Raw genomic sequence first — 60,948 nt, 5'->3', positions numbered from 1 at the left:
TTATCCAAACCCCTCTTAAAGCCATCCAGGTTGTTGCCTGTCACCACATCTCATGGCAGAGAATCCCACAAGTTGATTATGTGTTGTATGAAAAAGTACTTCCGTTTGTTGGTCCTAAATTTCCTGGCAATCAATTTCTAGTGTTATGTGAGAGGGAGAAGAATTTATTGTAGCCTTGCCTCCTAAGAAAGGTGCTCTAAGCCCCTGATCATCTTCTTGGTTGCCCTCTTCTGCACAGGAAAGGGATAAGTAGCTTCCTGCTTGAAGCAAGCTTTGCTTCAGTTTCAAAGTCATGCTACGCTGAGTCTGTTCAATCTGGCTTGACTAAATTTTATGCTTCTATGACCTTTGGCTCCATTCCTGACCTCTGGTTTACACTTTGACCTTTGGCTTTCTTTAACCTGGCTTGACCCTGAACTCTGTTCTTGACCTCCAGCTTACCACTTGACTCCTGGCATATGATTTGTCTATCCAACGACTCTTCCTTTCCTTCCAACTACAGTACACTGCAAGACCTGATCACTGGCTTTGTCTCTGACTCTCACCATCTCTTGATTCTTGATTGCCCATTGGACTCTCCAAGGATGAAGGGTCCCCGTGCCACTTTGAGCAAGCTGCCTCCAGCTCAGTGCTGACACATTGATTCATGCTTGCATGTGCATTGCTTGACAACACACCATGCCCTCTTGTCAGATTGCAACTCACAGTTATAACTTGTGAAATTGCTTCAGCTGAAAAGCATTGGCTGATATCCCGCTCAACTTAGTTGTGATTAATTCCTACTGAAACCGACTAATTTTGAATAATGTAACTCCCATAGCTTTCAGGAGGACTGAGTCACAATTGTTTTTAATTGGCTCAGGGCTATTATGTTTGTAATGCAAAAAGATATGAACATTATGCCTAGGACAAGCGTCCTTAACCTAGGGTCCATGGACCCCTTGGGGGTCTATGGGATTGGTCCAGGTGACCCTTGGAAAATCATGGCTGCACTGAATTGAATTTTCTGCCTGGTGAATCAGAATAAAGTTACTGGATGACATGATCCACAGCTATTATGAAGATGGTGGTTGGTTTGGGGATACTGCTGTGAACTCCTATACAGCAAGAAGGTATGAAAGCTGTTTCACCACAGTTTCTCCCATTGTGCTGAATGGGGAAAACTGCAGGGATGCTGCTTTCCTGTACAGACATTGGCAGAAGCATCTTTGCTCTTTAGGAGTTCACATTCTCATTCCTGCACCTCCCTCTGTTTCTGTAAAGGCTGAGGATCGTTACAGCCCTTGCAGATAACAATCGTGAGCATTTATTATTTCAATAATGTTTACTGGAGCCTGGTGCAGTGGGGAAATAACTTGCCTAGCGAGCAAGAGGTTGCTGATTAAAATCCCCACTGGTAGGTTTCCCAGAATATGGGAACCATCTATATCGGGTACCAGCAATACAGGAAGGTGCTTAAAGGTATCATCTCACACTGTGTGGAAGGAGGCAATGGTAAACCCCTCCTGTATTCTATCTAAGGAAACCACATGGCTCTTCGGTGGTCCACAGGAGTCAACACCGATTTGAGGACACAACTTTACCTTTACTATTATGAAAATATATAAATGGGGTGGGGGGACATGGGTAATAGCTCAGGATCTGGGGGATCCATAGGTACAAAAAAGGACAAGAACCTCTGGTCTAGGATGTCTGATCACGCTGGTTCCAGGTATTTGTGGAGCTTTGGACAACAGGGTATCATTGGGCTTCCTCTTGTCCCTCCCCTGTGGCACTCACCCTTTCTTCTCTTTCCTCTTTAGCTCCCCCTCCCTCGACACTTTAAACTGAAACAAATCTTGGTCAACAAGACCCTTGTAATATCTAATAATGGATTATTGTAATAATAATAATGCACACTCTTTGGACTACCATAACTCTCGTGTAAAATCCAGTGGCAAATAAATGGCATATACTCCAATAGCCTTGTGGAGAAAAAAGAAAAATGCCAACATTTGAACTTCATTGGTTTCCCACTAGATTTGTTTATAAAAATGTGTGTTAGATATACAATGATGCAAAGAGAAACAAACCAAACTAATTTTTTTCTCAGGCAAGCAGGCAAGTAATTTGTTCAGTGTGCAGCTTAACAGATCTTCAATTAAGGACAAATGCACACATTAATCAGGAGTAGATCCATGGCCAAAGACACTGAGGGAGAACTTAATTTCTCCTAGGCTCAAAAGGGCCTCCCTTCATACCAGCTACCCCCTCAACAGCATCAACATGCTGCTCTCTGCTAGGGATCATAGCTCACTCCTGAGCTAAGTTCAGGTTAAGTCAGAGATCTGACACTTCTATGGGACTCTTCCAACCCTCCCTCACTGTTGCCCCCTCCTTCTCTTTCCCTGTTACTGGATGGGGGCAAGAGACAAGCTACATTGCTCCCTCAAGAGTGAAAATGAAGCACACACACGTATGCACACGCACATGGAGCTGGCTTCCACAGTTTGGGATTTAAAAGAGATTTTTAATCCACCCCCCCGAACATCCCTTCCAGTTCCTGTGAGTGGTACAGGGGCTTCTGGGACTGGTAGTTTATTTATTTTTTCCTGAGGCTGCAGTCATAGCTGCAACCTCAGAAAAATACTCCATTTCTAACTTCTACTCCCACACTTGCTAAACAGAAGAAACCTCTCCCCATATCTTTCTCTGCCCACCCACTCAAGCGATCTCTGATCACCAGCATCACTAGTATCCAGGAGAAAGTTTTGTAGTTGGCGCTAATGCATGAAGGGTCACCAGAAGAAAAAGACAATATATAAAACAGACTAGAGTTGGAGGGGGAAATCACCACTCTCCAAACAGCCTCTGCTTCTCACAATCAATTAACGTTACTTGGGTGCTAGCTCTACATCATTAAATTTCATCTTCCCCTTCCCCCTTTAACAGGGGAAGGAAAAATATTTCCACCTTCGAAGGGGAAAAGCTGCCAGCCCAAAAATTAGCATATATCTTTCAAAGGGGTAGAGTGCTCTCTCTCTCTCTCTCTCTCTCTCTCTCTCTCTCTCTCTCTCTCTCTCTCTCTCTCTCACACACACACACACACACAGAACACATAAGCCAGCCAAACTGTCCATGGAATAAACATCCCAGAACCATAAGGAGAGAGAAGGGGGGGGGAACCCCATTACTCTCAATCAACCTCATTTGCCTGCTGCAATAACACTTTGACTGTAACCTGCCTGCTTCCCCCAGGATTATGAAATCCATGGGTACTTCCAGACATGTTCTTTACAGCACCACAAATTCCTATACTAGTGTGCTTTTCTGCGCTAATTGTAGCGCTATCCAAAAAGCCAATAACCTTATGTACAAAAACAGAACAATCACAGTAAAAACTGTCGACACAATCACTGTGCAGCTGCACTGCTGTTTTCAACAAAGCCAGAAAAGATTTTGTTAATCTGTGTGATGACATAAACATGACAAAAGTACAGGCCGACAATGAATGAACGCTATGTGAACACCACCACCCCCCCAAAGGGCGAATGAACAAAGTGTGACATTCCTGGACTAAACACCCCATCTGGAAGTATTCCATGCCTCCTGATTGTGAAGAGTCCTTTAAATAAGGCATGCAGAGGTGGGGTCCTCTGATATACACAGGACATAAATCAGAAATTAAGTCTGAGGAGAAGCACCGAATGGATTTGGCTGCAGTGTGCAATGGTAGACCCCTTACTGTGTTACTTGCTTGATGAATCAAAGGAGAAAGAGGGAAATGTTCTCCAGATAGGCAGCAGGGGAGGCTAGAGAGAGGAAGACATCAGGCAGGCAGATAAGGAAGTTAGCAAACACACAGTGGCAGGCAGTGATGGCCTGCAAGCACACAGCATAATCAGCCACAAAGCTCTTCCTGCTGAGATGGGTCAAGGCTATCAATACACTGGGGTGGGCAGGCTAGCATTCATTAATGAAGGTTACAATCATGCTGGATGGTTCAGCTGCAGGGAACTTCTCAAGCACTGGACAACCAGCCAGCCAGTTCACCCCATTACAACAGCAGCCAGGGAGTGAGCATGTCCTTATCCGAGCTGATGGTGGCAGCAGCATCTTCCATCTAATTTAGCAGAGTCTCTCTCTCTCTCTCTCTCTCTCTCTCTCTCTCTCTCTCTCTCTCTCTCTCTCTCTCTCACACACACACACATACACAACAAACACAGCTACTAAGTTTCAATGGGGCCAGAATGTGCCAGCTTCTTGTGGAGGCAGGGCAAGCCATTGCCTGAAGGAGTTGTTGGCCCTGCTGTGGTGAATGGGTGAGTGAGTCTCTCAGCTGGAGAGCCACTTTGCTACTGCCACCACTGCCAAGATGTGAACACTAGGCAGGCAGACTTGAAATTTGGGCTATGGGCTCTCAGATGATTCTGGGCCCCTTGTCAGTGTATGAAGTGGTTGACCCCTGACATCAGGTCTGGTGTTTGATCTATGATTGGTTATTTCAAACGTTGCTGTGTTCATACAATCACAAGGATCCTAATTAAAAAATTAATCAGGATTCGTGAACCCGAAATGCCATGTTGAGGCCCATTTCCCCAGCGAAATGGGCCTCAAAATGGTGCCCAAATCGCCTGAATCAATTCGAGTTGAATAAATTCAAGTCAAATCAATTCAAGTTTGGGTGATCCTATTCTACCCTGAATCTAGCTTTTTGTTTTCAAGGTTAATTGATTTGGGGTAGAATAATCAAATCACTGCCGATTCAATCCGAAATGATTCATTGTCAAATCAAATTGCACATCCCTACTATCCCAATCAAACCACATCAGTTAACTTGTATTTAAGCAGGATAGGTAACCAGGATTGTGTCCTAGTTATCTATCCTGGTTAAATGCTGTTTAACTGGAGCAGTTTCACCAGGATAGCCGTAAGATTCTGTGTTCACACAAACAATTATGTGGGCTCACTAATCCTCATTAAATGTTTAACCAGGAAGCTTGTGACTGCATGAACACAACCTTTACCTGAAAGTCACGGTACAGTCATCAAGTGATGAGCATGTGTGAACTCATCCTAGAATGGCCAGAAATCAAGAATGGCTCATAGAAGTGTAGAAACATCTCCTGGAGTGAACCACAACACAGTTCTCATCTGTCATGCATTGCCTTTTCTCTAGTCCCATATTGAGCTTTGATGCTGATCCCTTCATGTTTATCTGAATGCCTTGGCCTCTGGTTCTTGACAGGCCTCTTCTTGACCCAGCCCCACACCCCATTGGACTGTACACCTGCCAGTCAGTCACAGCTCCAAGAATAAATAAGAGACATCTTCTGATGCTAATATACAGAAGTGCATCCTAACTGAGCTTCTGAAAACATTGATCCTTTTTTCCTCTGAAACTCTAACCTTCTCCTTATCATGCCAGTTTATTTGCAGACCACATCTACAATCATTAGCAAACTTAACAAAGGGGCCCAGTGATTTTGCAACTACAAGTATACTTAACGTTTTATCCTAGCTCTTTTTCATCCTGTCCCTTCTAACAAGTCATTAAATTTATTAAGTGGCACCTTCAGCAGACTTTTTTCACTTCTAAAAACGACCAGATCATCAGGATAGAACATATATCTAGGTTTCGTCCCTCTTTCCTTATCTCTCCTGACAAACCATTCTCCTTCACAGTTTTATCTCTATAATTGATGAACTGCATATGACATAATTTACAATCCTGTCAAGCAACCTACAAAACTGCACACCAGTCCATTCAGCACTGTACGCTAAGCTTAGCTTGCTCCAACTCCCATTCCATTCCTATCAGCAATATTCTTCTCCTATGCAAGCCAAACAAAATCATTTTGAGGCATACATTTCAAAAGAGAAAAATAAAATTAAGTTTCTGTGCCATTCCTCCATTCCTCCATTAATAATCCAAGTCTAGTATGACAAATACATGAGCTGGTTTCTCCCCCCACATAACACATCAATTCATATGGTTTTATGTAAATGTCTAGACTAGAGATGGGGCAGCTGGTTAAAGACTAGAAGATGCAGACTAGGAAGAACTGTACATCTAGAAGAAATCTTTTTCCAGCCTCTTAGCATAAAAACAACTATGATTCCAAAAACTAATGTAGTAAAAAAAAAAAAAAAATCACAACTGCACAATCACAGGATAGAAGCAGATGGACATAGTTATTCTCTGTGGTACCTCATAAAGTTAGAAAATAAGTAAATACATTGTGCACATCCCAGACTTCAGGGCAGAGTGAAAATGTTAAAGTGATCATGAGCTCTTCTAGATGGCCATTTATCTCACTTCCCCCCGCCCCCAGCTCTCACAATGCCTGGCTCTCGCACAGGATCCAGATGCTGTGTGTGGCTTTCTGAAGAATCCCGGCCTCCCTCCTTGTGACTTTTGGCTCTATAGTCAGACACTGAGCACCTCCTTAGCATTATTTTTACAGTGTTGCGAGCCAGTCAGCACTCTGCCTCTTTTCATGACTGCTTTAAAGATGGGAACTTAAGCGCTGGCAGGCAGGTGGGGCTGTAAAAACAGCATTACAGCAGTGCTCAGCATCTGACCACAGAGCCAGAAGGGGGAGAACAGGATTCTTCAGAAGGCCACAAACAGCATCTAGAACCTGTATGAGAGCCAGGCAGGAAGTATTGTGGTTGCTGATAAAAGAGGAGATTTTAAAAGCCACCAAGAAAAGCCCAGTACTTCTTGCTAAAGCAGAACTGAATGGAGAAGCAGGCCATTTTTTTCAGGGTAGAGGGAGCAATGGGGGCAATTATTATACCAGACCTCACACATGGAAGAGATTCCATCAATCCCATCAAAACAAAATATGTTTCAATGTTTGAAATGATCAGGACCTTTTCCTTCAAGACAGTGACACTGGTGACTGGTCAGTCAAAATGTAACCCCAGAATTACAAGAAATTGCAAGACTTTTATTTGCCTCCATGTTCCATTTACTGAGCCAATTGAGAGATTTTCATCCTCCTATTTGACCAGCACATGTAGTGTCCACAAAGTCCTTTCCTTTTCTCTGCCACACCACCAGGCAGACCAACAGCCTGGCTGAGACCTGGAGGGTGTATTAATGGAACCATCACTCTAGCAAATAACAGTAAAGAATACTTGGCTCAGCTCAAGTTCTTCATAAGTGGTGTAGCCCATTTTTTTCACCTTCAAAATCCCACTAACTTGATGTTCAATGGGATAATGGGACATATATCACCAAACTCCACAATGGAGTGATATTGTCCTTATGCCTGACATGTTAGAAACACAAATTGTGGTTGGTGGCTAATGCATCACCGTTTAGATGTCAGATTTTGGAAGCAGAATCAGCTATCCCAATTCTTTCACATTGGAAAGTAATTGGTGACCTCTTCTTCCCCTGCCACCTTTGTTGTGAAGAGTAAAGTGGCCAGGCAGAACAGTCAAAGAGATAACAATATTATAAGAATTATTTGTCAGCAGAATGCTGATGTGAGGGAGCTGTTGGGGCTGCTGTGCAATGTGAAAGGCAGCCCCAATGGTGGTAGCACAAGAATTTGTTCATGCAGTTGTGCAGTGCTACCTCCACTGGTCCTGCCTCCCTTGCCAGTGCTGCCCTTCCCCATCTCCCAGCTGCCTTACCTTCTGGACACACCAGAATTTTAAATTACGAGTCAGTGGCAGAGGCTAGGGGTGTGCACAAAACCAGCTGGCCCTTTTCGGTTCACGTCCGAACAGGATTGGGCCAGTTCGGTTTTGCCCCTCATCAGCCCCCCCCCCAGTTCGGTTTGAGTCAGAGGGGGTTCGCGAGTCAAATTTTTTAAAAATTAGTACCTACTCCCTCTGGGGAGCTTCTCTGAGGCCACCATTTGTGTGGCAATGCAGAATGGGGAGCAGGGAGGAATGCTGCAGACCCACACACTCACTTTTGGAGAGAGTGCCAACTGAGGAAGAGCAGCAGGTCGGGGCTAGCAGGTAAGCAGCACCTTCCTTGCCTCTTAAAGTTACCCCCCACCCTACCGAGAGTGCACAGAACCAGTTCTGTGCACATCCCTAGTTGGCAGGGGACATATAGCTCTGAAGGTTGGGCGGCACTCATGGACATATTTTTGGATGGCACAGAGGGCTTCTTAGGAAAGGGGAGGTTGTCAAAAATTGCATCTTCCCTAGTGCACCAGTGCAGTTAGTCTAGAAGAGCTCTTCTTCTGCTCTTCTGGCTGAACTAGTGGTCACAGCCCACATGTTGACAATGTGTAACCCCTTCTGTATTGCTTTGCATGTCAACCACTTTGTGGAAAGAGGACTTCCATTGTATGGTCACAACCACAGTCTGGAGTCATGCTATGATGTAAATTATTTTGATTGCTGGAACTTCTTGTGCAGTTGGATCCTTTTCTTGAGAAGCACCTGAGAGATCAGGGAACTAAAAGGGAAGAGACAAATTTCATACATTTCCTCAAAGATCTGTGATGAACTGATTGAGCAAATGTGAAAGGAAGTTTATATGAAATAAATCAAGAGATATGAAGCAAAATATTTTTCTCTTATTGACTCTGCATCAGATATCTCTCATGCAGGTCAGCTTTATGCACTATTTTCAGTATGGCCTGAATGGAGAAGTGAAGGACCAATATTTGTGGTTCATAGCAAATTAATTGATAGCCAAACAATGGAGGAAAATTATGTGAAACTGCAAACAACATTAAAGCATGACATTGATATAATGAGTTGCAGACATACCATAATGCAAAGAATATGATTGATCAATAACAGGTCCTGCAAGCATGTATAAAAAGCATTTACAACAAGCTTGTGTTTCTGCTTTGTGCTCTGCATTCCCTGAACAAGAAATCAGCCAGAACAACTTCAGTTTATGAAATGAAGTTGTTGCAGTTGCTTGAAGCTTTTTATTTACTATACTTCCTATTCAACACCCACTCACAAATGGAAAATACTTTAAATAAACATTGGTCACTGGTAAAATAATGCACATTACAGATTATCTTCAAAAACCTGTCACAAACAAGATGGTCCTGCAGAGAAGATGTCACATAAACTCTTGCCCTCTAATATGACTGTATTTTAGAAACCTTGATAAACGTTTTGAATGACTGCAAAGAGAAGGTAGTGGTTAAATTAGAAGCAAGCTCTTTAGTTAAAAATAATGCAGAAGACATGACAGTACTCTGGCATAAAGTCCTTCATAAATTTGATTGTGTCAAAATTCTTCAAAAACTAGGCCTTGATGTTGTTTCCAGGTGGGGGAGATTTCTTCTCTAATCACCTTTGTTCATGACAACTCTGATAAAAGTGAAGAAGAGGCAAAGAATATGAATCCTCATGTGGAAATCACATATTTTGATGAAATATCAGCAGCACAGAGACACAAATCAATTTTTCTAGATGGAAAAAGTGACTGCAACCTAAGTGGAAGAGATAAGTTCAAGGTGGAAATGCACAAAATCCTTTTGGAACTGAAGAAGCACTCCTGAATCCACAGAAATTGTGGATTTATTTGGTTTCCTGGCAAGTAAATACTGGGCTTTGAAAAAGGATGCAGAAGCTTTAGTAAATCTTGGGTAAAGAGCATTTGGTTATAAGATCTTTAGCTTTTTATGTCCTCTGTCATTCACTTTTAAAATAAAACAGATGGATGTGATGGATCTAAGACAGCACATCATATTTTGAAGACAATTTACCATAAGAAATTGGTTAAAGCTTTTCCAAATGTTACTGAAGTTTCTTGCTTGTTTCTAACTGTGCATTTCAAATTGAAGAAGGAGCTTTCTGCAAGCTATCTGTGATCTGGTTCAGATGTCCTCCAGCCCCCAGCAAATGCATTAAGGATGGATGTGCTTGCTTTTTACCCTTTCCTAAAGGAGTATGTTTCTGTAATTGTGTGAGGAGCAGTTCATTTCATCCCCCGCTCTACTTGCAGTAGAAATACTAGTTTAAACTAGTATTTGGAGCATGTGTAGTGTGGCCATTTGGACAAACAGAACCCCAACATACATGATAAAGGAGGCTATGAGGGTGGCAGAATGTCTACAGATGAAACTGTAGTTGCTACAGAATGTAGCAGCCAGGTGGGTCTCTGGAGTATCTCGAAAAGAACATATTACTCCTGGATTAAAAAAACTACACTGGCTACCAATAGGTTTCCAGGCAAAATACAAGACATTGGTCATAACCTATAAAGCCCTAAACAGCTTAGGCCCAGCATATTTAAGAAAATGTCTTCTTCACTATGAGCCCCATCGCCCAATAAGATCATCTGGAGAGGTTCATCTGCAATTGCCACCGGTTCGTCTGGTGGCTACACAGGGACAGGCCTTTTCTGTTGCTGCCCTGAGACTCTGGAATATGCTCCCTGCTGAAATAAGAACCTCCCTATTTCTGGTCTTGTGGTTGCAAGCATGACTTGTCCCCTTAGCTAAGCAGGGTCCACTCTGGTTGCATATGAATGGGACACTTGATGTCCGACTGTAAGATATTCCCCTTAGGGGATGGGGCCTCTCTGGGAAGAGCATCAGAAGGCTTCAAGTTCCCTCCCTGGCTTCTCCAAGATAGGGCTGAAAGAGATTCCTGCCTGCAACCTTGGAGAAGTCGCTGCCAGTCTGGGTAGACAATACTGAGCTAGATGGACCATCTGACTCAGTATATGGCAGCTTCCTATGTTCCTAAAAGTCTCTAAAGAAGGGGAAGGTAACAGGGGGAGCAGGGCCATTCCATCTGCCTTGCTGGGACTCACCATCTAGCCCCTCTGCCTCCTGTGGACATTCCAGCACAGACGGAGTGCAGCCTGCTTGTCGGCTGCCAAGTTCCTGCTGGCTGGTTGCCAGCCTCCCAGACTGCTGAGTCATTCCACCTGCTGCCTGTCCTGGGAGCTGCTTGTGAGAGGTGTGGCCTTGGAGGCTTGCAAGCTTAAAAGCAAGGAGGCTCACCAAAGGCGTAGCCATTGGCATGGCCGTTGGGCTGCCAAAGGGGGCCAGCCTTTGGGGCTGGGCCTTCGGGGGTGGGACTGAGGGCTGGGGGGTTGAGTTGGGCCAGGCCTTTTGCAGACATGTGTTTGGGCTCTCTTGAGTGGGATGGTGCTGGCAGTGTGCCTGGTAGTTTGGGGGCAGCTATTACTGTAGTGGTGGGGAATAGAAGAATTGGCGCTGGCAGAGCAACTGGCCGTTGCAGGGGAAAGGAAATCAGTAACTTAGTAACTGTTTCCACTTCCAACTGCTCTGTCAACTCTTCGGCCATGGGGAGCAGCTCCAACGACCCACAGAATCTGGCCTTGCTCCTCTGCAATGCCAGGTCAGTTCAGAATAAGACCAAAATTGTCCACGATTTGATCGTGGATGAGGGAGCTGACCTGGCATGTATAACTGAGACCTGGTTGGGGGAGGCGAGTGGTCCAGTGTGGGCTCAGCTTCTCCCACCAGGTTACTCTGTCATGGAGCACGCTAGGAGAAGTGGGCAGGGGTGGTGGTGGAGTGGCTGTGGTCCATAAGAATACCATTTCTCTTATCAGGGCCCCTGTGAGACAGCTGACTTATATTGAGTGCATATTTTTGAGGCTGGGAACTAGGGATTCTAGGAACTAGGGAACTAGGCTAGGAACTAGGGATTGGGGATTCTGTTGGTGTACCGTCCACCCCGCTGCCCAACTGACTCCCTAACTGAGCTGACGGAGCTGGTCGCGGAGCTGGTGTTGGAGTCTCCTAGACTTTTGGTGCTGGAGGACTTCAATATCCACTTTGGGGCTGGCTTGTCTGGTGCGGCTCATGAGTTCATAGAGGCCATGACAACTATGGGCCTATCCCAATTAGTTTCTGAACCAACTCATGTTGCCGGCCATGCACTCGATATGGTCTTTTGTTCGGATCAGGGGGGTGTTCTGTGGGTGGGGGATCCAGTGGTTTCCCCATTGTCATGGACAGACCACTACCTGGTTAAGGTTGGTCTCACAGCTGCAATCCACCCCTGCAGCAGTGGTGGACCTATTAGGATGGTCCGTCCAAAAAGGCTGCTGGACCCAGTGGGATTTCAAAAGGCCTTGGAGGATTTTGACGTTGGTGTGGCCGGTGATTCTGTCGATGCCCTGGTGGGAACCTGGAACAGGGAACTCAACAGGGCAGTAGACATGATTGCTCCTAAGCGTCCCTTCCGACCTGCTACAAAAATGGCCCCTTGGTATACTGAGGAGCTGAAGTGACTAGAGGCAACTAGAGCGCATGTGGAGGAGAACTTGGTTCGAATCTGACAGGATTCAGCATGTGACCCATTTGAAGGCTTATGTGGTGGCAGTGTGCGCAGCGAAAAAGAGATTCTGGTCTGCACACATTGCGGCTGCAGGTTCACGACTGGCAGAGCTCTCCCGGGTTGTGAGGAGTTTGGTTTCTGCTCCTTCTATTTTCAATCAGTCCCCGGAGTTGCTCTGCTGTGATGCCTTTAATGGGTTCTTTGCAAATAAGATCTCCTGTATTTGGGCCGACTTGGACTCCACTATTTCTGCAAGGTCTATGGAGGAGGTGTCCAGCGATCCCTCTTGCAGTATTAGATTGGATCAATTTCAATCTGTGACTCCTGAGGATGTGGACAAGCTGCTTGGGGCGGTGCAGCCTACCACCTGCTCTCTGGATCCTTGCCCAACTTGGCTGCTTCTATCTAGCAGGGAGATTGTTGGAGGTGGCCTAGTTAACATCATAAATGCATCACTGAGGGAGGGTAGGGTGCCCCCCATCTGAAGGAGGCAATGGTTAGACCGCTTTTAAAGAAGCCTTGCCTGGACCCCTTAGCAATGGATAATTATAGGCCAATCTCCAATCTCCCATGGTTGGGCAAGGTAACTGAGAGGGTGGTGGCCTTTCAGCTCCAGGCGGTCTTGGAGGAACGGATTATCTAGACCCATTTCAAACTGATTTTCAGGTGGGCTATGGGGTGGAGACTGCCTTGGTCATCCTGATGGATGATCTCCAATTGGGAACTGACAGAGGAAGTGTCACTCTGTTGGTCCTTTTGGATCTCTCGGCGGCTTTCGATACTATCGACCATAGTATCCTTCTGGAACGTCTGAGGGGTTTGGGGGTGGGAGGCACTGTTTTACAGTGGTTCCGCTCCTACCTCTCAGATAGATTCCAGATGGTGTCGATTGGAGACTGTTGCTCTTCAGAATCTGAGCTTAGGTATAGTGTCCCTCAAGGCTCCATACTTCCTCCAGTGCTTTTTAACATCTACATGAAACCGCTGGGAGAGATCATCAGGGGATTTGGAGCTGGATGTTACTAGTATGCTGATGACACCCAGATCTACTTCTCATGTCAACTTCTTCAGGAGCTGGCATATCCTCCCTAAATGCCTGCCTGGAAGCAGTAATGGGCTGGATGAGGGAGAATAAACTGAAGCTGAATCCAGAAAAGACAGAGATACTTATTGTGCGGGGTCAGAACTCTAGAGACGATTTTGATCTGGCTGTTCTAGATGGGGTCACACTTCCCCAAAAGGAACAGGTTCGCAGTCTGGGAGTACTTCTGGATTCACACCTCTCCCTGGTTTCTCAGGTTGAGGCAGTGGCCAGGGGTGCTTTCTATCAGCTCCGGCTGATAACGCCAGCTACACCCGTTTCTTGAGATCAACGACCTCAAAACAGTGGTACATCTGTTGGTAACCTCCAGACTTGACTTCTGTAATGCACTCTACGTGGGGCTGCCTTTGTATGTAGTCCGGAAACTTCAGTTGGTTCAGAACGCGGCAGCCAGGTTGGTCTCTGGGTCATCTCAGAGAGACCATGTTACTCCTTTACTGATGGAGTTACACTGGCTGCCAATCGGTTTCCGGACAAAATACAAAGTGCTAGTTATAACTTACAAAGCCCTAAACGGCTTAGGCCTTGGGTATTTAAGAGAGCATCTTCTTCATTACAAGCCGCACCGCCCATTGAGATCATCTGAGGAGGTCCGTCTCCAGTTACTGCCAACTCATTTGGTGGCTACACAGAGACGGGCCTTCTCAGTCGCTGCCTTGAGATTGTGGAATGCGCTCCCTGCTGAGATATGATCCTCCCCATCTCTGGCAATTTTCAAAGAACACCTGAAAACCCATCTTTTCGCCCAAGCTTTCTCAGCTTCCTAATATTTTTGGGTTTTAATCTCTGATTTATTTTAATTGTTAAATTGTTTTAAAGTTTTTGTATATGTTTTTAACTGGTTTTATGTTATTGTAAACCAGAGATAAAAGTTTGGGGTGTTCTACAAACTTGATGATGATGATGATGATGATGATGATGATGATGATGATGAATGAACAACCAGGCCTTTGCACATGAGCAGTGGCCATTTGCATAGTCAGCATAGTGTGTTGCTGACCATGCAAATTACTGCCATGCATGCGCAGAGGCCTGATGGATACAGTAGAAGGGGCAGCCACTGTGTGGGATGCTGGGTGAGGCACTGCTGCTACCAGCAACTTTCAGGTGCCCGCAGCATTGATGGTAATGTCTTTTAATTGTAACGTTCGCTGCCACCCCCAGTGCTGCCCTCACACACCACCTCTGCTGGCAAGGTGTCATTCGAAGTATCCCCTGGTTGTATTAATTGAAATGTCAATATAGATGGTTACAAAAAGTGTTCATGCATACCTATGTTAGTTTTCCAAGTGAGAAAAAATGGCATTGCCATAGGATACAATGAGAAGAAAGGGGAGCCTCTAATGAACATTCTGTTCTCATATCTCTCAGAATCTTAAAAAGGGTTTGGGGGGAACTATGAAACAGCAGCAGCCCTGCTATTAGGTATGACTGGGAGCAGTTCTCTAGCTATTCACATATGTTTGGGAGGATTCTGCCCCCCCGGCCCCGCCCCCTGGCATTCCAGTGGTATATGGTAGGATTTGCCTTCCTCTGCAAAATTCAAAAAGAATCTAAGTAAATCTCTCCACAATGCCAACATGGTTTCTTTCCCTTAGGTCCTAATTTGGCTTTTGGCATGTATTTCAGAATGCTGTGAACATTCACCTTGAGTTTCAGATTATGATCTCAAGATACTTCATTTTTGCCCACCTAAGGCATAAGGAGCAACCCTTGACCTGATTTATAATGAGCACTTGAAGGTTTCATACACTTTCAATCTCATTCATATCATTTATATTAAGATTATTTTTCTGCCATGGTGGGCATTATCTTAGGATGCAGAGACCAATATTCTTTTAATTATTGCATATATTGTAGCTTGGCATAGATTTTCAGTGGGACACTGCCATGACCAGCAGGCATGAAGTGCAATTGCTTCATCTGTAAATGCATTGAAAATCTACCCTGCCACTTCTGTAAGCTTTAAAAGACAAAGGCATGTTAGTTTGTGCTAAAAGGGCTCTTGTTTCATAGGGGATGCTGTGGCTGAATTGGAACTAAAGTCAGAGGGAAGGCCACGTCCTATATGTATTTTTTCAAATTGCATCAAGATTTTTTTAAAAAAAACTGTATTTTGAGGTACTTTACATGTTTATCTTCCCCCTACCTTTTCCCTAATATCCAGTGCTACAATTCATAGGAAGGAAGGAAGGAAGGAAGGAAGGAGATGTAATGGATTTTTATATTTGTACTTCCTGTGCCTATTGCTTTGAAGTCAGCAGATATATGGAAACTGCTAAAAAGGCAAAAAATAATTACATTGGGATTATATATTGAAAATGTACTCCTCATGAATAAAGCCATGTGAAAACCACCTCAAGGTATTTTGGTATGAGATGGTGGAGTATAAATATTTGTAATAAATAAATTGGATCTTGCCTATAATGTTAATAGGAATGATGTGCTAAATGTTTGAATATGCATGCCACTTTTCCAGCTATTGAATCCAACCACAGACACGGCTTCCAAACATAACTGGTCCTCCAGTATGCAAAATGACAGTCAAATCTATGAGTCTGAACTCAAGGGATAGAGATTAACTCAAGGATCAAGTCACTCACAACCTGTAAGTGAGTAGGATGTCCTCTGATCATTACATATGCATACACATACCCAGCATGAACACAGTGCTTGCTAGAAGCAACTGTCTGTGCAGGTGAAGGATAACTGACCTGCAAAGCCTGGACTCTGTTTAGGCACAGGCCCAATGGAGGAATGATCATAGAGAATTATCTCTGGTAGGGTTCTTCAGGAATCAGCACCAGACTACAGGTGGTTACTAAAGGCAATCCTGGAGATCTGAAGGGCTCAGGATTGTGAAAAATCTTGGAAAAAACATTGCCAGGAATGGCTTCAGTCAGAGTTGGCAGCCCTACAATCTGGGAAGTTCCCAGTTGAAGTCAGCAATATGTTAAGTTCTTTGATTCAGGTTCATGGTCTTAGCTCAGCTTCTGAGGTGAACAGGAAGCAGCAGTGAAGCACCAATTATTTGAAAAAAGGGGAGCCCAGACCTGGCATCAGTAGCTGCCCAAGGGAGCCACAGGGTGGCAAGGGGATAGCCTTGTAAGTCTTTTACAGCACATATAAAAACAGCGCCTTATGGCACCTCAAAGACTAATGGAATTGTAGTGGCAAAAGCTTTTGTGGGTTAAAGCTTTTGTGGGTTAAATTCATCATATGCATAAAGTGTTATCCTTAGGGCTAAACGTGACATGACATTAATCACGTGGTTTAGCCTGGTATGGCTGTATGAATGGAAATAGGAGGCGTGGGGAGAACGATCTAGAACCACAGCATGTGGGGAAGGGGCTTTTGCTCCTAGAGCAAATAACAGCTCAGGAACTATGGATCCAGATTGGGACCAGATCAGAGGCAAGGGGTTAAAGTCAACTCCCGCCCTCCCCATTGTTTTGATCCATATCAGGTTTCACCCCCCATAGGCTTCTACATACATTAAAAAACAACACACACACAAGATCAAACAACCTGATTAATGTCACATCTAGTTTGACACTCAGTTGGCATGTATAAGTACAAAGTGGGTGGTGGAAATTATAGTCAAAACAATATGTAATATAAGAGGTACAGCATGTGATCTTTCTATGTTCAAAGCATAATGACTAGTCATAACACTTGATGCTAGTACAATAATCTTCCCTATTTTGATATGCTAATTTAACATCCCTGGTTGGGGAGAAAAGCCTGGGCTGGATTGAATCCTAAACAAATAAAATCAAACTTCCTGATATTCTAGTTCAGCAGTTTCAGAAAATACTGAAGATCTGGGATTAAAAAAACCCAAATAAATGCATTATGGGATTACGAGTGACACAACAAATGAAACAATACAAATGAGATTAAACAGTTTAATAACTGATGCTGTTTCTGCATGTATAATATTAAGGAAAGGGGAACTAGAAGGTGCAAAGACTTGCATACAGTATGAGGGACAGAGACAAGGATAAGCTTTAAAAGATTAAAGCCAATTAGTAAGCTAATAAGAAAAGAGTCCCTAAAAACTATTATAAGATTAGACTGTTACTACGGACAGTCAGTAAGAAATAGAAGCTGTTTGAGAGCCTATAAAACAACTGAATACAAATAAGGTTGCAATAAAGTTACAGAGCAGTCAAGGAGGAATTTTGAGAACGTTTGGCTGGCTTAGGTGCCATTGAAAGAAAATGGATTTAAGCACTGCACTGTGAGCTTGCTTCTTTATTGATGTGTTATTTTAAAATTTGTGTCCTGCTTTTCTTCCAAGCTTAAAGTGCCAACACTAATAATAAAAAAAGTTTCAGTATAGCTACAACACCCAAGATCCCTATGTGCAGCTGGAATGGTTCAGCAAAAGAAAAAAAATCCAATCACCCAGCATACATATGAAAATGTGATGCTGCCCTTAGACAAAGAACATGTAGCTTAACACAGTGAAACATGGCTATGCAGGGTCTTGAGAATGCAGCAGGAGTTGTCTGGACAAATACCAGGGGCGTAACTATAATAGGGCAAGGGGAGACAGTTGTCTGGTGGCCCACTGCCTTGGGGCCCCCCAGAGGCAAGTCACATGACTGGCTCCCCCAGCTGTGCACCCACTATGGCTTCCTTCAGTTATATTCATCCTCTGAAACTGATGTGAGTGTTAAGACCTGGAGCTACCAGAACAGCATGTCTTTCTCTAGTACCATTACATGACTTGCATTGTCCACAATTTACAAAACCTTTAAAAAATAATTTAGAATGATGTTCTATTGTGGCACATAGGTTCTATCTATCTATCTATCTATCTATCTATCTATCTATCTATCTATCTATCTATCTACACACACACACACACACTTTACTATGCTTTTTGTTACCCCATTCAGCCTCATTTAAGTTTTCTTTACTTCATGAGCTGAGCTTCAGTTGGGGGGGCGCATTTTAAAATCTTGTCTCTGGGCCCACTCCAACCTTGCTACACCCCTGCCAGTAGCTGATGTAGGCTTTATGCCCTGTGAGCATCTGGCTCACCAGTGATAGAAAAAGAATTCTGAACTGGATGGCCCCTTACTCAGAACTAGCACAACTCTCCAAGTGTTTTACTAAGCTTCTAAATTGGTTAAACAGAGATGGCTGGGTATGGAGTTGTGCAGATCTGGTGCCACTATCCAAAAGTCCACGTACCCAGTCTGAACAGATGACATCTCCCCAAGTGACAGAACACAGACCAGGGACAGGCTTCTTTCACCTATCTCAACTGGAAAAGGGATCCATACAAGCAGTAACAGTGCTGAAAGCATTCTTGAACCTAGACATGTAAGGCAAAGCCCAGAGAGAATGCAAACAACTTTTGTGTTTATATGACACAAAGACAAGTGTACTTGCAGGCCCAGTTTTATCATTTTATCAGCCACTGGGCAACTGAACATGGGCCACTCAGTCGGGAAGTGCTGCCCAATGGGTCCAGGGCTAGGGGAGTCATGCACCACATGCCTCCAAGCTGCCCATTTGCCTGCCTTCTGCCTGTCTCCCCCCAAGATTGCTGGTGGCAAAGAGCCAGTGCCTGAGCTAATGATGTCACCACCAAGGGGGTGACATTATTAGCTCACACATTGGCTCTTTGCGGCTGGTGGGTGAGAAGAGAGGCAGGCAGGCAGCTCCAGAGAGAGGGAGGGAGGGAGGGGGACAGGCAGACTGGTGGGTAGAGGCTAGCAGCAGTTAGGTGTGTGCATGAAATCGGTATGCCTGGTTCAGTTCGAGTCTGAACTTGACTCGAATGGAACCAGGCATGTTCGGCTCCGCCCAAACAGACACCCCCCACCGACACCCCCCACCAGTTCGGCTCGAATTTGACCTAGTCCAGAGGTTTTTTTAGAAACTCAGCTCCTCCGGGGGTTACTGCTGTGGCCACAGTCACACAGATGGACAGTGTGCATATGTGGCTATCGCCATTTTCAACAAAGATGAACAAAAATGTTCATTCATCATCTTTGGTACAGAACGATGAATAACCAGATAATCCACTATCAACAAAATAGTGGATTTTGTAACAAAACCCAGTACTCCAAGACCTATTGCCAGAAACTGAGGCAGTGCTTAGTAATATATACAAGCGTGGGGAGGCTATAATTAGAAGACTGATCGTGCCAGGTCTGGGACAAAAGAAAACCCCTAAGATCTTAAGCAGTGTTACTCCTATGTGCAAGATTGCAAGTTATTACCAGCTTAAGACCTCATCTAGAGACAGGACCAAAGCTGATGTTGCGAACACCAACATCCCTTTTAACTTGAAACTTAAACATTAATTCTGACTGTGGTTTTAGCTTGGATTTTTAACTTAATTTGGTTAATTTTATTAGTCTGATTTTACATTTATAAAATAATTACAATGTTGTGAGCCATCCCAAGCAGTAGTGTACTGGAGGGGTGGGGTATAAAGTTTGCAAACACGGGGGAGGGGTGTTCATACATCCTCCATCTTGAATTAGGGTGGATGACATCATTAAAAACTATGCACTTGAGCTGTCCCTATGTGTCCCTACAACGATTTGAAATTTGGTTTGAATCAGTTAGGTGGTTCACAAGTTAGTCCACTTGTTCCTCAAATGTTTATGTGTCTGCCATCTTGAATCAGGGTGGATGACATCATCACAAACTATGCCACCGAAGTGTCCCTACAACTGTACTCAATTTGGTTCATATTGGTCCAGGCATTGAAAAATACACACAGAGAGACACACAGACACAAGGACACACACGCAGAAGGCTGGGTGATCTCATAAGTTTATTCTCTTTAAGGAAAGGAAACTAAAAGGGGTAGTGGTGAAGGGTGCTTAGCCGTCCACAAGAAAGATGCACTCTGGCAAACCACCAGACCTGAGCAGAGCTGCATCGCATTGAACTCTGGTCTTGTGGTAGCAAGCATGACTTTTTCCCTTAGCTAAGCGGGGTCTGCCCTGGTTGCCTATAAATGGGAGACTAGATATGTGAACACTGTATGATATTCCCCTTAGGGGATGGAGCTGCTCTGGGAAGAACATCTAGGTTCCAAGTTCCCTCCCTGGCATCTCCAGGTTAGGGCTGAGAGAGATTTCTGCCTGCAACCTTAGAGAAGCCTCTGCCAGTCTGTGTAGACAATACTGAGCTAGATGGACCAATGGTCTGACTCAATATATGGCAGCTTCCTATGTTCCTATGCCCATGCAATGCTAATGGCCATGCTGCCACTGCTGCCAGGCCAAAGGGAGAGCCACTGAGAGAGATCCACTTGGTTTCTTCTCTGCCCTCGAACTGCTGGGCTAGAGGGTAAGAGCAGCATTCCCTGCTCTGTCCCGCCTTTCTAAAACCTGTCAGCCGAAAGCATTTCCTTGTGCCTTTTTCAAATGGAGGCTGGGGCAAACAAGCCACGCCCAGGACAAGCCTGGGCAAACAGCTGGATTTCCATGCAATATTGTCTGAAAAGGAAGAAGGTAAGAATAAGGGAAGGATACAAAGTGACTAACAAAAAATATTGGGCAGAGCCTATGGGCCCTTTTGGACATAACGTGAAACTGCAGGTCGATGAACCTGAGGTTAATTCTTCAACCTGGGAATTGTCTCACAGATGATCTTCCAACCCAGGTTGGGCAACCTCCAGTTTCAGGGCAAAGGAGCCCCTTCCTCTTCCTGGTTTGCCGAGGTCACATCTCAGCCAGCTCCATAGCACTTGCATCGCCAGACTGTGGGCAAGACATCTGCATGTCAGCAGGGCAGCAGCCACTAGCCATGATCTTCAAGGAGGCATGCCCAGCATGATCATGCCTTTTCGGCATGGACCACCCAGCCTCGGCTGGTAAAGGGCATTTAAACCCTTTTGAATGGCATCTAAACCATTTTCCTCCCACCACTTCCACTGCCACTCTCGCAAGAGCTCCACAGCCAAACAGTCTTGCACAAGCACAATCACTGGTAATGGGAGGATGCAATCCCTGGCAAGCCGGGTGGCCATACTGGGCAAAAATCAACATGCATACGTGCCAAAGACGAGGGGAGTATCTAGGGTAGGGCAGGCAGGGCATGTGCCCCGGGCGCCACTTGAAGGGGGGCACCGTTTTTTAAAAATTAAAAAAAAGGCCACAAAAAACAAAATGGCCACTGTGCATGCTCAAATGGCCTCTATGAGGCCCTAGGCCATGCCAGGCCTCAGAGAGGCCATTTGAGCATGCACGGCAGCCATTTTGTTTTCAGTGGCCATATACACACACACACACACACACACACATATATATATACACACACACTGCACATGCTCAAATGGTCCCTGCAAAGCCCTAGAGGCCAGCGAGGGGAAGGGGGAACCTTTGCAGACCACTGCACAGCCTTTATGAAGCCCCTGAAGGGGCTACAGGTATTTTTTAAATTTAATATAATATAAATCACTGTACACATATTCAGTTTGGCACTATGTACGGAGAATCAGGGCTTGTGAATAATGAGCTGAAGCTTATGAGCTACGATGGTATTCATTTTCTCTTACTTTGCTTCTTGTGATAAGTGAGTTAAATGAGATGTCTTAATAATATGGCTATTAATGGTGAGTTTGTCTTTGAATCAGTGTGAAATCCTTAGTACTAAGGACAACTGGGAGTTTCTTGCTCTCTTTCTCTCATTTTAACTGTCTTTCTGAAATGCTAGAATATATTCCAAGCAGTCTCACAGTTTACTCTGCATATCCTTTAATTATTTTCAGAGTATCTGGGAAAAGTCAAATTCTCCATTTATTTTTAAAACTTATGTAATAGTGATGCTACAATGCATAGTAGAGAATTAGACAGGCACGTCTGTTTAGTTTTCCAAGTACACCTCCACATAGCATTTGGGTATTTCATGAGCCCCAGCATAATGAAATTTGTAGTTTCCCAGCATTTTTTGGTCTGGCTACATCCACTGCTAAATAGTTTTTGAAATATTAAAAGATTAACGAGCCTGACTATATTTTCAGCTGATATTATGGTAAAGTTATCTGAAAGATGTGTGTCAGATGTTTGGACAGGGGGAGCAATTTCAGTGCTTGCCCTAGGCACTATTTTCCCTAGATACGCCTCTGCAAAGGACGAGCAGACTGCCAGAGTGAGTGCTTTCACTCCTGCTGTCCGCCAGTCACCATGAACTGGAAAGGCATTGGTGTAGTACCCTTCCCCGGGGCTTACATGGATCTAGCAATCGGGCTGAGTGGCGACAGCCCTCCAGCCCACATGCAAGTCACTATGGCCTGCCACCCTCATGAGAGAGTGGTCCTTGGGAGAAGAGGCATCATCAGACATCATTAATGATTCAGCCTTTGAATCACTTTCCTGGTGTACCCCAAGATGGTTCTTCTCATGAATAATGCCACAGACTGCATGCTTGCACAAAAGGGGAAGGGGCTGAGCCCCACCTCCCCGCTACTAATTTGTACAAAAAATAGAGCAGAGTCACTCAAGAATTCCAGGGGCTGACTTTCAACCCAGACCCTAGTTATCACTCCCCTGGAAAGAGTTATTTTTGTTGGGAAACAACTGGGTTGCCTGGTTTATGGTGCCACTGGGGCTCCATGTGCTTGTGCAAAAAGTTCTTCATCACTTGATTTGTGGAAACCTATCCACAAAGTACCCATCTTGTCATCCCATCCTCTCTTTCTGCAGATTGCCAAAGGGGGGAACATGGCATAGTGGAGAGTGGGCATCCCCAACTGTGGCTTTTCCCTTTGACATGCTTTGAAGCTTGTTGGGATGCAGTGATGCAGCATCCCTGTTTCCAGGCAACAGCTGGAGGAGTGCGAAGACAGTGGGGGGGCGGAGCAAGTGCTCACAGAGGCAGCCAGCGAGAAGCATGGCAGGCATAGAGCTGACATGTTTATGTTCTGAGCCTCCCTCTCTATGGTTTTGGCAGCAGCCAAAACACAAAACCCCAGGTTACAGTGGCAGCAGAATTCAGACATGATGCCGCATTCAAACCTGAGGTTGCAGCAGCAAAACTCACTACAAACCAAAATTATGGTTTCGGCTCAGAAACTTCAGATCACTTTAGTAACTAAACTGTGGTTTCACGCATTTGGATGACCACGGAATGGAACCTCTGGCTCATTTGCCTCCAGTTTGTCATTATGTGTGAAGGCAGCCTATGGCAACTGTGATGTGTATATACATAAAAGGGTGGGGGGGAGCGCTTTCCACATTAATATGCAAAGGAATTTTTCAAAACAAAGGCTAAACATGGTAAGTTTAGTATGATTTGAACTGAAATTGACATTTGTCAAAGTAAATGAATAATGGGATTTTGATTTGTGAGGCATGAATGTCATGTTTGTTTCAGCAATATGCTTGACCATGAGAAGACAAAGATTATAATCAATTCTTTCTTCTCTCATAGTGATGGGGAAGAAAACTGTGTGCAGCATAGACACCCAGAGGATAGAAGCCACAACTGCCACTCTCAGTATAATAAAGCAAGAAAAACTGTTTTTGTAGCAGAGCCACTTTCACGTAAACATAAAACACCCCAAAACTTAAAATGCAAATCTCCATGTTCCAGGGATGCAGCTCCCTGTTGAACAGCATGTAATGTTTACATTAGCCCTCTGGAAAGGATCGTCCATAGGATTAGGGACAAAAATGAAGCAAAGGACCAGGTCATGCAAACATGTGGCACTTTCCCCACTCCATGGCAATCAGCCATGTGAACAAACTTTATTGTGAACCAGCCTGTTTACAGGTGAAACTCGAAAAATTAGAATATCGTGCAAAAGTTCATTAATTTCAGTAATGCAAATTAAAAGGTGAAACTGATATATGAGATAGACGCATTACATGCAAAGCGAGATAAGTCAAGCCTTAATTTGTTATAATTGTGATGATCATGGCGTACAGCTCATGAGAACCCCAAATCCACAATCCCAGAAAATTAGAATATTACATGAAACCACTAAAACAAGGATTGTAAATAGAACAATATTGGACCTCTGAAAAGTATAAGCATGCATATGTATTCAGTACTTGCTTTGGGCCCCTTTTGCAGCAAATACTGCCTCAATGCGGCGTGGCATGGATGCTATCAGCCTGTGGCACTGCTGAGGTGTTATGGAAGATCAGGATGCTTCAATAGCAGCCTTCAGCTCTTCTGCATTGTTTGGTCTCATGTCTCTCATCCTTCTCTTGGCAATGCCCCATAGCTTCTCTATGGGGTTCAGGTCAGGCGAGTTTGCTGGCCAATCAAGCACAGTAATCCCATGGTCACTGAACCAGGTTTTGGTACTTTTGACAGTGTGGGCAGGTGCCAAGTCCTGCTGGAAAATGAAGTCAGCATCCCCATACAGCTCGTCTGCGGAAGGAAGCATGAAGTGCTCCAAAATCTCCTGATAGACGGCTGCGTTGACCCTGGACTTAATGAAGCACAGTGGACCAACACCAGCAGATGACACGGCTCCCCAAATCAACACAGACTGTGGAAACTTCACACTGGACTTCAAGCATCTTGCATTGTGTGCCTCTCCATTCTTCCTCCAGACTCTGGGTCCTTGGTTTCCAAATGAGATGCAAAAGTTGCTCTCATCAGAAAAGAGGACTTTGGACCACTGAGCAACAGACCAGTTCTTTTTTTCTTGAGCCCAGGTAAGACACTTCTGACGTTGTTTGTTGTTCAGGAATGGCTTGACAAGAGGAATATGACATTTGAAGCCCATGTCCAGGATCCATCTGTGTGTGGTGGCTCTTGATGCACTAACTCCAGCCTCAGTCCACTCCTTGTGAAAGTCCCCAACACTTTTGAATGGCCTTTTCCTGACAATCCTCTCCAGGCTGCGGGCATCCCTGCTGCTTGTGCACCTTTTTCTTCCACACTTTTCCCTTCCACATAACTTTCTATTGATGTGCTTTGATACAGCACTTTGGGAACATCCAACTTCTTTTGCAATTACCTTTTGAGGCTTTCCCTCCTTATGGAGGGTGTCAATGATGGTTTTCTGCACAACTGTCAAGTCAGCAGTCTTTCCCATGATTGTGATTCCTAATGAACCAGACTGAGAGACCATTTAAAGGCTCAGGAACCCTTTGCAGGTGTTATGGATTGATTAGCTGATTGGAGTGGGACACCTGGAGCCTAGACTGTTGAACCTTTTCACAATATTCTAATTTTCTGGGATTGTGGATTTGGGGTTCTCATGAGCTGTACGCCATGATCATCACAATTATAACAAATTAAGGCTTGACTTATCTCGCTTTGCATGTAATGCGTCTATCTCATATATCAGTTTCACCTTTTAATTTGCATTACTGAAATTAATGAACTTTTGCATGATATTCTAATTTTCGAGTTTCACCTGTATAAAGGAACAGTGAGGGCATGTTTACAATCACAGCATCTTGAAAGGGGCAACCATTTTCATATAAAAGGACTGTCCCTAGGCCTTTGTAAGCATCTTCCTGAAAAAGTAAATGGTCATTTGATGGACCACAGCTCCCACAATGGCAAAGCCATAGTTGCTGGAGATGATGGGAGTGCTAGTCCAACAACAGCTGTAGGGCCAGAGTTGCGCACCCTCAACCTTACTAAGCAACGACACTTTTAATAATCTAGATTGGCCCTTGTACTCAGGGGCACACAAAAAGGCACAGAGATGCATTAGTATGGAAGCTGAACAGAATGCTGGGCAGGCATTCACATCAGTAGCTGTTCTGACTGCAAAACTCCTCCAGTGGGACAACCACCACAAACAGCACAGATGGTTTGGCTTGGCTGCAGGGTGGGATGGGATCATGTCACCTAGCCTTAGGTTTTTAACATATATGTGTATAATGAAGGGACATTCATCCTCTCTGGATCAACATCCTGAGAACATTTATGGAAATCAAAGTCAGATTGACAGGATATGACATTCAGATTGAAAGTGTGTACAGCAGAATGACGTATCGGCCAACCTCCTTGAATCTAAAGTAGAGGACACTTTCAACATCACACGGAATACTAACAGCAGAGGGTGGACAAAATAACTGTGCTTTGGTTGACGTAAAAACATAGATGTTGACCAAAAATGTAGACGACTGTTTCACAATAAGGGCGGGGTGGTGGTGGTGGTGTATAGATTGTGCAAACTAATTTCTCAGAAAACATAAAATATTACTTAGCCTTTCAGTTCTCAAAACAACACATTTCTTTCATCTCTTTCCTGACTGTGAACATAGAATAGTGTGAATCAGGGATGTGCAGAACATTCTGAGCTTGGAATGTTCCAACTCGAAATGGGCTGTTTTGAGTATTCTGAGCTTGAAACAGAATGCCCTTCAAATGAAGGACCCATTTCAAGCTTGTAACAGAACGACTCCATTCTGAGTCAGAATTTTCCAAGCATTGCAATCTTCTTGCTTCTTGGTTTGTTTGGTACACATATCAACTTGATTTGTATGATAACAAGCCAACCAAGAAGCAAGGAGTTCATAAGCCAATCAGAAGCCAGTGCAAAAGCCAGTCAGCAAGGGGGAAACACACCTCCAAAAGGGCACTCAGAACCTTCAAAACATTTCAAGCTTGTTCCGTCAGAACAACTGGATTGCCTGGTTGTTCTGACAGAACATTCTGGGGATTTGCATTCCATTTTGAGCTCAGAACGGAATGGAAATCCCATTCCGTGCACATCCCTAGTATGAATCTCCTGACACTCTGACTTCAGCGAGGATGTAAAGAACCATGCAAATCATCTTTTTTTTATACCTAAGGCTTCTGTTTCTCAAAGAGCATCCCACGTGTGCAAACACCTGGATGCACTTAAGTAATGCTTTGGACCTTAGTTTCCATCATTGTCCCTATTCCATCATCATCATCATTATTATTATTTATTATCATTTTATTTATATGCTGTCCTTCCTCCAAGGAGGTAAAAACAGCATATATGGACTCATCCCATTTTATCCTCACAACAACCCTGCAAGGTAGGTATAGCTAAGATGGAGTGACTGGCACAATGCTACTCAGTGAGTTTCACAATGCAGTAGGGACTTGATCTCTCTCTCTCTCTCTCTCTCTCTCTCTCTCTCTCTCTCTCTCTCACACACACACACACACACACACACACACACACACACACACACACACAGAGCAATGCACAATTACTACTAATTTTTACATTTTGGCACATCTATACCTATTGTAATGGCTTGTTCTTCCCAATTAGAAATTTTAAAACTCAAAACCAACAACTCAAAACTGAAAATGGAGCACCTTTATTCTAAAGCCACCAGGGTACAAACTGGAAGTAGGAATTTATGCGGTAAGCCTATACTACTTACGGCAGTGGAATCTTTCACAGTGCTCTGAAGACCATTTGGGAGAATTTTATCTGTAAATCTAAAGCCATAAAATATAGTTTCATTCTATAAAAGTGATTTGTTCACTTAAATAAAGAGAACAGCAAAGCCATCAAGTGAACATGAAATGTTTTGTTGAATGAATCAATAAGATTTTTCAAGTAGTGGCTTTAAAAATGTATTGTGTGAGTCACATCACCATCTTGAATGTTCAAAGCACAACAGTCTGTTATAATCATAAATTAATTTAAAGCAAACAATTCTAAAAAGAAAAAGGCTTTGCAGTGATGCTGAGAACACCTTTTGCATTATATTGACATGGTCTAGTACTGCCAGTAACAAATTCAGTTTAACATAAGGTTAGTTTCTAACTCTGTAACTTCACATGACATTACTTGGGACACCTGGGCATAGGCTGCAAGAGCTCCAGTTGGTCAAGCCCTCTGCCAGTCACCATCTGTTTATGGGATCGAATGTGGCTTCTTTAAAAACTTGCACAAGGGTTTCTAGCATCTACATTTAGGCATGTTGTGCTGTAGCAGAGGGAATAAGGATTTGAATATTTTAGTACATGCAAGATAATGATAAAGTACCTCAGTCAGGTGCCATTTAGGTACTCTCCAAATTGCATAGGAGATGCTTATTCATGATTAGCTCATGAACGGGTGGAAGAATGTTTCAACGGCTCAATCATGTAGGAAGGATCAGACAGTACTGGTCTGTCCTACAGAACTGGCAATGCATTGGGAGGAGAGCCGCCAATTATGTGAGGAGGAATCATGCAATCAGACTGCTCCCCCTGACAAAGTGTTTGGGTCATTCATCCCTTCTCTGTATGGGAGATGTTTAGGGAGAAGATGGGCCTGTGAATGACCAGAATGTCAGATTCCAAACTGATCTGCCCCTATCCGACACTGAGACTGTTGGGATGCTGACATTGCCCCTCCCAGTGGCTGAGCTGAGAGCGTTAGGTTGGATTGGGCTGGAAATCTGACACTTTTTTGGACCTCCCCATGCTCTGCTGCCCTCACCTCCTCCCCCTCCTCCCTTACAGTGGGGGCCAGGAGACAGCATTCAGGATGTTCACACCATACAGAAACCTAAGCAAGCAGCTTTGCTACTAACCTTTCAGTGCAGCTTCTGTGTAAAAGATCTGGGGTTTCCCCCCTATTTATGTGCCTTTCAGATCCCCAAGCAGTGCTAGGGATTGTGGGATAAATCATTTTTATTTATTTATTTTAGAGATGCACCATGGCTGCATCCCATTAAAAACTGCAATGCCAACAATCTCACGTGCTGTTTGGGGACCTAAAAGGAACTTAAAAGTGGGGGGACCCCTTTTACACAGAAGCCGCACTGGAAGAGAAGTGGCATGGCTGAGGATGTTATGTATGTTGTGCTCTGGCCCCTACCCAGTTCCAGTTAAGGGAGTGGGAGGAGGAGATGGCAGGACAGGGCAGGTGTCTGAAAGGCATGTCAGAACTCCAACCAAGTTCCAACATGACAGCAGGAAATTCAGTCAGAGTTCTGACAGTCAGGGCTCCCTGTTGTGGCAGAACTGCATCTGATAATACCCGACAGAGCCAGGCACATCCAACATGTCTGTGAGACCCAACACAATGCAGAGCCCTAGTAGATGGTAAATCATATTAACAGGTAAAGGATACAATAAACTCACCAAGATACAACTTTATGTCTGGGGAAAGTACAGAATGATATTTTAAGTTCACTATATCTATATCTATATCTCCAACAAACAAGTGTACTATCAAAACCCCAGCACTTAATTGTTCAAATTAATGTCAACACTTTTATGATTACATTAAGGATTACATTAAGGACATAAGAACAGCCCTGCTGGATCAGGCCCAAGACTTATCTAGCCCAGCATCCTGTTTCACACAGTGGCCCACCAGATGCCTCTGAGAAGCCCTCAGGCAAGAGCTGAGGGCATGCCCTCTCTCCTGCTGTTACTCCCCTGCAACTGCTATTGAGAGGCATTGTGCCTCTAAGGCTGGAGGTGGCCCACAGCCGCCAGACTAGTAGCCACTGATAGACCTGTCCTCCATCAATATGTCTAAACCCGTTTTAAAGCTATCAAGCTATTTTCCAAGCTCCCTGAATCTGTCTAAGCCCCTTTAAAGCCACCCAAGCACATTTCCTCTGAGTATTGTTCAATTCCATATTCAATTAATAAATGTCAATTACTCTGAAAAGTCTATTGTGCTAATTCTTCTCATGTATATTAATGGGTACTAACTTTGCTTAGCAACATAATGTTCCGTGTTTTTTGTTTCAGACGTTCTATATATGGAATTTTTTTTACTTCTTTATTTTACATTTATATACTGAGACTCAGATTATTACAAGTGCTGCTGGATCTTCAACTACAGCTCCTTGAATGTTCAACGGTGACCTTGGAGAAGAAGACATTTCCCCATAGAAGTGTGCTCCCTGGCAGCTAGGGCTAGGTAGACCCCTGGGACCCACTGACATATTTGTACATACAAATTAATGGAACCCTCCTGAGAAACATCCAAAATCCTAATAAACTTATTTCTGATCCAAAAGCCATAGTTCCCACTTCCTCTTGCCCTACAAAGGCAATACTATGGCTAGGGACTGAAGATACCTGAAGCAACAGGTATCTCCAGTATCAATTTATCTCACAAATTAGCAATTTATCTCACATCATTTCCTTTGAATTATGTGAATCTCCATATTTTTTAAAATCTGGACATCCTAATTGCTCTTTTAATCCGTGAACAAGAACTTAAAGATTAAGGACTACTCTTCATTTTAATGTTTATTCCTAATTTATTTTAATTGATGTGACTAGACTGGGATATAAATTTTGGCTGAAAACATGGGAGGGTGGGTAGATGGATGGATGGCTGAATGGACGGACAGACAAATCCAGTTTTTGGCCCATAGGCTGATATAAACAGGAACTGCCAAATTCTTTTTATGTTATGTAGTAAAGAATTCCTGGAACATCTGTGCAGTATTTGGGGCCGGTGTTTCCCACCTGGGCTCATCCTTCCCCCTCCCCCCTCCTTGCCCGTGGTTTCTGGCTGGCTTTAAAGCTGGCCCGGCCCCTCCTGGGCCGTATCCTCTTCGTGGTGGCCCAGCCACCTCCTCATCCTGCCGCCACCTCGCCACTGCCACCAGGCCTGAAACTGCCACCGCCAGTCGGGCCTGCTGCCGCCTCGCCACCGTGGCCAGGCCCACCACCACAGCCAGGCCCACTGCCGCCTTGACACCACAGCCGGGCCCACCACCACTACAGCCGGGCCCACTGCCGCCTCACCACCATGGCCGGGCCCACCACCGCCTTGCCACTGCAACCCATTGGCTCGCTGCAACCTGGCCACTCCTGTTTTTTGGTGCGGCCTGGCCCGGCCTCACCGCCGCCTCAGCCTATCAGGTGCCTCCGCCACCCAACCAATAAGCTGGGCGACGGGACACACATTCTAAACATTCTACCTAGGAGAATTAAATATACAGATGGTATTCCACAGTCATAGGGTCGTAGTTCAACTGCAGCAGTGTGGCACAAGTCACTAACTGTTGCACTGTAGCTACAGCCAATTCAATGAACTTAGATGCTGAACATCTAACCAGTAATTCTTAAGTGTAATTGCTCCTTTCATCCATAGTAAACTGAAATATTTATAAATCAGATTAGAAGATGTTATTGTTATAGGACCGTAGGCCTTAACAAAAAGAAAACAGCAGTTCATAAAATGCATTTTAGGGTACACGATTCATCCAGACTAATTCAAATAACAATATCCAGCATCAACCACTGAATCCACCAGTTACATAAGGAAGAGCAGGGGAGAAAGGTTATCAACAAATATTATTATAAATAAAGTATCTCTATTGCTTTATGTAAAGCTAACAATCTTTTTCAACCTCCTCACTAGGATTTAGTGTATTATTTTGGCTTGTGGCAGGGAAAGAAGGAATTCCTGGGTGATGTTGAGTTCCATTTTATTATAAACTGTATCAAATTTGGGTCTAGAATAAGAGGCTGCCTTCAAAATGACAGGATTTATGGACATACTTCTATAAATTATAACGTTTCAAATCTAACAGCTTTCATCTTACTGAAACAAACATGCAATGTGGCAAAGTAAATTACAGTACAGATGGATTGTGCTGTCAGCTTATATAATGTCAGTGTTTTTGGAATATATCAGTGTTTGAAATATTTTCTGAAATTTTAAAAAGGATATTTGTAATCAATGTGAAGCACAGAAAGGCCATCCACCACAAAACATAATCAGTCCCTGAGGAGCAGCCACATAATGTGCATACAGGAAGTTTGCCCCTTGCAGGAAAAGGATGTGAAACTCTTGCATACACAAGTCTGTGGATTGTGGTCAATGCATAAATACACAAACTATCATTTCGTTTTGGCACACAGAGCAACTGTGTGAAAGAGTATGCTACCCACCAATGCTCTCCAAACTCCCTGCCTTTAAACATCCTTTTCAGATTTGTTTGCCAGGGAACCCCTGCCGAGGAATCCAAGTCCCAGGGCACAGCACGGAAGCTCATGATGGAGGAAGCTTGCTGCACCTAAGGAAGCCTTGGTCTGTTCAATGTCTTGAGTTCTATCATGAAACAAATACAACATAAATGTAATAATAAAATAAAATAAATATGTTGCCAGATTCCAGGGGGTGTTCTGATTGTACTCTCTACTTGCATAGAGCACTAGGATGCATCCTCAGACACACTCAAGCCTCCTTTGTGGCTTCACATTGCAAGAAAGATATGGTGGGTGATCTCTCTGTCTAGGAAGCTTGTCTGCTGTTACTGATCCCCACAATGTACCCAATAAGCCTCTGAGGAACCAAAGTATTCTCTAGAACACAATTTGAAAACTAGTGCTCTATCCTGAAAGATCAAAGATTCAGTGTTCTGGAAAATTCAGATTTCCCTGAAGAAATGCTTGAAGGTGGCTACAGCTCAATTGTTGGCTAGCATCCCTGCCACATCCCTTTCATAAGGTTAGTTAGCAAAAAGGCCTTCTCCTATCATGGCCTGTCAGACTTCTCCTATCATGACCTGTCAGTGTACCTTCCTTTCATGTTATTTTCCATCAAGAGCTAGGCGGGCTCATTTTTTTGGCAAAGACAAAAACAACAACAACAAAACGCTGTGTGTATTCCAGAGGATGCCAGAGATACATTTTGTATTTGACACATTCCATTGCAAGTGGACACAGGTCCTGGTTACTGACCTCCTTAAGATGATCTCCGCTCATGAACAAGTTAGGGAACTAAAACTCTTGGGAAAGAGTCATGCTACAAGTTCATAGACAATACAGAAAGGAGGTTGCCATTTAAATTCAGGCTGTAGGGTAAAGTTTTACCTTTTCTTTTATTGATCCCCACCCCCACCCCTTCCTCTGAATTGTTTCAGTAATTGAATCAGGAATATCAGAGAAAGAGCAAGATGTATACAGGAAAGAAAGGCAATTGACTGTGTCTGTTTCTAGGACTCTCTCTGCCTCTGTCAGAAAGAATGGACCGAATCCCTTCTCATCAAATTAAACCTTTAAAACTTCCTTTAGTTAGAGGTCTGTTTGGTCCTTTATGCTCAGTAACATGTACAGACATATGCAAATCACATAGCAGTAACATTTCTAAAAATAATGAGTTCAACAGTTGCTAATCAGTTCATTGATTCACATTTACTCAACAAGATAAATGAAGTCTGACAGGCCATGATAGGAGAAGGCCTTTTTGCTAACTAACCTTATGAAAGGGATGTGGCAGGGATGCTAGCCAACAATTGAGCTGTAGCCACCTTCAAGCATTTCTTCAGGGAAATCTCAATTAATCATTTGCTCAGTGATCCCTTTTTAGATTAAAGGCTTCAGAAAGGAAGTTTAAACTCAATCAAAACCTAGCAGGTTAGTTAGCTGATCCAGAGCAATGTAAAAAAATGCAGGCAATAGAAACATGTTTACCAGTAAGATGAGCTCCTTAATAAAAGGGCACCATTTCCCCCCTCAAATCATTAGTAACAACTAATAATTCATAATTGTGATATAATCCATAATGTCATAGCCTTGATCAGGGTCAGTGCCAGAGGTCAGCCACTTTAGGCCCATGGCCAACCACCAAGGTTCCAGGGCCAGTATAGGGAATGCCAGGAGGAGGCAAGTCCACTGTAAGTCTCTCGTGGCACTCTGGCCTCCCCACCTGCACATGGAAACATTCCCATTCGTGGATGGGGAGTGGGTTGTAGCACTACTGCCTAATTCCACCCTCCTATCCCTTCCACAAATAGACTTCCTCCCAAAAAGGAACTTCACCCCTGTAAAAATGTGGAAGACTGAGGGAGGATGGCCTATTCACCAAAGGAGAGAAGCAGGAGCTGCCACTGAGGGACTCTGTGGTGGCTTTCCCCTGTGATGGAGGGAGGAATGTGACAGCTCCTCATTCTCTATCACCCACCTATGGCAAGGCGGAAGAGCTGATGTTGCAACCTCGCATTCTGCTGCCCCCCTCCCCATTTACCAAGGAGGAGTGAAAGTTACCACCCAACCTGTCACTACCATCCACCACCTGTCTTCCCACCATTGCCACATCTCCCTTCATCCTTTCCTCCCTCCCTCCTCATTTAGGTAAATTGGCATGGGGGGTGGCATTTAAGGTGAAGCAGAATGGGAAGGGGTGGAGCACCATGAGGCCTAGTGCAGGGCTTTGCCCCTGGGCCCCAGCAACCTAGCAATGCCCAAGCTTTGATTTATACAAATTATGTATATATTATATATAATTTATACAAATTATGTAAATTCAATACAACACATAGCATTCTGTGCACATTTTGTGCACTGTGGGTTCTGGTGTATCGTTCAAATGCAAGTTATGCTAGAGCACACTTGTGCAAATGTCAGAGTTATGCAAGGGAGATACACAATTGCACAGCCATTGGAAATTATCTATCTATCTATCTATCTATCTATCTATCTATCTATCTATCTATCTATCTTCTATACCACCCTTCCAAAAATGGCTCAGGGCGGTATATAAATCAAATAAATAATGGCCCAAAATAATGGCCATGTGATTGCCTAATTCCTTTCTGCAATGTCCACATTTGTGCAAGTGTGCTCTAGTGCAACTTGCATTTGGAAAATGCAGCAGCACCACAGTGTGTAAAATGCCCATGGAATGCTGCATGATATGTGAGCCACTAATATGATCCTCCCCAGGCATGGAGTGAATGGTTCATGCAATATCATATTTCTTCTTAGCCATATAAGAAGCAGAAAGGTTTTATTTTAATAGCCACAGTCAAATACTTGACAGTCTAAAACCGAGCCCAGTATACTTTCTAATAATTCTTTAGACTATTACATAATTTATGACTTTCGTGCACTTTTCACGATCTAATTTACCCCCTCTTAAAATACTTTGTGAAATTTGTGTGCCATTTATAATTGTGTGTATGTATATGTGTGCATATATATATACCCACCCCATTAAAAAACAAATCCATTACTTTGCTTCTAAAACCCCAGTGTTTTATGTGTACTGTCAATACTATTTTCAAGCACTCATTGATATATGGAGGCCTAATAGAGTTATCTGCGCAATGTCAAAACAGTGGATGCAACTGGAATTTAATAGCACTGCTACAGTGAACTCTTTAGGAGAGACACAAATTTGAGCAAGGTTCACCAGCAGGAGAGAATCTTAATTTAAACCATCATGGGAAGCAGGAATTGAATGAGAGAAAAATAATACTATGATTTTATATGTTATTTTGTCTGAAATACTGTAATTTTGGGTAGAAACACTGCGGTGGGTACATTTTAAAAAGTTGTTTAAAGGTGCCTGCAGCGTTTACCCTGGATGCGGCATTTACTTGCAAATTAAGGCAAAGCAGGCTGCCGAGGAAGAGGAGCAAGGGCCATGGAGGCGGACAATGGGGCACAACAATGATGCTTCAGCGAGGCACAGCTCAGCTGTCCATTTTAAGGTGGGCTCAGCAGTCTGATTTATGGTGGCACCACAGGCCATGGAGGAGGAGGGGTGGAAGGGGAGCAAGGAGGATTGAAGAGTCCATTTTAAGGTGGTGCGCCACAGGCTATAGAAGAGGAGGAAGGGTGGAAGAGGAGCAAGCTGGGGAAAGAGGAAGAGGGAGGCGGCGGCAGCAAATGAGCCAGCCCAGCCTTCCCCACTGAGAAGGAGGCGTGGTGGCAGCACAGCAGGGCCCTCTGACTGATGAAAGGCTCCACGCTGCAGAGAGGGCCTTAAAGCAACAGAGTTCCTCCCCCGCCTTTTCTTGGCTTTTCTTGGCCTTTAATTGGTTTAGCTGTGGCATTTATGGCAATGTGGCATTTCTGATGGGTTTTTGGAAAAAAAACCAGCCTTTTCCCCTCAGTGCAGCGTTTACCTCAATGCAGCACTTCTGCCCAAAATTATGGTAGTAAAAGCATCCATGGAAACTGTATATTACAAGCACTGCATGAAGACAACCATGTGGAAATTAAGATTTGCCATATTATAGCTCAATAAAGGAAAATGTTCACTAAAAACAACCACGAACCACGTTGACTAGCTTGAACTTGCAAATCAATTCTTCTTTATTTAATTCTTTAAGACGTACTCGTGGCTAATCTCATGCGTGGCAGCTCTCACAAAAGTTTGGAGAGCTGCCAGATAACCAGGGGTGAGGGGTGGGTGGGATGAATCATGTGTGTGGTGCATTTTGAGGCTCCCCCAGCACTGGCAGGGAGCCTGCTCCTGTGTCGGCACTGCATGGTGCAAACTCATGATCATTTTGCCCTGGGTTAGGGGTGTGCTCGCACCCTTAACTATGGTTAACGGGCGGGCCTCTTTGGCGGGTTTGCTGCCAAGGCGCCACCAGCAGCTGTGTGGATGCGGGTCATTCTTACAAACAGCCAAGACAGGGCTTGGCTTCCTTAGCACAGTCTTGGCAGCGTGTGAGAACAGCCTCTGTGTATGTCATCAAGTAATCACATTCAAATTTCCATTTTTTGATCTCATTGGTGATGGTTTGCATAATTTTGTTTTAGGAGCTTTGGACAGTTTTGTAATTTTTTTAAAATGCCAAGTCCATGATATTGTTTAGCAATGTATTTTTTCATAATGTTTCGCAATAGTTCATGTCAGTTGATTCCATTTGTCTCATGTGTTGGGGGGAGTGCGGGGAAGAGACGAACTCTTTAAAGTCATGAATGGAGACTGTCTGAGGCTGTTCTCACGAGCAGCCAAGCCCAGGTCTAGGTAGCCAAGCCTGGGCTTGGCTGCCCGTGAGAACCACCGGGATCCACATGGATTCTGGCAGTTCTGTGGCACTAAACCCAGCGCTGAAGCCCAGCTCTTAGCCAAGGTTAAGGGCACAAACGCACCCCTAACCTGGCCTCCGGAATCATGAGATGGATCATGAGACACAGGTCATGAGTCTCAGGGGTCATGAGATGGGTTACGAGATGGATCATGAGACACAGAGATGGGCACCTAAAGCACCCACCCCCTGAGGGAATTCCCCAGTGCACTGCGCTTGGCACGTGGTGCAATGTGGGATATTCTGTTGCTCTGTGCTGCCAGGAGCAGTGCGGATAGTCATCCGTGCTGCTCCTGGCAGCTCAGGTCTTGTGGGCATGTGGTGTGTGTTCAACAGGGCTAAGAGCGGTCATCTGGGGGGAGGTAGTTTGAATCCTGCCTTCCCCCTGCCTGCCCTCCCAGCTCGGGTGTGAGTAACCCCTCTGTCTTTTTCTCTAGATTGTGCTAGGGTCTCCAGGCACAATCTAAATGAAAAAGAGAGAGTGAAAGTCCCAGTTCATGACCCTAAGCACAGAATATCTCCTCCCCTCCATCCACTGCCCACCCCAAGAAGAAAAGAAGAAGAAGAGGGTTGAGGAGGAACACAGAGTTCTGCAGCCCAGCTAAGCGAAAAGGAAAGGGATTCCTCAGGAGGGTGGGGAGACATGTGCATATATGTACATGCAGCAGAGCAGCATTAACTTGCATTGAAGTTATACATTTAGGTACTCTTTGCTTTTCTTAGAAATGAAATACTTTCCATTTAAAATATATGTTGATTTCTCCCTAGTTACTGAAAACAAGAATACCCATTGCCTCTGGCAGTGATAAAATCAGTCTGTCATTCCCACTGCAGACTGAGCATGGCTTGTAATGTTGTGCTTTTTTAGGTCCACTCCATCGAGGCAATAGTGTAAATAAAGATGAATACTATCTCTTTTAAGACAGACAAAGCCGGTACTCACTCTTTCAAGGAACTGAACAGTACTTATCACTACTGCTTGAAATCCTCTTTCAGCTCACAAGCAGTTGTATTCTTTCCAGATTTTGTTTAAGATTTGTTTCTTAATCCCTTTCTCCAAAATTTGCCATTTTAAACTCTTCCCTGTCAGCATAAGGTTTATATCTGCTTCTTGTAACAGAAAAGCAACCATACTGGACAGATCCAATATCAATGTACAGAAGCTCAAATGCATATTTAGACAAGAGATTTGGTCAGCAGAGTAAGGGTGCAGGGTGGGTGGGTGGGAGCTAAGCCAATGAAAATTACCAAAGGTTTAAGACCTTAATCTTTTGAAACATTCCAAAACAGCTTATTAAACAGGTTTTCCTCTTCTCCTACATTACAATCTTCTTAAATATATAAATCTTATTCTGGTAACATATATCATGGTTCTAATACAGTGAAAAGGATAACAGTTTCACCACCTGAGATCACTAAGCAATTTTGGCTTTTATCATAAGTAAATTGCTGAGGTTTCAGTTCATGCAGGATTGAGAAGCCAAGTATTTGATGTCTGTAGCAGCCAGTAATCTGCTGAACTGGTACAGGCTAGAGTTCTCGAATCATCATTTTCACTTGCAGCTGATACCAGAGTACAGAATGAAAAGAAATCTCCAGATAAATGTATTTGACCGGAGATAATAGTATTTTAAAAATAAATAAATCCCTGAACTCACAGTCAGCTTATATATCACTTCAGTTTACTTAAACTTTAAGTATATTATATGATTCACTGCATAATACGTTCAATTTGGGAGACCCGGGTGCATCAGATCCCGCATTATACAGCCATGGACCTACTTGTCCAGCTTCAGGCAAGTCTATCATTCTACATAATGGAGATACTTGTCTCATACAGGGAGTGGCTCAGGCTATTAGTACAAGTAGGACATTATGCCAGACAAGCATTCTTAAGGGATTTTTCACTGTTGCCTGCACATCTGCACATCACATATGTTTCTTTCTATTGTGAAGATACCTGTTCTTAATATTTATTATTTTAGACCAAGTATTAAAAGGTCTCGGCCATTGTGTTTGGGGATGGTTGTAGCCCAACAACGTCTGGGGACCCAAGGTTGGGAACTGCTGCCGTGGATGATGGCTGAGACGAGGTTGACTCAGCCTTCCATCCTTCCGAGGTCGGTAAAATGAGTACCCAGAATGTTGGGGGCAATATGCTAAAATCATTGTAAACCGCTTAGAGAGCTCCGGCTATAGAGCGGTATATAAATGTAAGTGCTATTGCTATTGCTATGTGGATGATGATGATGATGATCATCATCATCATCATCATCAGGGCTGGACTTAGGGATGGGTGAGCCAGGTGGTCATGGAGGGTGCCTGAGGGGGTGCCAAAAGTGTGCGAGCTGGCTCCGTTTGAGCCAGACTCAGCGTTGAGGTTCAGGGTCGAACTGGGCTTGGAGATTTGCTGGTAAAGGAGAACCTGGTGAGGATTCTCTTTTACCAGAACAGGCAGGGGCAGGGTTGCTTCCCTGAGTGTAGAGGGGCAGGATTGCTTTCCTCAGAGGGGGCAGGAAGGGAGTAAACATATCCTACAAGTATGAACTATGGCTGTGGCAGCTACGGGGGGTTCCTCCCCACCCACCAGCCTCCCCCTGAGTAGTCACACAAATGGTCACGCAAGTGTGGAGTCATGCAAATGGCCTCTGAGCATGTGCGGAGGTCAGTAAAATAGCCACCATGTGTATGCAGAGCCACTGCCACCATCGCTGCCCTCTATGCCCCACAGCCACAGCTCATACTTGTAAGTATATGTTTACTCCCCTCCCACCCCCTCAATGGATTCCACTTTACCAGAATAGCTTTGAGCCAGTCAAGCCAGCCTAGTTCGAACTCGAACCAGGTCCGGCTCAACCGGGCCAAAACTGAGCCGAATTAGTAAATCTGGTTTTGTACACACCCCTAGGGGGCACTGAACTGAGCTTGCACTAATCACAAAACTTCACACCATGGCAGTGGTGGCTGGTATGGGCACCACCACGGAGGTGACAGGAGGCACCTTTAACACTAAATTACTAAGTGCTGACTTCTCCTCCTGCAGCACCTGAAGGCTGTTGTGAGCAACAGTGCACCACCCAGCACCCGCTGCGATGGAGGATCAACTCCACCTCTCAGCTGGCCTCCACACATGTGTGAAGGCCATTTGCTGGCCATGCAAATGGCCTCCGCCAGCTGAATGGCAGAGCCGACCCACGAGTACTGGGTGGTGTGCTGCTGCTCACAACAGCTTTCAGGTGTGGCAGGAGGAGAGATAAGCACCTAGTAATTTAGAGTTAAAGGTGCCCACCCCCACCCGCCGGCGATGTCTGCACCAGCCGCTGCTGCAACATGGATAAACTAACCATGGGGGCAGGGGTGCCAAAGATACTTGTAAGTTTCCCCTTTGGGTATGACTGCCTCCTGGCAGCAAACAGGGTGGTCCCAACTGGCTTGGGGAGATAGAGAACACTCCTGCAGCAAGAGCCTGTTGACTTCACAGCCCCTTCTGAAAGTGTTCCCTCTCGAGCCCTCACCGCATACTGGCCTCTCATCATTGGCCAGTTATTCTTTAAATACCTCCTGGCAAGTGGGACAAATCTCGCAAGATCTTGGCTGACTCCAAGATTTCAGGCCAAGATTTCACGAGAACCCACCGAGCACCTTGCCATTCACAAGCGAGATCTCGCCTGTTCGTCATTCAGGCCAGTCCGGGGTGACAGCCGTGCTGGTAGTGCCAATGCTCCCCCCTGCACAGGAGACCTCCCAGTACCAGTAAGGTCCATATGGATTGGGGCTTGCTTAGGATCATACCCTGATCCACGTCTCCTTCTGCCACTGCACCCGAAGTCTCCTCACAGTACTTGTCACCCAGGCATTATTTTTCCTAGAATAGGTCCTGATTCTAGAGTGTTCAAGCTATAAGCATAACCTTATCGTGACCTATGGGGTAGATCAAAGTTGTAAGTGCCCATGTTATTGTTGTACCCCAACAAAGAGAGGTTCTTGTCTGGGTCAGTGAGCCAAACACATCACCAGTCGAGAAGGTTTTAAAAGGTTTTATTTTGCTCTATAGTAGCAAAAGGTCTTGGCCAGCTATCGCTCAAATCCAAGACCCCAAACATACACAAGCATGATATATTTATAGCCTAAGAGTTACGTGCATAGGTACTGCCCATCTTCTTTGTCTGTACTTTGTCTGTACTACAGCTAACTTCTGCGTATGTACTTAAGTGAATACCTAAACACCTTCTTATCTAGTTTCTCCTGGCCCTCCTTGGCACAGAAAAACCACCCCTTATAAGGAATCGCCTAGGCCCCCTTTACACAGATAGAATATATGAAGGGTAACATGGCTTCGGTCTGGTTCAGGCCTACACCATTATTGCTAGGGGAGTGTTTTGCATGGGTCCACTTTATACATTCATGACCGAGGGAGGATTTGAATTTGGGACTGCCTATCTCATGGCTTAGTATCTTAGATACTGTGCTACATTACCCCTCTCATCATCTGTGTACAAAAAGGTGCAGTTAGCAGATGTGAATATACTCATAATCACATTTGTTGTAAAGAAAGCCTTTTTATCGACTTAAGCTGTGTAATTATGTGTAATCTGGTTTAAACTCTGCTGGAATGTTTTTATTGCTCTGCTGTTTTAATTAGTATAATGTGCTTTGAATCATCTTTGGAATTGCTTATTTTATTGTTTTACCAATTTTTATGTATTAGTAGAAGCTGCCTTGGGAGGTGAAACCTTGAAAGTTGGGGTGCAAATTATTTTAAATAACTAAGTCAGTATGATGTGAAATGGATGTATATAGAGCAGATAGCAACTGAAGTATTCTGTCTATGGAATCTACTCTGTTTTTTACTGAGAATGTGTGGGGTTCCATGGGAGATCAGGTGGATACTGATGTACCAAATGGCAACATACTACATTGTGAATGTATTCACTCTGCAGGCTGGTTGTCATGAGAGCTCATAGGAAGGCAGCCATTATAGGCTAAGACTACTTTATTGTGTAACAAGAAGAAACACGTTCAACAAGAAAGACTGGCAGAAGAATGGAGGGACTCTGCCTTCAATGAGGATCTCTACTAGCAAATGCTAGTGTCACCTACTGGCTGGACATATTAAAGCAACATTTCCACAAACTGGTTGCCTTGATCATCCTGCAAAATGTCAGGCAGAATTTTACCACATGTCAAAGTAAAAACAAATAGGTGTTGAAATGCATGCTAATTATCTGTGGTAAAGTGGTTGTTTAACATTCCAGATCAGAACCAAACAAGATATTTGGCTAAATATATTCTTCAGAGGCATGGTTGAATGTAGAAGGGTCCCTTATTAAGCAAGAAGCAGCCATGGTGGGGGAAATTCTGATCAGAACTGCAAGATGGAGGGAAACAGAGGGAAACGCTTTCGCTTTGCATGGTTTTCCTGATGAAAATTCCCCACAGAATCCCTGCTTGCCCCCAGGCGGTATTTGCACAAAATAGCTGCATTAAGGCCAATAGCCACGTCATGATTTTCACAGGAAAAGCTTCCCCCTCTCCACATGCCATGATCCTTCCCAAGCAGGACAAGAGCCCCTGCAGATGCTTTTGCTTAATAAGGGAAACTTTCATTTCTAAGCATAGCTCTAACAATGCATTTAGCCAAATGTCCAGTAGCCAAAAGACTGAGCCATGAAGTTTCTGTTTCAAAGCCTACATCTGTCAAGGATTTATAAGATGTGAGTGAACCAGCCAACAAGATAATGCAGGTGAAGCTCATTAATGTGACATTTTAAATTTAATCCACTTAAAAACAGCACCATCTAAGTAAAGCTGCAGGAATATCAGCCCTCTGGGTTGAACGTATGACAGGGGCCACCTCATTTGGGGGTTAAATCAATTTCCATTTTTATTCATATATCTTGAAACAAGCAAATGTATCAAACCCCCATCAGGAGGCAAATGTTCTTAAAAGAAAGATCCATGAATTACCTTACATTAGATAAGGTGATAACTGAACAGTCCTAAAAGAGCCAACAGCCTTAGCCAGCTATTTACTTTTATTTGCTCATAAACATTAATGGAAAAGAAGTCTAAGAAATAAAACGCAAAAAGCAAAATGCCACTTGAAAGAAAAAAGTATTATAAAATATAGCACTTAGTTTCTTTAAAAGAAGGGTTCCAGGAGATAATGTTCAGCAGAATAATCTTCACTCAAGTTGGCATGAGTGAGGAGTACAGGATTAAGACCATGATGAACTGAAAATTTACCTATAAAATCGGATTTTAAAACATTTTGTACATTACTTCCTGATGGCATGCTCTACTTATGATAATACACTCTGTGGTATTAGCACAGCTAAACTCCCTAGGTCAAAGTCAATCCATTAGTGGGTGTAAATCTGTGTGATTTCTTTGTTGACTATCCCAGTTGAAAAATCCTGTCTCTACACTAGTTCCAGAGAAATGAAGACCAGCTCAGTAAGTCACTTCATCCTCAGCTTTATTTTATTTTTGGTTTTTTGGTTTTTTTCATTTTCCATAGGAAAGCTCACTAAATTACTGCAAATGGTTTCATATGACTTCTCTATCAGACACATCGGCTATTAGTTCAAATGAGAAACATGGCAAGCAAAAATCAAAAGATCAGGAAGAACAATAGCATGACTGTTCATTTCCCTCATTAGATGGATGATCGAGATAAAAATTCTGAGCATACTGTTTTCATCAGGAGTTCATTTCAAATCCCAGCCCAACCAGCCATCACTAACAATGCCAAACTGGCAAAGCTATAGCGTTGGCATTGTGCTCTTTGTGCAGAAAGGCAACATGGACAGGGATTAAGCACACAAGTTGGGATGCTGAGGACTGGGCCATCCTGTCACAAAGCGAACATTGGAAGATTTGAGGACTCCGAAGACTTTCAGTTCTTTGGGTTTCTTTAAATATCTGTAACAATGGGCTGGTTCAGGTTATACAGTCCCCAGCACACAGTGAGGTTGTTCTCATAAGCAGCCAAGCCTGGGCTTGGCTAACCGTAAGAGCCACCAGGATCCATGCAGATCCCAGCAGTGCTATGGCACCAAACCCAGCGCTGAGGCCTGGCTCTTAGCTGAGGTTATGGGTGCAAACACCCCCCTTAATCTGGCTGCCAGGATCATGTGTCCGTGAGGCTCACACAGAGATGGGGGCCTAGAGCACCCATCCCCTGGGAGAATCCCCCAGTTCACCACACTTGGTGCATGGTGCACTGTGGGATACCCAGAGGCCAGGATAATGAGTCTCGGCTTCCGAGTGATCTGCCCTGGGCTGTGCTGCACAGAGCAGTGTGGATTGTGTGGGAGTGCGCTCCACACTCCCACCAAGCCCAGGGTCATCGTCTGGAGGGAGGGCAAGGTTTATAAAGCCTTCCCCCCACACACCAAGTTAGTAGGTTGTGTGAATGGCCCCGCTAATAGGAAGGGGGCACACTGAGAGCATGCCCATTGGGACACTCTCTGCAGACATCCTAGCATCCTTCCAGTGCATCACTTTATTGTATGGTGGGGGATGTTCATCTGAATGGCCCCTATATACATGCTCCAAGTACCTTGTTTAAACAAGTATGCAGAGGATATCCTAACAAGTATGTTTCTGATGTGTCCCCTTCCCCTTGGAGGAATGTGTGCAGTCCCTAGGCTTGCTCATGAGAAGGACCAGGCAGCAGGATTAGCATTGCCTCCAGTGAAAGGAGAGATTCTACTTATGTGATAATGACAGGTGCTGTTCCCAAGCGGGCCACTCACTCATCAAAATGTAAGGCCATGGGGATACCCCTTCACAACTTCATGAAGAAGTACTATCCATGGGGACAGGAATTTTGGGCAGAATAATTAATAATGTATGATGACACTGACCACTCTCTCATGGAGACATGCGGGTTGGATGCCAGTCTGGTTGCTCTATACAAGCAAACCATGGGGACAGGTACCCCAGCAACAGCTCTCTTTGTTACTGTGACTGCAGCGAAGAAGCTGTCAAAGCATGCCCTCAATTAGACCGTCTGGCCATTTGAACATGCCCATCTTTAGTTTTGTTTGGAACAGTGACCCCACTCTCCTCGGTTCAGAGACAACCAGGGCTCCCCTCTCCTGCTATTCCCTGCAGTGGCAGATCTGCAAATGGCAGAACACCAGTCCAAACCCAGGAAATTTGAATAAGAGTTAAGATCTGTCCCCAGTCCAGTCCAAGTGTTTCCCCAGTCTGCCCGCCCAGCTATGCCTGGACACATGGAGCATCAAAATCTCCTTTGGGTACATGAAAGGCTTCCCTGGAGAGGAGGGAAGTCACTTTGCAAAGTTCTATCATTAACCAGAGAGAACTGTGGCCCCACACAAGCAGGGCCCCTGGGGGGATAGCTAAACTCATGAGCATGCAGTTCAATGGAAGGCCAAAGGTTGGTGAGCCTAAGGTCCTCCCCATTAGGCTGGCCCACTCATGGGAGTGCTAGTTTCCCGGCGGCGAAGCCACCACAGGGACAGGAGTGTGGTTTGGTCTCCATGGATTGCTTTGCTGGGGTGAGCCATCGAAAGAGCCACTTTGGTCGCAGCGGGCCAGACTCCGGGATCCTTTGCCCTCCCTCATATACCTATCCCCTCCTATGAAGTCATCATGTTCCTTTCCATTTCCTGACTAACATAAAAATAGTGCCCCTCAGCATCCTCCCGATGCCATAAATTGTGCTTGTGCAAGACAGTTTTGTTGTGGGACTCTTACAAAGGTGGTGGTGCAATCACTGCCAGAAGAAGGGCTTGCATGGCATGGTATTTAAAGGGATTTAAATGCCCTTTCCCTGCTGAGAGCGTGCAGACCATTCAAAAAAGGCACGACCATGCTCGGCAGTCGGCATTTCCCCTTGAAGATCATGGTCAATGGCTGCCTCCCGAGAGACGTCCTGACACCTTGCACACAGTCTGGTGACATGAGTGCTATGGAGCTTTCTGGAATGTGGCCTCAACAGACCAGGAAGAGGGAGGGGCCCCACTGCCCTGAAAATGGAGGTTGCTGGAATGCAGTTCGACGAACGTCTGCAATGTGATCGGCAGTTAGAAAAATTAACTTCACGTTACGTGAGAATGCAACCAGTGTTTTCTGTGGGCTGTATATACCAAACCAGCTCCCAAATTATGATGTTTAGAGACCTATTCCAGGTTTTCCAAGTAACGTGCCAAAATCTGGAGCTATTCAGATTTTATTCAGGGATTTTTCGACTTTTTCAATCAGATCTAGAAACTAGATCTAGAAACTAGATCTGATCTGGCAGCAATGAAAGAGTCCAGTAGGCCTCACTCTGAAGACTTCTTGTTACACAGTTTAAAAAAAATAAAATCATATTTTACTTTGGAAAATCTGACTCTTTTCGGATCCCTGAATAGTTTTATCAAGACATGTCAGGACTGGGCCTTACAAAAGGCACATGAGAAATAGTAAGATGTTAATAAGAAATAATGAAGGCATACAAAAAGCACATGAGATGTGCATCTGAAGTGATGTTGACGGATGACAATACTCTGCAGAAACTGACAATGTTAGAACTTTCATTTTCATATGATAAGCAACATCTACATAATTTATAACACATTTCTTAAAAACGCATGCACATCTGCACTTACAGATTACACATCAATGGAAAGTTTTCTCCATAGAAGAAAATAGTGAATTCCATTGTTTAGGTTCCATGGAAATCCATGGTGAATAGAAGGACAAATACAATTTCTTCTCAGGCACTGTCCATAATGGCTGATCTTTCTCCCCTGAAACTGTTTGGGGCAAATTTGCCATCACAAATATTTATATTGAGTAGAAGATTATTTTTTGTGTGCTTTCACAAGCCTTATCAAATGCAAAGGTTTGGCTTCAAGAAGGCAGAGCCACATTATGCAGGGCCTCCTTAGATGACCTCAAAGCACATGAGGGCTTTATATGAGAGAAGGTAGTTTTTAAGATAATTCATTCTCCATGAGCAAGAAGGGGACAGAAATCATGCGTGAGTCTTTGGAATATGACAAGTAGACACAGTGAGGACACACATTGCTCATTTCTTACTGCAGAAATGCTTAGTGCAGTGTTCTTCGTTGGAAGCCTGGGAGCCAGTGGCAGTTCCTATCAATCATCAGCGCAGCTCCCTAATTGTTTCTTTGGCCTGTGCTTCAGCTAAAGGTGGATACTTCGCATTACCCTAGCACTATGCAGAAGCGACCATTTCCACCTTGAAATGCTGTACTTTGCCCAGCGTCAATGGGGCTCCTTTAAGGAAAACAGGGTCCTCTCAAGGCCCAGTGCCATCTTGGAAGGTGTGAACAGAGCACTGAGAAGTTCAGGCCTTCCCAGTCTTTCTCCACTGAGCGAAGAAAGTGCTGGGAAGGATTAAACTGTTATGAGAGTCCGCTTTTTGGACTCTTTGGACATCCCCCTCCCCGCGTACCACTTCACGTGGTGCTTGGCATGGAGGAGCTACATTTTGAAGTCTGGGAGAGATGCATGTATATGCTGGCATGGGAAAGACTGGAAATGTCACATGTGCAAGGAGCCTGGCCAAAGGCCTAGCACCTTTTGGGGGTCATGTTGCATAACCCCAACACCCCAAGATTGGTTTTCTATAGCAAATCTTCCAAGCCCTTCTGAGACTAATAGATCAGAATCCCTTCCCCATAGCCTGTCCTTTGTCTGTTTTAGTAAAACATTAGATTGCATTCCTTCCTACATTCCTCTGAAAACCATTAAGGGCTATCAAGTCAGATTCTCCAGGATTGTTCATTCCCTAGCCTAAACAAAAGAGGAGTATCAGAGAATCATCTAAGCAGATGGCCCATTCGCACTGAATGGTGGCCTGGCACATTTACATATTTCCTGCCAGTCTATCTCAATTTTTGCTCTACCACCAGGTGGGCAGGAATTCTATGGAATTTTCCAGACACATGGTTTATGCCCTATAAAAGGGGCTTCACTTCTGCCCCCATTGCTTTCCAGACCCTACTGAAGATTCATGACACCAAGCCATCCCATTCATCTGACAGGTACATGCATCGTAGGAGATGCATCGACCCGCCCTTCCTATCACTCTAGGAGTTTTCTATTTTTCTTCCCTAAGACCTCCTTCCTCTATGGGGCCCTGCTTGTGTGGGGCTTTCAGCAATACTGGTTAATGATAGGTCTCATGTCCTAGACCTTCCCCTCACCACTCAACCCTCTGGACTTTCAAGGAGTCCTGGCTGCTCTGTATACCCAAGTGGCTTTGGGTAAGCAGATCAGGAAAGACCAGGGGTAGCTACTTGCTCTAGTTAGGGTCCTTCCCTCCAGCTGGCTGAAGCACGAGGTGAGCGATGAGGTGCATGCGAGTAGCATGGGGTGCAGAGTCCAATGGTAGGGTGCAAATGCAAGGACATACGCTTGCAAGCTGGCAAGAACAAACAATGGAAGATATAAATGACTTCTTTGGGGCGGGGGGTGTTTATAGGTGAAAACGTACCCTGAGGCATGGTTGAGTTTTGGTGGAGGAGACTGATAAGGTGTTTCTTTAGGAAACTTCCAGTATTTTGGAATTCTTGCTCCAAATAGGGCATGAATATTGGGTATTGATTAGGTTATGTTTAGGGTGTCTTCCTTGTGTGCTCCTTAAAAGAAGGAAATGTTTCACAATGAGTTCACTGAGAACAATCACCTGAATAGAGATGGGATGAGGACACATCATGCTGTCTAGCATTACTCACCTGATTTTTATAACACTGGGGTGATGAAAACGAGAATTTTGAGAAGTTGAGAAGTTTGACTTAGCCTTGGGATTTCTTTGCAACGAATGTAGGAGAAAAAAATCTTGCATTCCTCTTGCTTTGGTCTCTTTTTACTCTAATCTGGGACTGCCCCGAATCTCTCTGTATATGCTCAGATGCAATCGGAGTGGCATTTCCATTAGTCCATTACAGCCTTATGGACTAATAATAAGACATCATGGGGAAATGCCTTATCAGAATGACCTGTCCTTTCTGGAATGCATCCAGCTACTTCTTCTCTTCTGAGCAGACTAGGAAAATGGCCAGGTTTTCTTGTCTGAGGGGTGCATTGAAGCACCCAAAATGGTGTAGCAAGTCTAGTAGTAATATATATATTCAAATGGGGTATTTCTTATTTAAGGAATATTGAATGGCAGCTCTAAACATTTAAATATCTTGTCCAAGATGAAGTAATGAGGAGGAAAAACACTATGTTGATATTTGTGTTTCTTTGTACAACAGGATTTTAAGAAGTTGTACATGAAATAATTCCATTCCTGCTGGACTCATTAGCCTTCTTCAGATGTTAAAAGAAAGCAGAGATGCAGTACCCATATACAGCATTCCAAGAATGTCTCTGCAAGTTTCACCCTGGTGCTAATGTGCTCAGAAGCTGCACCCTTGTGCTGTCCACCACTAATTACAGTGTGTGTTTGCAGAGACAAATGATGCAGCCATGGACAGATTCTTTCTAGGGATGTGCACAAAATGGATTTTGCATTCTTTTTTGAGCTTGAAACAAAAGGCAAAATGCTTGAAATATTCTGTCAAAACTATGGTTGAGTTGGCAATTTCAATGGAATAACTCAAAATGTTTCCAGCGTTTTGGCCATAGGAAACAATGGGGAACACAAAACACCCCATTATTCCCCATGAGTAGCCCCTAGGGCAGGCCTGCTCAACTTCAGTCCTCTTGCAGATGTTGGCCTTCAACTCTCATAATCCCTGGCTATTGGCAACTGTGGCTAGGGATTATGGGAGTTGTAGTCCAAAAAGAGCTGGGGGGGGGAGTTGAGCAGGCTTGCCCTAGGGACACCAAAGTGGGATGGGTGGCAGGGCATAATGGGTGCTACCTACCACTCAACCCACAAATGACTTTAAAAAAAAAATCACAAATGTGATTTTAAAAAATCTCCCCCCAACCCCCATAGGAGGTTTTCAGGTTTTGAGGAAAGGTTAAAAATTTGTTAAAAATTGCCCGCTTGCCCATTTCATTTGAGGGTTGGGAGGTAGGTAGCACCCATCATGCCCTACCACACAACCCACTTTGGTGTCCCTAGGAGCTACCCATGGGGAACAATGGGCTGTTCTGAATTTCCCCATTGTTCCCTATGGCCGGAACAAGCTGCACTCACAGAGTGCACTGCACACGAGTTTTGCATTGCAATTTGCAATGCATTTTGCAACCCTGCCTTGAAAAACACTGCAGAAGCACACCATAAAAGGGAATCTGTCCCCACCAACACAGAACACACATTTCAAACACAGTCCAGAAATGGCCAAAAAAGAATTACTGACCCAGAATCCACTGCCAGTCATAGTGCCTGTGCTGCAGGAACATCATTGGCACAAGTTGCTCTCTCACACACAATTATGACTCCTTATGTTACTTCCTAGCATTGAAACAGCTGCCACAACAGCACCGTTACTTAGCAGCAATAATAGCCAAGCCATAAGCTCAACTAGAGCGATTTTAGCCACAGTTTTTGAAGGAGTACGCTTTACAATGCAGATTTCAGAGCAGATGCACGAGTTAGTCTCCAGGCCAGACATGGAGCTCATCATCACAGCAATCACCAAGAAATATCACACACACGTGCATGTGCACACACACACACACAGAGCTGGCATGTCCACTTATTAGCACAACACTATCTCACAAACAAACCACAACTCAAGGAAGGTTCAAGACAGGTTCAAAACAGCACTCAAATTCTGCTTTTGTCAATCTGCGCTCCAACAAAACCAGGTAGCTATAGCAGTAAAAGCACAGCATATTATACTCAGTGCTGAGAAAAGAAAAAACACAAGATCAAACCTATCTTCCTCTTCTCCTGAAATATCCTCTTCAAGAGAGGCATAAGGACTTTGCCTCCCTTGAATACATTTTGAAATTCCCTCCAAAAGTGTTCCCTCTCCTCTCTTACCCCAACAAAGGAGGGCACAGTTGCCCATGACAACCCTTGATTTGGATGGTAACAAGCCAACTAAGAAGCAAGGCGATCACAAGCCAATCAGAAGCCAGTGCCAGAAAACCAATCAGCAAGGGAAAAACAGACCTCCAAGATGGTGCTCAGAACATTGGAACATTTTGATTGAAATGGAGTTGTTCTGCTCCGAGCTTGAAACAGGCCCTTTAAAAAAAGGATTTCTGATTCGAGTTCAAATAAAACACTCAAAATGGCCCACTTTGAGTTGGAACGTTTCACCGGTGAAATATTCTGCACATCTCTAATTTTTTCCATGTCTGGAAGACTGAGACATGGGGGTAAGGCTACTGAGCATGTCAGACCAAGTGACTTGCAGGCACACTGCAAGCCACACTGTACATCATTCCTGCTTTTAAATAAACTTTTAAAATACATAGACTTTTCTTCTGTGTATAAAATAGATTACCCAAGAGTACTAGGAGCCTTTCAGCTGACATCCAGACTAGCACAGTGCTCATGCTGCTAATGTTCTGCTGGTATAAGTGGGGATGAACAATTTTCACAATGTCCCCTTCCCCCTGAAATCGACTATGCATGCCAAAATATCTCCCTGAGGGCTCCGCAACCCTCAAGGACATATTTTCAGAAGTCAAACTCAAATCATTTATTTATTTATTTATCAAATTCATATAACTTTAGAGGGAACAGGACATCAACAAAAACCACCCCTTTCCCATAGCATATGCACAACATCACACCACCAGTACTTTGCTGGTCTGGATGTTGACCAGAGAAAAGTAATGTTTCTCATTTGCATTTTTACAGTGCAGTCATGCACTGATCAACAAATCACTGAATCTAGAAAAGCCTGTGGCTAATGAAGAGCTCTACTATGCCAATGGCTGGTGCTGTCAGCCTTGACAGAGCCAATCTCACTACTTGCTGGTGCGGGTTGGGAAGATGGCCCTGGATTGAATCCATCATCATATAGACAGTTATCATAGGCCTAATAAGCTTTGGATGCATGAATTCATCTCTCAAAGAAATCATCAGCTTATCCTTTTAAGAAATAAAATTGGGGGGGAGGCGGATATTGATAGCAATAGAATGCTGCTTGTATTTTTATTTTATTTTTTTTTAACAAAAGAAGAAGCATGGTGATTAAACAAACTGGTTGAAAATCTCACAGAAGGCTTATCTCAAAACTCTGCACTGAAACTCCATGGCCACAATCCCAAATAAAGGTTTCTTTTTCCTTTGGAGGATATATATATATCCATTTTAAACCTAGCTAGAGGCTTATATGGCCCCATTCAGAGAGACATGTCACATTCTAAAGTTTTGCCACATCTGTATCTATTTTAACTCAAGTACATGCTGTGCATGTTTTGTTTTGTTTGGGTTGTCCTTTTTTCAAAAAAGCACTAGAAGAAGAAGAAGAAGCTCTCTCTACTGGCATTATGTGTGATGAGAAGGATGAAAGCACAAGAGGGTATCTAAAGGACAGAAATAGAGCCTTTTGTGTGCAGGATCCACTTCACCAAATACACTCTTTTTTTCATTGTACTGCATTGTGCTATGTGTCCAGATTTTTGTGAGAAGAGTCAGTAGATGAAGGAAGTCATTTCCTATTACCTGCATATTTCTCTTCTGTGCCTGTCCATCTCCCCTGAAGAAGACTGCATCTAGCAAGTTATTTCCTCCCATGTTTGATCCGTGTCATGTTAGAACTTGCATGCTATACAGATAGTCATAGGCTGTATTTTGCTTCCAAACACCTTTGTTTAAAATGACAAAAGTTAAGCAGATACAACTCAGTTCCTGTCAGCAACACCCCCCCACCAACCAGGCATTGTTTTAAAAGATGTTCTGTGACTGTTTTGATTGTAAGCACCAGCAGTCTGGTTCCATCTTGGTTCAAATGGAGCCTGTCCCTTTTATACAGGCTTTGCTTGCCCCCAAATGCACCCCAGTGCCCCTCCTCTTGGCACTACCTCTAAACCCCTCCTGCCGCCGCCACCATCTCATCCACGCATTGAGACTCCTCAGCTCCACCTGTCTCACTGGCCCTACATGCGGAACAGATAGCCCTTCAGAAAACTCAACTCTTGGGGGTCCTGTACTTCAATATGCTACCTAGCAGCCTACATTTGACTTCCAGGACCTTCCAGCTGCATTTTCCAACATTGTTGGTGCCAATGTGCACTACGGCAGCTGACACCTCCCCAACACTGCCTAACAGCCTATCTAGATGCTGCATGATGTCTGCAACCTTCGCACCAGGCAGGCAAGTCACTGTGCGGTCTAAATGTGAGTCACAAACCCATCTCTCTATGCCCCTAATGATTGGATCACCCACTATTTGGAGGTCCCCAACCCCTGGAGGAGTATCCTCTGTGCAAGAGGATATGGGCACATCACTCAAGGAAGGGGTCCCTTGTAAGGGAGCATTCCCCTCTTCATCAGACTGATGTCCTCCTTCCCTGAGACCCTCATTCTCCATGACAGCAGAGGAGCCATAAGCCTGGGAGTGGGATGCCACTATCACATTGCTGAGATTCTCGTCCACATACCTCTCTCCAGGTCAGCTACCTTGGCTCTGATGGAACGAACTTGTTCCCTGAGAGCCAGGAACTCTTTGTACCTTGCACACACCCATGACTTTTGTCCCTCAGGCAGATAGTCATACATGCAATACTCCGTGCAACACACTGGGAAGCACCCCCTCCTTTGCTGGCATTCTACCAAGGGGGATGGAGACAAGGCCAGCAATGAGCAGGCTAGACTTAGCAGTTTATAAAGCGGATGCTTGGAGAGCAGAGCCTAATGAGTCATTAGTCGCAGCTGGTGTGGCCTCTTCACAAGGAGAACCCTTTTCTTGTTCACAAGTAGTTCCTTTCTAGTGAGCACTTTATCTGTGTTCGCAGAGGGTTTCATGGGTGTATCTCTGGTGCTGTTCGATCGGATGGGAAGGTGATCCTGATAAGAGTCCACGGAGGGTCTTGAGCAGACCTCCCATCCCGACAATAGTCTGGGTATGGGTGTCTCCCTCTCAGAGGGTTCTGGGATGCTCAGTTCTCTGGCATCCCCTGGCTTCAAGACCTTGAGAAGGGCTTCAGACAAGTCACCGCCCCCTAGTTTGACGGTCTCCGCACTAGTTGAGGCTTCAGTAGGCATGTGTGGGACTTCTGGTCATTTGGTCCAAGCCCCCTCCTGATCCTGTTCAGGCTCCCCTCACAATCTGGTTCCCTGACTCTTCCAAGTCTGATTTGGGTGGTCCATGTCGATCCCTGACCAGCTGCTCCGACACAGTGTTTAGGATGCACATACGGTAGTCTACCCACTATCCCCAGGAGCGTCCACCATCTGGTGAGTGTCACAGAAGTAGTGAGCCGTATCCCTCTCAGATGCACATTATGAAAGCCAATATTAATGAACAGCTTCTTTAACACCAGTGACTAGGAAAGGATATTTTGGAAACAGGCAGCTTATTGACATGCTGTGCCTTATAGCCTTCTGTGCATTTGTAAGCAACATCAGTTAGGACTGACAAAAAGAAATACTTCTTCACAAAAGATAAAATTAACCTGTGGAATTCACTACCATGAGATGTGATGATGTCCACCAGCTTAGATGATTTCAAAAACAACCACCGAATTCCAATGGGCAACCTCCAGATCAGTGGTTTCCAACCTGGGTTACTGCAGATGTTGCTGAACTACAACTCCCAGCATCCCCAGCCATTATAAATTGTAGTTGGGGATGCTGGGAGTTATCGTTCAGCAACATCTGGAGGAACCCGGGTTGGGAACCACTGGTCCAGACTAAGACTTCTGCAAACAGAAGACATTCTGTTTGCATAAGGGAGAGAGCGGGGTGATTTTTGTTGAGCACTCTTGCTTCTGCAGCCTCAATGTCCTCTAAAAATATGTCCCTGAGTACTGGGTGGACTCTCAGGAGGAGGTTTAGGGGGGCACAGGGGACTACAGAGGGAAGGGGAGTTTGGCAATAATCACTCCTCTCAACCTTGCCTGAGTGGAATATCTTCCAGACATAGAAGCGTTAGTCTAGATGCAGCCCAATGTAATTGTCTTATGTGATGAGCAAAATTACTGTAAGTAGTGCTATTGAAATTAACAGGACAAGTGAAAGGAACAAGCCTATCTTGTCCTTTTAATTTCAGTGGGACTACTTTGAGTAAATTTGATCATGTCAGGCAGTATGTTCTCATGTTAAGATTCAAATTATTTTTCAGACTGTTTTAGTTATTATTCATTCTTCATGGCTGTTGATGATTTAAAATTGCCACTTATTGTTTTCTAAAAGAATTATTCACTCCCTCCCATCAGAAATTATAATCATTTAGGTAGCACTATAGCACCTTGACCTGTAGGTGCACAGCCAGCTGCACATAATATAATAAAGTGCTTTAGGCTTTCAAAATACTTTACATAATGCAATAAAGTCATATATAATTCAATTAAAAGATTTTAAACACAGGAAAAAGGAATGGGGAGGTAATATCTAGTAAGAGGACACAAATAATGGATCTCCTGAAAGAACTTTGAGAATAAAAAGTTCTAAAGGCACTTTGTCAAAGATCAAGAGGGTGAAACACAAACAACTACCTAAAAAGAGTAAATTCCATACTGAAGGACCTCTTACTGAAAAGGCCAGTTAATTGGCAACCTAGGGCAGAATCTCCAAACAGCAGGTGGTGACACAACACAAAACACCAGCGCTTGTTTCCAGAAATATATCTGTGTTTTGATACTACGTATTGCAGTCATGAAACCTCTGAACTAGCTTAATTTTTTTTTTACTTTTGGCAAAAGTGTCAAAAGTGTCTAAAATATTTTAATTCATAAGGATCTTTACTCCATATAATGGAGACCTTCAAGAGGCACCTGTTTTCTCAGGCTTTTTGTTAACATTAATTTTGAACTGTTTACATTGTTCTTGCGCTGTAAAACTGTTTTAATTGGTTTTATTCTATTTTATGTTTGTTGTATTTTTCAATCATGCATAATCTAGGAATACACATATCAGGTGGGGTATAAATATGATTGATTGATAAATAAATAAATGTGATAAATAAACAATGCCATTATTTGTTATATTGTTTTAAATGGCCTGATGATATAGACAGTTGTTTTAAATGGCCTGATGATATAGACAGACATAATATTGTATCACCTTGAGTGCTTTGTAGTAGAGTAACAACCTGTATATTGAATTAATAATGAAATCACAAAATTAGGTACCTACTGACCCATTTTGTTTGTACGAAAGCTTGTATTCATATCCTTATATTGACAGCAGTTCATCCCATAACAAAGCTTTCATGTTCTCTAGTATTAATATAGCAAAATTCTCACACATATGTGTGAGGGCTTACATTGTGTTCCAAGTGCAGGGCATGTGCACACTGATTTGTGCAACTATAAAGCCCATCCACACTGCAGCAAACATGGAAATGCTCCATGGCTCGTAAAAATTGCATCATTGCTCTAGCAATGATTTCCCCATCATTACCGATGGGGGAAGCAGTGCTACAGTGAGGACACAGTCTCTACTAGGCCTGGAGCCATTCCACATACTATTTCAGTATGGATGAGCTTGGAAGTCACACAGAACCAGTATGCAAACCATGCTTTTGGATCAGTGGGATGCTGTGCACAATGTAAGCCACTTACTACTAAGTAGGGGCATAGCTATAATTGAATATGGTGGGGGAGGGGACAAATGTCCATGGGTCCATGAGGGAGGGGGGGTCCACTCACTATGAAACAGCCCCCCATCCTCTTTCCTCTCTGACTCATTGGCAAGCTGCTGGCTCCTGTGAAGAACGTGCGATATGAGCAAGAGAAAGAACATGCCATGAATGTTTTATTTTTCACCGTGTCCATATAGTTATTCTGCAGCAAATATGGGGGGGATGGGGGAGAAGAAGGAATCATAGGGCCCAAGCCCATCTTCACTCCTTGTCCCAAGGCCCACTTCAACCTTGTTATATCCCTGCTACTAACCCATTTATCTACAGTTGCCTCCAGGACAGCTCATATTGTTTGATAAGCATGGGACTGCTTCCCAGTCATTGTACAGCCCACTCGCGCTGTTTGTGAAGGTGGGCTGCTCTCTGCATACTAAGTTATACATCAGCACAGTTATGACTTACTCCCATTGGGAAGCTTTAGTAGGCACGGGGCAGCCCCCATCTAGCAGCATGGACGGGCTGTTAGCTGGCATGGAAGCAGCAAACATACCTCCCTCTTTGATGGGTTGCTTGCTATGCAGAACATAGGCCATTGTTCTTTGCCACTTAACTTGTAAGTATCTGACCTGTAGTGAGGATGCCAAGGGTATGTATTTAACTATAATTATAAGCATTTCATTTTAAAATTCTACAGTTCTGCTGCTCCTAGTCAGGGGCGTATCTAGGGGTAGTGCAGGCAGGGCACGTGCCCCGGGTGCCACTTGAAGGGGGCGCCATTTTGTAAAATTAATTTATAAAAAAATGGCTGCCAAAGCCTGGCATGACCTAGAGCCTCACAGAGGCCATTTGAGCATGCACGGTGGCCATTTTGTTTTCAGTGGCCTTTAAAAAAAAGATTATTTTTAAAAATGGCCACTGCACATGCTCAAATGGTCCCTGCGAGGCCCTAGAGGCCAGCGGGGTGAGGGAGAATCTTTGCAAAAAAAAAACCCAGCCTTTAGGAAGCCCCCCAAAGGGGCTACAGGTAAAAATAATAATAATAAAAATATAATATAAGACACTGTACACATATTCAGATTGGCACTATACATATACAGAGAATCAGGGCTTGTGAATACTGAGCTGATGCTTAAGAGCTAGAATTGTATTCATTTGCTCTTACTTTGCTTCTTGTGATAAGTGAGTTAAATGTGATGTCTTGCTAATATGGCTATTAATGGTGAATTTGTCTTTGAATCAGTGTGAAACCCTTAATATTAAGGCCCACTGGGAGTTTCTTGCTCTCTTTCTCTCATTTTAACTGTCTTTCTGAAATACTAGAATATATTCCAAGCAGTGACACAGTTTACTCTGCATATCCTTTAATTATTTACAGAGTATCTGGGAAAAGTCAAATTCTCCATTGATTTTTAAAACTTATGTAATGGTGATGCTACAATGCATAGTAGAGAATTAGACAGGCACTTCTGTTTAGTTTTCCAAGTACATCTCCACATAGTATTTGGGTATTTCATGAGCCCCCACATACTGACATTTGTAGTTTCCCAGCATTTTTTGGTCTGGCTAAGTCCACTGCTAAATAGTTTTTGAAATATTAAAAGATTAACAAGCTTGACTTGTATTTTTGAGCTGATACTATGGTAAAGTTATCTGAAAGATGGGTGTCAGATGTTTGGACAGGGGGCGCAATTTCAGTGTTTGCCCTAGGCTCTATTTTCCCTAGATACGCCTCTGCTCCTAGTGAATACATTCAGTAACATTCCTGTGCTGTTCTCCAACCATGGCCACCCCCCATCACTTATCTGATTCACTGCTAGAACAATTTCCCCTATGGTATTTCTGAAACATTACCTTTTAGGTAGGAGAGGCCACAAGGGAGCAATGTAAGAAATTGTGAGGGTGAAGGGTGAATGAGCTGACAGCTGCAATGTGAAACAATAACTGAATTTTAAAAGTTAAGCACCTCAGCAATTATAATAAAATGTTATTTAGATCTATTAGATCTATAGTCTAAATTTTACCTAATCTAGTTTGGTTTCAATTGCCATCCAACAGCATTTTTAATACTGTTGAGCAAAGGCAACATTTTAGGCAGAGTTATTTGCATAGCTTTGTAGAAAATGACAATGGCAGACATTTAGTCAGCACTCCCTTAGCCAAAAGAGAAATCTAGAGGAATCTTTTGCCTACCAAACCAAAACAACCAAGGATTGTTATTCTGAAAAACTTGTATTACATTTACCAAACATAATGCGAACTTCATGCCAAAGTGTGACAAGGTGCTCTCTCAGATACACACAGTATTTGTTGTGGTGATCATTATTATTAATTCTCGTAGACGTGCCTGTCCTGGATGTGTGGGGATGCATCCTGGCACTGGCACTCAGTGGCTTGGCTGGGCGGGGAGGTGCTAGATTGGCTGGACAGCAGAGGCTTGCGCGAGCAGGACTAAGGAGGCTGTTGAGCTGCTGCCGGGGGAAATGGCAGCGGGCGGCAGGACCAGCCACAGCGAGGAGGAGGTGGTGGAGGCGGGCACTGTGCGGCCACCGGGGTCAGGAGGTGGCTAGGCTGCCAGAAAGAGGAGGAGGAGGTGGTAGGAGCAAACACCCAGGGGAAGAGTTAGGGAGAAGGAGCTGAAGGGAGGGGGAATAGTCAGGGAGAACTAGGGGCACAGATGCTATGCGCCCGGTCAGCTAGTTATAATGTAATTTTGCATGCAGGATCGGTCTGACCATGTAGGCCAGGGCTGCTCAGCTTCAGCCCTCCCGTAGACGTTGGCCTACAATTCCCATAACCACTGGCTATTGCCATTGTGGCTGGGGATTATGGGAGTTGTAGTTCAAAAACAGCTGGGGGGCCTAAGTTGAGCAGGCCTGTAGGCAAACTAGGCAGTCACCTAGACCTCCACGCTTAAGGGATGTCAATTAGATGCCTATATGTTTTCTTACCCCCTTTTCATGAAACCTAACCAGATCTCCAGTGGGTGATGAGCTTGCAAAGTGAGCATGCCCAGCAAGAGCTGCTTGTGTGAGGTAGCAAAAGGGTGGGCTGCAGAGGAAGCCAAGACACCATTTGCATCCACAGCACAAGTCTCCAGACCACTGAAGGATGATTCATCTGAGAGATGGGGAAGCAGTGCATGGACATTAAATGCATTAGCATTCATGACAAGATGCATCTGCCCCCCAGTTAGAGATATGCAGCATGATCCTAAGCATGAGTTCAAAACTCAGTCTTAGTTCTCAATAAGTATATCTGTGAGGCACTGCAAACTTCTGTTAACTTCTCCTCCAGAGGAGGAAGCTGGAAAACCCCCAGTGCAAGTGTGTGATTACTTAAAAAAAAAAAAAAGTATCTGGAACATCACCTTAAAGACAAAATAGGGAGGAAATTGGGATACTCATTTATCAGAGAGAAGTTCTAGAAAACCACAACTATATATGGTAAACAGGAACAGTTGGAGCATATAGAATAGTCTTTTAAAATTTCCCCTTGATTAGGTTGTACAAGCAATAAAAATGTCTTCTGTTTTAGCCATTGCTGTAACAACACTTGTCCTAGACAAAAGAACAGGAACTGAAGCTGCATTGATGTATGTGCAATAGATACTACACTTATTAAAATGAAGTCTCAGATGAAAAAGCATGTGCTTAGATATTTTCAGGGCGCACCCTATAGGCTTGCTTATGCCGTTGTGGGTGTTTCGTAATGACACTGATGCAGACACAGTGGCACAGCTCAAGATTGATGTGTCTGGATTCATCATAAAGCACAGGCTCGCTTATGACTATGCCAACACTTTAGCTTATAAACATTTTATACACTGCTATAAAATGGCAGAAAAATAGAAGTTTTGAGAATGAGATTGTGCAAAGCAAGCATTTTGTCAGCTCATGTATTTGGGAGCTGAATAATTGCTCCCTTCAGTCAGTTCCCACCATCATCAATCCTCACTTGATATGGGTATAAAGTTATTCCTTGGTGCCTATCCACTGAGCAGTTGAGCATGCAGCCCAGCCTCTAGCAGCTAAGCCTAATGATACTGCACCTTTCATTCTGTGACACAGTAAGAGTCAAACCAGACATGACACAAAACACCACAGGTGTGCTTTTCTCTTTTTTCATTAAAAGATCAGTCATTGCAGGGCAACATCACACTTGCTATTTTAATTTTGTTTAAAGACAGAAACACACATCAAGCCACTCACCCCTACCTATCAGCTAGCTTGCCCCAGCCTCATTTGCATGATTGGCTGTTGGGCATCAGGTGGGTGGAGCCAGG

The 60,948-nt window shown here is 44.1% G+C and overlaps 1 long non-coding RNA gene across 1 annotated transcript; it reads right to left on the bottom strand.

The window, feature by feature from the left end:
- Positions 1 to 8,970: 8,970 nt before the first annotated feature.
- Positions 8,971 to 42,001, bottom strand: LOC128347147 (uncharacterized). Its single transcript, XR_008317409.1, has 3 exons — positions 41,951 to 42,001; positions 32,141 to 32,300; positions 8,971 to 9,288 (listed from the first exon to the last, which is right to left on the bottom strand). It is a non-coding gene; the product is annotated as an uncharacterized LOC128347147 (long non-coding RNA).
- Between the last annotated feature and the right edge of the window lie 18,947 nt (positions 42,002 to 60,948).

The sequence above is a fragment of the Hemicordylus capensis genome, chromosome 2, assembly GCF_027244095.1.
Source record: "Hemicordylus capensis ecotype Gifberg chromosome 2, rHemCap1.1.pri, whole genome shotgun sequence".
NCBI classification, from domain to species: domain Eukaryota; kingdom Metazoa; phylum Chordata; class Lepidosauria; order Squamata; family Cordylidae; genus Hemicordylus; species Hemicordylus capensis.
Note: the sequence above shows the minus strand (reverse complement) of the source record. Positions and strands in the feature narration are given on the sequence as shown.